The sequence below is a fragment of the Gastrolobium bilobum genome, unplaced genomic scaffold, assembly GCF_033153095.1.
Source record: "Gastrolobium bilobum isolate Gb01-03AN ecotype WA unplaced genomic scaffold, APGP_CSIRO_Gbil_v1 utg100355, whole genome shotgun sequence".
Classification (NCBI taxonomy): domain Eukaryota; kingdom Viridiplantae; phylum Streptophyta; class Magnoliopsida; order Fabales; family Fabaceae; genus Gastrolobium; species Gastrolobium bilobum.
This window is the reverse complement of record NW_026899736.1, coordinates 25,642-93,782: the sequence shown is the minus strand read 5'-3', so window position 1 is coordinate 93,782 and position 68,141 is coordinate 25,642. Positions and strand designations below refer to the sequence as shown.

Below are 68,141 nucleotides of genomic sequence, written 5' to 3'. Positions count from 1 at the left end.
TTCACAGAAGCAAGGTGCAAGACAATAAAGTCGGCAGAATATTCCCTGCCCTCATACTTGAATTTCACATTTTCACAAACATAGTCTTCACTAAAAACTCTTCCCACAGCCGTAACAATACGCATAGGAGTTTTCATTTTTATCACATGCAGACCAAATGCTTCAGCTACATAACCACAATAGGAGCCGGAGTGGCCTGAATAGTAGAAACTTGTCCCCCATTAAAGGGGCAGTCCCTAATAAAATGCCCAGGTTGGCCACATTTGTAACACAGTCTTTGCTCTTTTCTGCAAACCCCTGCATGAACTTTACCACATGTAGCACATAGAGAAGCAGGCTTAATATTTCCAGGCTTAGAATTTCCCGCCTTTTTGAACTTACCATCAGACTGTCTAACCTGCAACCCTTTTCCTTTAGAATTCCCAGAGGTGTTTTTAGGACCAGAATTAGGAGCAGATTGGTCCTTATGCTTCCTTCTATAATATTCTTGAATATTTTTACACTTTTTAACAAGTGCAGCAAAAGTATCAAATGAGTCACCTGCAAGTTTTTCAGAGATGTTATCATGTAATCCTCTATGAAATTTAAAAATCAAGTCATCTTCTGTAGGTGGAGCTCTCTGGAAATGAGAGTATTTGGCCAGCTTATTGAACTTATTCAAGTATTCATCAATAGACATCTGACCCTGCTTTAGTTCTTCAAATTCACCCTTCTTCCTTATCCGGGCTTCAGCCGGAAAGTATTTCAGCAAGAATTGCCTTTCAAATAAAGGCCAGGTAATAGCATAACCCTGACATTCCAAGGGCAGATGGGTATTTCTCCACCAATCAGCTGCATCATTCTGCAACATATAAGAAGCATACAACAATTTCTGCTGATCATCACACTCCATGACAGTAAAAATGCGATCCAATTCTTCTAACCACTGAATTGCAGCAATAGGATCAATGCCTCCTTTATAATTTGGTGGTGCATGTTTTCGGAAGGCATTTAGCATTCTTTCTCTTTGCTCTCTATTAGTGGCTGGCTGTGCCACACCACCCCTGTGACTAGATTCTTCATTCACATCATTATTTCCTTCACCCTCCACAACAATGGGATTATGAGGAGGAGGAACAGGCTGTTGTGGTTGTGGCTCAGGCTGTGGCTGTTGCAAAGGTTGTGGCTGTGGACCTTGCCCACCCGCCCTCACCTCAACCAAGAGTAATCTCATCATTTCAATATTCGCCATTCTGCTTGCTGCCATCATTTCTTGATTGGCCAACCTATTAGCCTCTAACAGATCTTGATTTGCTTTCATCATCACTTCTAGCTCTCGCTGCCTAGCTGCAGCCATATTTTGTTGCATCTCAGTTAAGGCCATTATCATTGGATCTGGCTGTGAAGTATTTCCCCGCTGGTTTAGTCGGGGTCTAGCCAAATCTGCTAATATTGGATCGGTCGGGTCAATAGGAGGATCAGAAGTCCTTCTTGGGCGAACCATAATTCTGCATATTTCACACAAAGGAATGAGTTAGCTACGCTCACACTCGGTGATCAGACATGCATATCATAGTATTCCAAGAAAAACTCAAAAATATAACAACCCGAACAGTTCATGCAATATTTCACAGGCTCTTCTAGAGAAGCTGCTCTGATACCATAAATGTAACATCCCCGTCTCGAGCCGGTTCAATTAACATACATATGATAAAACAGAAAACAGCGGAAGACTTAACTTCTGAAAATACGAGCTAACTTTTTCTTTTTCTTTTTAAATTCTCATTCGTCGTAAACGAAAAACGGGCAGAGTTTCCTCTATAAATCGGACAACTGGGGATTTTCCAATCCCTCACAGAAGCATTTCCTGATAAACAGTTTATACAAATATAATCAAATGCCCATCCATGGGCGCATGCATAACTTGGCTCAGTGCCACTATATCTAACAGCATGCAATCCAACACGTAAACATATCTGAATACTACCTCATCATATAACGTGCCTGAATACCCAAATGTACATGCATCAAAGCGACAGACATGTACAAAACATATACAGGCCATATACACAATAAAGGATCAATATCATGATCCATCAAATGCGAAAATACTAAAATACATCAAACACTCCAAAAAGGAAGTAGCCTACAGCCACTCAAAATCCAATCTGTCAACTGCCTCAGCCACGTGTCGTGTCCCTGCCTAGTGAGGACTTACCGGGAATATGGGCACCTGATAATATGTCCCCAAAGAGGGGTGAGATTACAAATCTCAATAAGCTCCAGGTTTATAGAGAATTCTCCATACCCCTGGCTCACTTCTGCATGAAAGTCAGATACAGAGTATACAAATACAACATATAACAGATATCATAACAGAACAGAGCATATATCCATATCATATCAGAGATGTGCGCCGTCATTCCCAAGGGAGGACCCCAAGCGGAAATCAACGCACGTGTTCCCGAGGGAGGACCCCAAAGCGGAACCAGACATATCAGAGGCGTACACCATCAGTCCCGAGGGAGGACCCCAAAGCGGACATCCGGGTACTATACAATCAATGGCCAGAGATTGTTACAGAAATCATATTACAGAAGTCATATCAGAGCAAAACATATCATGTTATCAAATAACTCTATATGAATGCATCTATACAAAGCATCTAAATCACAGTCATACAGTCCAACCATAGTTCACTAACCATGGTGGAGCACTCAAGCAGGAAAAGACTCCTTAAACATAGAGCTTACCTCTTGAAGCTTTACCAATACGCTTACTTGTGGAACAAGTTACTTTTATCGCTTCAAGAGATTTCCGATCCTTCTCAATCCCTAGGCACACCTAGAGAATAATTTACAATGCATCAATAAAATGATGCAATACCATAATTATTTCATAAGCATACATTTTATCGCTTATTTTCCTTTCTTTGCATTTTTGCCAATCCTATGCCAATACACAAGTCTAGACCTCTTTATAACCGTTGGTGTTCTTTAATTTAATCAACCATTCCCTTAGGAATTTTCAACATAAATCATGCTATTTTTCTTCAAAACTCATCACCTTTATACAATTTATTACAACACATTTTATTTAAAATAAAATGTACAAAATATATCCCTAAATACCCTATAGGTCGAATCCTACAAGGGGAATTTCCAAAGATCCTTCTCTTTTACAATACATTTTCGTTACTTCATTACAACTTGCAAACACCTAGGAATGCTTCCACTAAATTCCTATTTTGAGTTTAGACACCAAGTCCTTTTTACTTAGGCATTCTTACTAACTCATCCATTTTCACTCATTTCCAACACACTATACCTTCACAATACATAATAGAATTTTTTCTACAATAACTCCTACTCACTCCATGATGGCCGAAACCTAGGAGGAAGATGCAATAGGGCTTTTAAATTTTTATATCACATGTGGATGCTTACTCAACACTATAACTTCCTAAACAACAATAATCCATCATAAATTTCACATTCTAACATCAATTATTTCCCAACAAAATATGCTCATCATTAACAAGACTCAAATCACCAAAAATATAACCATAGGGTTAGAGGTTTCTTACCTATAGTTGCCAACCCAAGCTCCAAGAAACAAAACCCAAGCTTTTCTCACTCAAAAACCCCACTTTTCCACAATGATGAATAGTGTCACGAATTGGGGGTGAGGAATATTTCTCTCTACAAGCAAAACCAGCCCAAACAAAGCGGTGGAATGGATTCCTTGGTTGATTTCCTATGAATTTCGTGTATGGACTTAAGGATTTGGTTGAGGGTGGAGGGAGAAATCAAAGGAGAAAGAAAACTTGAAAACCTAGCCTTCCATGGAGGAGAGACTCGGCCTTTAGGAGAGAGAGGGAAGGTGAGCTGATGTGAATAGTAACTTTTGGAAGGAAACTTAAGTTATAAGCACATGTGGCTTTCTCAATCGGATGTTTTTCTATCGCGTATTTTAACTTAACGGACCCGGAACTAACTTATATCTACGGAGATATTTTTATTTTTCTAAAATCATTTACATTAATTTTAATTTGTTACTAAACAATATTCATAATTCACAGTATGGTTTTTGCACCGTTTTAACGAAATGCACTGTGAATCACTAACTGTACTTCGCTCACTTCTGAACTTAACTTATAAACTTATCATCTTCTTGGGCCTATTTTGACTTGCTTGGCATATATTGGACTTTCTTATTCTTATTTCATCAATTATTTATTTTTGGACTCTACCGGTTGCTTAAACAGCAGTACAAAATACCCGGTAGAAACACTATTCACGAGATTTTCACGGAAAGTGCCAGACTATACAATTTTTCGTTCTGAACTCATATTTGTCGTCAGAATTATCAAATTATGTCTCTAAAATTATTTTGCTCTTTTTAAGCTCTACCGGTTAATTCACAAAACTGTAAATTCTCCGGCAGAACGCACTGTTCATAACATAGTCATGATTACAGTCAAAATACTCGAAATCGCTCACTGAATCTAATTATGGCATTTAAATCCTTAAATTAAATCTCTAACTAAGATTTACCAGTTAGGGTCATTATACTAATTATAACTACAACCTAGATGTTCTCTAATTTAGAAGCATCTTTACCTTGTGGAGGAAACATTAATAAACTATAGCTCTATTCTATGCCATTGCAGAAAAATTACTTACCTTGGTTGCTATCTGCTTCCACGGACGATCTTGATGTCCCTGGAACCACGCAGATGCACCGATCTTCACATGATGAATTGGATTTGAAATTTCATTCACATTGTTCATCATGGAAATTACAGGGACTGCATTAATCTGAAATGAATGAGGTTCTGCTTCCTAGATCACTTATGAGAAGGGGAAAAAAATCTGAGCAAACGCAGTGGCGTATTGGGTATATAAAGATACATAGATTTCTTCCACATGACATGACCCAACAATACTAAATTAATAGCCTTAAATATCTATCCCTGGATTTCTTTGATAGGGCAATGACATTGAAGTTGAGGGAGTCTGGATTTTTCTGGATCATGCTCTGTATTACTTTAGCTGCATTCTGTTGTAATTTAAATACATATTAGTAATTTTAAAATCAAAAATAATATGAAGGGCAGCAAACCCAGCAAATTAACACAATTAAATGACTACGAAAACATATGCCAGGGTTGAAAATGCCATGATCAACACGCAGCACAATCCCACCAAATTTGACACGAAGAATGCACTCAGACAAAGCAAAAGGCATACACAAGCACGTGCACGATACATGCAAGCTAACTCAGAAAGGTGGCAGCCACTGGCAGAAAGGGGTGGGGGCGAGGAACAGAGGGAGAGGTGCTTTGCTTAGAAGACTTGGGCACAGTCACCAACCTCTGATGGTACCTGTGCCAATTCGAATATAAATGTGCTTCCTCAATTACGATTCAGAACGATTAAAATAAGGAATTAATCAACATCAGACTCACTAAAACATCCACAGCATTCCGTGATTCTGAATAACTAGTATTAATAACCATTTCCACTTATTGAACAATAAAATGTAGACTCCAACCCATCACATGTGAGAGGGAGATACAAACTCTATCAACGACTCTCCTACTTCAAATGAACAAATGCAGACTCCAACCTATCTCATATGGATAGGGAAATACAGACTCAATACTACTGAAGCCAATAACAATGTCAATCTCTGTGAGACACTATGAATAACAACAAAATGACTCAACAAAACACGTATTAATAACAGTGAGTGACTCTCCTCCATAACTATCTCCCTCTATGGACGACGACTACCTGTCCACAGAGTCCCCAATCCCCTTTTCTTGCTTATGCAGCTCCCTCTCTCAGTTGTTCCACACCCCCCATATAACTACCTTCCTTCACGTTTTCCTGCTCCATAATATCCTCCTCTCCAATCAGCAATTGCCAGCTGTCCCTTTCCACTTTCCTTCTAACTAACTTCATTTTCCAATTGCTTTGCATTTGTTCTGACTCCTCCTCTTGATTCCCCTTTTCTGTTGTTGGGCCTGCCACTTCCTTATTCTCCTGTCGGGCTTGTTGAACTTGTTGTTTTGGACTTTGCTTGAATCTCCTTCTTTTATATGTTCTTCGTAGTGGCTGCATTGTCCCATCAATACCCTTCCTTCCCTTTGACTACTACCTTGTCCCCAAGGTGAAACGACGGAAAGTTGGTTTGCAAAGCCTCCACCTCTTCCCACGTATTCTCACAATCCGGCAGGTCCTCCCATTTCACCAACATCTCCACCTTCCCATTCAACAATCTGCGAGCATCTACAATATCTGATGGAACAACTTGCAATTCCAGCGTCTTAGTGATGCATTTGGATTGCTCCAATACCGGAACTCCCGGATTCACACCTCGTTTTAACTCTGATACGTGAAAGACAAAATGGAGTTTAGTATAGCTGGGCAAAGACAATTGATATGCCACTAACCCCACTCTCTTGACCACCTCAAATGGACCATAGAATCTTGGGCTTAATTTTTGTTTCAAAAATTTAGCCAAAGAATGATGTTTATAAGGTTGCATCTTCAAAAATACCTTGTCACCCACTACAAATTCCATTTCCCTCCTCCCCTTATTTGTTTGGACCTTCATCCTTTCCTGTGCTCTGCATAAATTCTGTTTAAGATCATCCAGGGCCATGTCTCTTGCCACCAGCCAGCAGTCAACTGCTGCTACTGCTATTTAGCCGCGAGTAACTTTGACCACCATAGGAGGGTCTCTACCATAAACGACTTTGAACGGAGTCATCCGGGTGGACCGGTTATATGAAGTGTTGAACCAAAATTTCGCCCATGGAATCCATTTCACCCAACCCTTGGGATATCCATTGATAAAACAACGTAAATAAGTTTCAAGTGTTCTACTAACCACCTCCGTCTGCCCGTCAGTAGTTTGTGAGTGATAAGATAAGCTAAAGCGCAAACGGGTACCAGATAATTTGAATAATTTCCCCCATAATTTACTAACAAATATACGATCTCTGTCGGACACAATAGAAAGAGGAAATACGTGTAAACGAACAATTTTCTTAACAAACGCAGCAGCTACTTCTTTGGCAGTAAATGGATGGGTCAACACAATAAAATGGGCGTATTTAGACAATCTATCCACTACCACCATAATGGTATCAAACCCCTTTGACTTGGGTAGTCCTCCAATAAAGTCCATAGACAATTCTTCCCACACCTTGTCAGGAATGGGTAATAGTTGTAACAGCCCCGCTGGTTTCAAATTCTGGTACTTTTGTTGTTGACACACACCACAAGACTTCACATACTCACGAACTGAGCTACGCACCCCTTTCCACCAGAAAACAGCTGCTACTCTCTTGTATGTTCGCAGTTCTCCTGAATGGCCAGCCCAAGTAGAATCATGGAATTCTCTTAAGATAACTGGAATGTGAGGAGAAGTCTTGGGAAGTACCAAATGGTCCTTGTACCACAAACAACCTTTAGCCACATGAAAACCCGGATGAGAGGTAGCGTCAGCCATTACGTCTGTCAAAATTGCTTTCGTGCTTGGATCAGCCAGCGTTTCTTCCGATAATGTTTGCAAATCTGGACTAGAAATGACAGATAATGCCTTGCATTCCATGACTCTAGAGAGAGCATCCGCGCTTTGTTTTCCACCCCGGGCTTATATTGTATTTCGAAGTCATAGCCTAATAGTTTTGCCACCCACTTGTGCTATCCCTCAACCAATAAACGTTGCTCTGTTAAGTATTTCAGGCTGCGTTGGTCAGTCCTAATAATAAAATGACGACCCAGAACGTAATGACGCCACTTTTGAATTGCAAACACTATGGCCTTTAATTCACGCTCATATACTGACAGATTTCTAGTTGTATCACTGAAAGCCTGACTCAAAAAAGCTATGGGCCGCCCAGCCTGCATCAGCACTGCCCCCATCCCTATCCCAAAAGCATCCGTCTCAATAATGAAGCTTTCAACGAAGTTGGGGCATAGCCAGTTCAGGCAAATTTATCATTGCTGCCTTAAGAGCCTCAAAAGCCTCTTGAGCTTCTCCTCCCCATTTAAAACTATCTTTCTTCAACAATTGCGTAAGTGGACGAGCAAGCTGACCATATTGTTTCACAAATCTGCGATAATACCCGGTGAGGCCCAAAAATCCCCGCAAGTTCTTTATATTTCGAGGCACTGGCCATTGTTGAATTGCCTCTACGTTGGTTTGGTCTGCCTTAACACCTGATCCCGAAATCACATGCGCCAAGTACTCTAAGTCTCTTTGCATAAAAGTGCATTTTTTCAAGTTAGCACAGAACTGGTTTTCCTCCAGCACCCCCAGCACTTGAGTTAGGTGGCCAATGTGAGTTTGATCATCTTTACTGTATATTAAGATGTCATCAAAGAAAACCAACACAATTTTTTGAAGGAAAAGTCTAAATACCTCATTCATAAGAGCCTAAAATGTTGAAGGTGCATTTCGTAGTCCAAATGGCATGACGAGATATTCATAACTGTCCTCGTGTGTCCGTAAAGCTGTCTTTTCAATGTATTCTGGTCGCATTCTTACTTGATGCTATCTGGACTTCAAGTCTAATTTGGAAAATACCACTGCTCCTTCCAACTCATCCAGTAGTTTCATCAATAACAGGCATTGGAAACTTGTCCGATACGGTGTCGCTGTTCAGAGCTCGAAAGTCTACACAAAACCTCCAACTCCCATCTTTTTTTTATCAGAATAAGCGGACTAGAGTATGGACTGGTACTGGGTTGAATTCACCAGGTTGCTAACATCTCTTTGACAAATTTTTCGATCTCTTCTTTCAGATAATGGGGGTATCTATATGGTCTTATATTCGGAACTCCTCCTCCCTCTTTGAGTAGAATGCGATGATCACAGTGTCTCTCAGGTGGTAACTCGGTAGGCAGAGAAAACACAGCTTGATATTGATCCAAAAGTTCAGCAACAGCCCGCGGGTATTTGTTCTTCTCCTTTTCTTTTTCACCCTACATCACAAACAATTCTACATAGAACTTTTCGTCCCCCTTTCTCATTGCTTTTGACAATCCTTTGAATGACACTTTCTCTTTTGATGATTCTGAGTCTCCTCTAATTTCCACCATTCTCCCTTCCCACGGTATCCTCAGAACAGATTGCTTGAAATTTTGTGTGGTGCAAGACAAATATTAAATGGTATAATAAAAAGAGGAAGGTTATATTTATAACTTATTTTTGCTCATAGCCTTTTACAATCAAATCTTAACTGTTAATATTTATCAATTTGACGGTTATAATTTATTGGTCACATTTATTAATTAATTATTAATTTTTAATATATTATAACCATCAGATTGACGAAAATCAACGGTTAAGATTTAGTTATAAGAGGTTGTAAGCAAAAAGAGATTGTAAATATAATTTCCATAAAAAAAAATTGTATAAATATCTAATAACTACCAAAAAGCGCCACATACAGAACCTGCGAAATTTGGGCGCTCACAAAGGTTTGAGCATTAGTTATTTCAGTTAAAGATTGCACGTTCTTTTATATGTTTGTATGCAGAAACCCACAAAGATTTGGGTAGAATCCACAAAGGTTTGGACTTATATTTATTAATCATGATATTATTTTATTATAAACTTTTTTTTAGAGAATGATATTTTCTACTAAAGTAGTTGAATTGGTTATAGTTCGAAAACCTTAATATTACTGAGATTTATCTCACTTGTGTATTTTTATGCTAACCTTTCTAGAAAGTAAGCATGCCAGTATATGTAGCTTTAGAGTAGGATGAAACACTATGGATAAAGGCTTGAAGATTATACAGAGTTCATCAGAGCAACTAATAGAATAAAAGTGCTTCCTTTTCAGTTTAGGCTAAGATATACTTCAGATGTAATAGTGACCTTAACTTCTGTATAATTAAATTTTAAGATATTTTTATTATATGCCTTAGTTTTATCCGCTATGTTAAAATCTCATTATAATTCTCGTTTTCTTAATTAAAATAAGAATTAAGAAGTTATGTGATATCTATATGCTAGCCGTTATAGGGGATGTTACATTTTATGGTATCAGAGCATGACGGTTCAGGTAAACAAAAGATTTAAATTAGATGTTGCTTGGTATGTTGTCCTAGGTCATGCATATTTTAAATTATTTAGTATTGAGCCTAATCAACTCACTACCATAAAACAATATATATAGATTTGTGGCAGATACAAGGCAAACGTTTTTCAACTTATGAATCAGAAATTAACCCAGTAACGGATGCATTTACCCGATTGGCAGAAGCTCTTAGAGAACAGATAATAACAAATCAAAAAATTATTCACGGGCTGAGGGAATATCCTACAACCAAAAATAACACCCATAACTCTGAGAGTGAAAGTGGACCTAGAACTGCAAATGTTCAGGGAGGACCTAATTCTGATTATAAATTACTCACAGAATTTCGTAAGCATGAACCTTGCACTTTTCGTGAAAATTATAACCCTAAGGCAGCTGTGGAATGGGTGAAAGAACTTGAGAAAATATTCATGGTAATGGACTGTCCTATTATTCTTCAGGTAAATTTTGCCACATATATGTTGATCGGAGAAGCAGACCATTGTTGGATAAATACCAAAAGGTATTTCCAAAGCCAAGGAATGAAAATTACTTGGACAACCTTTAAAGATGTCTTTTTGGAAAAATATTTTCCTTAAAGTTTAAGAAACGGGGAAGAAATAGAATTCCGTGAACTAAAACAAGGAAATATGACTGTTGGGAAATATGTGGCAAAATTTGAGGAACTATCCAGATATTCCAATCATGTACAGAATCAATCTAATGAAGAATGGTTAACAACTAAGTTTGAATCTGAATTAAAACCTAAACTTAAAAGTATGATAATAGGACATCAAATAAGAAACTTTTCATCACTAAGAAACAGGTGCAGAGACATTGAAGCAAGCATGAATGAAGCTGAGGAGGCAAGGGAGAAAGTCAGAGGTACAAACTAGAGAAGGAAGAATGATGACGACGATGAAAAGAGGTTTCCCCAAGCACAGGACTTGGAAATCAAGTTTGCTAGCAATGAAGGAAGAGAAAATGGAAAACGGATGAATTTTCAAATTCAGGTATGTCCTAATTGTAAGAAAAATCATATTGGAGAATGCCTAGCAGGAAAAGACGTATGTTTTAAGTGTGGAGAGTCAAGACGCCTGATAAGAGACTGCCTCAAAATCAAGGTCAGAGTTCATCCAACAAATTTGTAGCAAAAGGAAGAATTTTTACTCTCAGTGGTAAGGAAGCGATTTGAGTTTCAAACTTGGTGTAAGTTATCAATTTTTATTCTACCTTCTCATCTTGAAGTCTTCATTCCTATTAGAAAAAAATAAAAATAAAATAATCACATTTCAAGTCTGTAGGAATTATTCTTTTCAACACAAAAGAAGTCATTTGAGATAAAATTTAGTTTATCTACCTATGATAGATATAGATGTAGTTTTTAGCATAAAATTAAGTATATGCCCACTGTGTGGATTACAAATAATTGAACAAAGTTAATTAGAATTTTTCTAGAAGAAATGTCACAACGGAAGCGTGGTGGATTGTAGGTAATTGGACAAAGTTATTCAGAAAATTTTTAGAAGGTATACCAAAATTTTGGGGTCAAAATTTTATTTAGCATAGGGGAAATGTAATATTTCAAATAAAAAAAAAGAAGACTAAATCAAACTAAATCCTTGCTCTCCAAGCCAAAGTCTTGTTTTCCAAGCCAAAACTAATCATAATCTTAGACTTTTAAGTTGGTTATGTAATCTTAATGATGTAAGCTTAGGAATATATAATTTTTTCTGAATGATTCTGATAAGAATGACCTACAAGGAGATCAGAATAGTTATAGGATAATGGATGTCTTATCATGGCTTGAGCTCCACCATACAGAACCTTTCACATACAGAACCCGAGGAATTTGGGCACTCACAAAGGTTTGAGCATTATTCATTTCAGTTTAAGATTACATGTTCTTTTATATATTTGTATGTAGAAATCCACAAAGGTTTGGGTAGAACCCACAAAGGTTTGTGCTTATATTTATTAATCATGATATTATTTTATTATAAACTTATTTTTAGAGAAAGACATTTTCCACTAAAGTAGTTGAATTGGTTATAGTTCGAAAATCCCAATATTACTGAGATTTATCTCACGTGTGTATTTTTATGCTAACCTTTCTAGAAAGTAAGCATGCCAGTATATGTAGCTTTGGAATAGGATGAAACACTATGGATAAAGGCTTTGAAGACTATACAGAGTTCATCGAAGCAACTAATAGAATAAAAGTGTTTCTTTTTCAGTTTAGGTTATGATATACTTCAAATGTAATACTGAACTTAACTTCTGTACACTTAAATTTTAAGATTTTTTTATTATATACCTTAGTTTTATCCGCTGTGTTAGAATCTCATTATAATTCTCGTTTTCTTAAAACCCTGCCCCGCCCTGGGGTCTACCCCGTCGAGTCACTGACCTCCTCTCTCTGAAGGTTGGGGTCAGCAGTTAGACCCTGCATGCACGTTGACCCCTCTGATCCGCGAAACTCTCCGGTTGAACCCATGACTTCTGGGTCAGAGGGGGTCACTACATCTTTTTTAAAAAAAATTACACACAAAAAGATGTTTGGTATGTAAAAAAAAAAACTTGTTGCTGCCTAGATCTATAACTAGATCTGAAATCTAAATCGTTTTTCTTCTTCTCTTCCGATCTTCTCTTCCATATCCAGACTCAGTCTCCCTGATCCGGTGATATCCTCCGTCGTGATAATGGTTCCTCATATCATCTTCGGTCTTCTATCTCCCTCTCCACTGTTGCGCTGGTTCTTCTCTCCCTATCGTTTATTCGTCGCGTCACTGCCTCTCCTCCGTCGTTCTCTCTTGGGTAAAGAATCTCCTTTCACATGTTGTTGTAGGAGCATCGGAAGGACAAGGAGGTCCTGAGTTTAATGATATAACTTTTCATTAACTCCATTGGAATATGTGTTTTATACTTTGATAGTTTAATACTTTGATTAGCTTATGTAATATTGACTTGTGAATGTAATTGGTTGAATTATGTTATATATTTTGAATCTTTGATGATTGGTGATTTAATTTTTTTGAATTTTTCATATAGGATATATAATTATATTTTTTAATGTATAAAACTAGATCAGCGAAGTGACCCCTCTGACCTAGGCCGAGTCGATGGACGGGCCGAGTTTTTAAACACTGGCTGGATTGGTTATAGTTCGAAAATCCCAATATTACTGAGATTTATCTGAAATGTGTATTTTTATGCTAACATTTCCAGAAAGTAAACATGTCAGTATATGTAGCTTTGAAGTAGGATAAAACACTATGGATAAAGCCTTTAAAGACTGTACGGAGTTCATCAGAGCAACTAAGAGAATAAAAGTGTTTCTTTTTCAATTTAAGCTATGATATACTTCATATGTAATAGTGACCTTAACTTCTATATAATTAAATTTTAAGATTTTTTTATTATATGCCTTAGTTTTATCCGCTGTGTTAGAATCTCATTATAATTTTTGTTTTCTTAATTAAAATAAGAATTAAGAAGTTATGTGATATCCTATAAGCTAGCCGTTATAAGGGATGTTACAATATGCTTTTACGATTTGCGTTAACTTTTACGAGACAGACAAATCGATTTTTTTTTCTCCGTATACCGCACGGGTAATATACTAATTTAAATCTAAAATAAAACAAGAGAACTTGAAAGTAAATGTGTCATTTTATATAGGAAATGTAGATAAAAAAATTAAGTTGACTCTTAATTAGTGCAATCCAATATAGGAAAAAACAGTTATCGTTTGGAGAAAAAAGAACAATTTTAAAGCAAAAAGAAATTTTATAATGAATTGATTTAAGAGTAAAAACAGTTTAGATTTAAGAAAAAAATTTACATAAAAGGAAAATTTTAAAAATAATTATTTTGATAACATAAGGAGTTGAAAATTAAGAAAAGAAAAGAAAAATGGAGCAAAAATAATAAAATAATTACTAACTTCATTTAAATAAAATTATAAAACGGTAAAAGGACTTGTCTTTAATAGAATATATCATGCTACTACCTCATTTTCAAAAAATGATAATTCAATTTTATTATATAATAATAAATAGGATTGAACACTTTTATGAGGTGGACTCAAGATTCATCACCTCTCTACAATATATATTTCGTATTTGATGTGTATTATATAAATAGTTTGATAGAATAATAGGATAATATTATCTTATTCAATGTTAGAGGTAAATTTCATTGTGTTTATTTATATTATATCCTAACACAATGAAATTTACTTAAGATAATATTATCCTATTATTCTATCAAACTATTTATATAATACACATCAAATACGAAATATAAATATATAAATATATATATATATATATATATATATATATTAAAAATTGATGTTTAATTGTCATTATTTATTTATTATTTAAATTATTAAAAGTTCTAAAAGTTATAATTTTAAAAAAAATATATTTAAATGCATAAATACAGAAACTTCAATGTTTCTTCCGCGCTTTAAGATAAGATAGAGATCGCTACTGAAGATAAGATAGAGATATTCTTTCATATTTCAAGAGTAGAATTTTTCCAGAAACTTATGGCTCATAACATACTGTAACACTTGGCTCAATAGTCTTCTTAAGAGATTAGGATACAACCGCACAAGAAAAAAGTGACGATTGATATTTCTTACGTGTATCTAACGTTTTCTCTAAATTTTAGAAAGTAGTATTAATATAATAATTTCACGATGAATACGATGGAAGAAATATCTGGATTCTGCCAAACATTTTTTACCAGCAACATGATATTTATATAATTGGATCTTCATCACCCACTCCTCATCTTCCAAGTTTCATGTCCTGGTCATTTGCCACTAATCAACAAATAACTAGTCATTATTATCAATCATGTTCTCCATTCTTCTTCTTATTGTTAGTAAAATATATATAAAAGGGCATTTCCCAAACTTGAGTAGCAGCAGCAGCCGCGCTTCTCAAGGAATCCATGGCTGCCGTAACGCCTCTTATTCTTCTTACACTTGTCTTTCTTCAAGTTTTGTTAGTTTTTGCAAACGTTTATCTGAGTTCAACACTTACCACTCATGATAATGATGCGTGGCTATCACCTTTGGGTGATTTTGCTTTCGGGTTTCGCCAACTTAACGACACAAGTACAAACCTCTTCATGGTTTCCATCTGGTATAACAAAATACCCGACCGGACCGTTGTTTGGAATGCAAAAGCAGATGATGATGTTGTAAAAGCACCAACAGGATCACAGATTCAGCTCACATCAAAAGGGCTCACGCTCACAAGTCCTAACGGGAAATCCATATGGACGGCACAACCAAACGCCCTTGTTTCCCACGGAGCTATGCTTGACACTGGCAACTTTGTTCTCTTGAACAACAATTCTACTAATGTGTGGGAAAGTTTCAAGAATCCCACAGACACGTTGTTGCCTAACCAATCTCTGGAGCAAGATGGCAAGCTAACTTCTCGATTCACAGAGACCAATTACACAAGAGGAAGGTTCCAACTTTATTTTCAGGATGGTGATGTCTTTCTGAGCCCCCTTGCTTGGCCTACTGATTTTCGTTATGACTCTTATTATAAAATTGATGCTGCTGCCTCTGCTTCACGATTAGTATTCAATGAATCGGGGGATATTTATGTAGAGACAACAAATGGGACTAGAATACAACCTCAAGGTCAACAATGGGATAACATAACTCTCGATCCTAAGGTGTACTACTACAGAGCGACACTTGATTTCCATGGAGTTTTCACCCATTATGCTTATCCAAGGAGCTCCAGTGCCCAACAAGGCTGGACAATTTTGAGGTATGTTCCTTATAATATATGCATTGCAATACTTAATGACATGGGTAGCGGTTGCTGTGGCTATAATAGCTATTGCTCCAAGGAAAATCAGAGGCCTACTTGCAATTGTCCTGATGGGTATTCGCTAATAGATCCTAGTAATCAATTTGGTGGATGCCAACCCAATTTCACCCTTGGTTGTGGGGCAGATAATGATGGAGGATCGCAAGCACAGCCAGAAGAGCTATATAATATTACTATTCTTAGATACGTGGATTGGCCTCTATCAGATTATGAAAAGTTACAACCCTCCTCTCAACAGGACTGCCAACAATCTTGCTTGATTGATTGCATGTGTGCTGTTGCCATTTTTAGGGATGAAACATGTTGGAAGAAAAGATTACCTCTCTCTAATGGAAGATCAAACAGTGGCAGTCACTTGGTCCTTATGAAAACAAGAATTGCTCCTTTGGGTAACCTTGGTCCTGCCAATAGTCCTAACCCAAAGAAAGAAGATCGAGCTAAGCCAGTTCTAGGTTTACTTATTGGCTCCGTTGTCATCAACAGTCTACTCCTGGCTACTGTTGTTTTGATTCTTCTCTTGAAGCCCAGAAGGATTGTCCAAGCTTCAAGTAATTTGGAATCAAATTTACATTCATTTACTTATGAAGCATTGAAAGAAGCCACGTGGGATTTTAAGGAAGAACTAGGCAGGGGTTCCTTTGGCATTGTTTACAAAGGCAAACTAGAAGCGGCGTCTTACAATGTGGTTGCCGTCAAGAAATTGGACAGATTGGCACAAGAACAAGAGAAGGAATTTAAGACCGAGTTAAGTGCTATTGGTAAAACCTGCCACAAAAATCTGGTACGGTTGATTGGATTTTGTGACGAGGGACTCCATAGGCTAATTGTCTACGAGTTTATGGGCAATGGTTCTCTTGCAAATATCCTATTTGGACAACCCAAACCCATTTGGAATCTAAGGGTTAGGTTTGCTTTGGATACTGCAAGAGGGTTGGTGTACTTACACGAAGAGTGTGACACTCCCATCATTCATTGCGATATTAAACCTCAAAATATACTCATAGATGAACGTTTCACTGCAAAGATCTCTGACTTTGGGTTGGCCAAGTTGTTGTTGTCTGACCAAAGTAGAACCAATACCATGATCCGAGGAACTCGAGGATATGTGGCTCCTGAATGGTTCAAGAATGTTCCTGTAACGGTTAAAGTGGATGTTTACAGCTTTGGTGTCATGTTGTTGGAAATCATTTGCTGCAGAAAAAGTGTGCAGCTAATGGACTCCGAGGAGGAAGAGAGAGCAATATTAACAGATTGGGCTTATGATTGCTATATAGAAAAGAGAATAGATGCTCTGGTGGAGAACGATCATGAGGCGTTGGCTGACATTGGCAGGTTACAGAATTGGGTAAAGATAGCAATCTGGTGCATTCAAGAGCATCATGAAATGAGGCCAACAATGGGAAAGGTCATGCAAATGCTTCAAGGTTCGGTTGAAGTTCCTAACCCACCATGGCCGTCTTCCTTCACTTCAATTTCTTGAATGCCATCCAGCCCAGAAAATTGGGGCAGAAAAGGTAGCCCTGACATGGTTGTGTATACCATTTCCGAAGCGAATTTTCCACAAATTTCATGATTATTTTATGTTATGACTTATTTCTTATTGTATACTTCCTACATAATGAATATACTTATGCTCCAATATAATTATTGTTTCTATGCCATTCAAGATGTTGTCTTATTTGCAATCATTTTATGGAGGAAGCATAGGACAAAACCAAGAATACTTCTCTCGGCAGGTATTCTTTGTATAAACCTGAGTATTTTTTTAGGGCAAATTATTCCTCCTATTCAATTATCATATACTCTTTAAATGAAAGGAAACTCTACATTATATAATAATAAAAACGTTTCAACAATTCATACCGAGAGTTTATTTATAGGTCGAACATAGTCAATTATGACTTTCTGCACAAAGTTTCTGTACTGAATAGCCAAGTACTCCAACAAATTGAATCCACCATATTGATTACCAAGGTCTAATTATAACTTCAACCTAGATGTTCCCTAACTTAGAAGCATCTTTACCTTGTGGAGGAAACATTAATAAACTATAGCTCTATTCTATGCCATTGCAGAAAAATCACTTACCTTGGTCGCTATCTGCTTCCACGGACGATCTTGGATGTCCCCAGAACCACATAGATGCACAAATCTTCACATGATGAATTGGATTTGAAATTTCATTCACATTGTTCATCATGAAAATTACATAGACTGCATTAATCTGAAATGAACGAGGTTCTGCTTCCTAGATCACTTGTGAGAAGGGGGGCGGAAATCTGAGCAAATGCACTGGTGTATTGGGTAAAATGATACATAGATTTCTTCAACATGACCCCAACAATACTAAATTGCCTTAATATGTATCCCTGGATTTCTTTGACAGGGCAATGACATTGAAGTTGAGGGAGTCTGGATTTTTCTGGATCATGCTCTGTATTACTTTAGCTGCATCCTGTTGTAATTTAAATACATATTAGTAATTTTAAAATAAAAAATAATATGAAGGGCAGCAAACCCAGCAAATTAACACAATTAAATGACTGCGAAAACATATGCCAGGGTTGAAAATGCCATGATCAAAATGCAGCACAATCCCACCAAATTTGACACGAAGAATGCACTCGGACAAAGCAAAAGGCATACACAAGCACGTGCACAACATGCAAGCTAACTCAGAAAGGTGGCAGCCACTGGCAGAAAGGGGTGGGGGCGAGGAACAGAGGGAGAGGTGCTTTGCTTAGAAAACTTAGGCACAGTCACCAGCTTCATTTTCCAAACAAATTTAAAGTATCATCTATCTAAAAAACTGGTCCCAAAAGGGGGATGCTCCGGAGCAAATTGCCTGAGCCGCTTTGCTATAGAAACCTTGTGATTTGACAACAATATAAAGGAATCTTTTCTTTATATGAATTGCAGAACGAATAGATCCTATCCTTAGTACAAGACTTTACGGAACAAAACAATCATAGCTCTAACATTATAGCTTTAACATGCAAAGATATTTACCCTCAACAAAGTACTAGGCGAGGATGGACCATGAGATATTGGCCCCCACTTTCTTCCATCAAGCTCATAAAGTTCATCTGCATATGACAAAAATGCGCAGAAATTAATCCCAGATAAAATGCAGACCAAATGCAAAAGAGAGAAGGAAAAGAAACAAAATTATTTTGATATATACAGTATCAATTATATAAAGAAATTACCATCCACACAAGTAAAGCATATGAAATGTGCGTCTGCATTGTCTGATGCCTGCATTACAAAAATTTTAAACAAAAAAATAAATAATAAGATGAGAGACTCAATTAGATATATTTTTAGCATCAGATTAAGTGAATCATTTTGAATTCTTTAATTGCAGCTTCTTCTAATTTAGGAAACTTCTTCTTCTTCTTCTTCCCTTTATGCCCCACAAAAGTAAATCCCCGTGAACATTGCAGGTAAGTCATACAACTTTAAGGTCAATAAATTCAAGTGGGAAGCAGAATTTGACTCAAACAGGTTGATGTATACTTACAAATTTATATCAACTGTGAAGTCAAAAGGCCATTGACATGCAATAGGTTTACAAAAATTTACCTTTGTACAATGCACAGATCCAGTTACAAAATAAAATGAACAGCGGAAACCATAATTTTGCAATGCTGGCCTTTTCTTTACTCAAATTACTATTTACTAGTCTAAAATCCAAAACTGAAATTCCCAAGATTACTCATCATCAAAGAAACCAACAAATTTAAATGATGTTAAATAAAGCCCGAGTATGTATCATTTTATCACATCTACAGACTAAAGATAACAACTAACAAGTAACAATAAGAGCAATATTGATCCAAACGAATTGGATTATATCTTTTCTGGTTTCTTCCGAGAATTTTCATCATTCCCAAGATTACTTATTATAAAAGAGACCAACAAATTTAAATGATGTTATATAAAGAGTAAAGACCCTGAGTATGTATCATTTTATCACATCTAAAGACTAAAGATAACAACTAAAAAGTAACAATATGAGCAAATATCGATCCAAATGCATTGGATTGTATTTTCAAGATATGAAGACTGAACCTCAGATCACTATATATCTACCATAAATGTATCACATCATTCCGCATTTAGTGGTGCTTCAATCAATAAATTACCTCTGTATCACCAGCAGTTGCTGCCACTGAATGAGCAACTTCCATTTCTCGGTCATTCTCAAGAAATGTTGCACGCTGTATGATATAGAAGTTAAAAAACGCAAAATGAGCATTCCTTTTAGCCGATCAATTATGTCTATGCCCGCATGTATGAGTATATGAGAAAGAAAGATATAATGTAGGGCGGGGCCAGGAATAACCTGCAACGGATCCAAGCTTGCAGTAGATTTAAAGAACTTATCGAAGAACGACCCCTCAACTGACAAAAGCAACACTAAATGAATGAGAAATAATGGTTGATGCACTAAAGATCTTAACAGAGGCAATTGATTATTGAAAACTTACCAAGCTTGACCTCAGAAGTTAAGTTTCCAAGAGCATGGAGCAGTCCTATTGTTCCACAAGCATTACCCACAGTTTGCTTCATAAAATACACTCTACTGCTATGTTCCTACACCGGAACAACACAGCATGCAGTTCAATAATCAATGACATCATGGAATATGCTACCCAAAATAGAAATAGATATATCACCTCACCTTTTTTTCATTTTCTTGTAGCATCCTCTCTTCTTCAGTCTGACCAGAGTAAAAGCTTCACAAAATCAGTTGAAAATAAAAAGCAACACAGGCACCTTCATATATAACAAATAAAGAGTTGTAGTAGGATGAAAAAAAAATAAAAAAACCTCGGTGGTTATGGGATAAAGAAAAAGCACTGCAAGAACAGGCTTTGGAACCATTTCCAGAAGTTGTTCATCTAAGCCATAAACATCACAGCATTCTGCCTCATTCTCTGGAATCCCAAGCCCCCAAAGGAACTGCAAATCACCCAAAATAACTAAAACACTTAAATTATGCATGCCCCTAATCCAAAAAAATTAAATAAACAAAAAATGCAACCGCAAACGCCAAAAATGATTCTGTATTAAAATTGGTTCTTATTAACAAATTTTCCTCTTTCTGATATAAACAGAAAGGCATAATGGGAGGATCCATAGGCAAAACCTGATTCATGACGTCAGGATTAGCTTCGAGGGGAAGCCATCTTTTAGTAGAAGCGCTTTCCTGTAAGGTAGCCATTACTTTCGCTTAGTTTATGCTCTGTTCTTCTCTAATTTTCTTTTTCTTTTTTTTCACTGCCATTGCTGCTTTATAGTCTTGTGCCAAACTCTAGTGGGCCCATCAGATTCACCCAATTCAGGCCTACCAATTTCTACAACCAAAGCCAAGCCCATTTCTAAACATGTCAATGTCATTTATATTATCTTCATCCCCATTTTTTCATATTTTTTGCTAAATAATGCATAATTAGACAAACTAGATTTAAAATATATATATATATATATATATATATATATATATATTAATTGAGAGAAGAATATGACAATTGTATATTCACATCACGGTACAAACTCTTCAGTCTTTGAGTGTATAAGAAAAAAAAATTGTTGATATGATAGCCTTATATTGATTTCTCTTTTTATTTTATGATAATGTAAAAATTAATAATAAAAAAATAAAAATACTTCAAAATTTAGATAATCTCGTTTTACATAAAATGAAATTTAAGGACATACAAAAATAATTATGATAATAACTTGTTCAATTGTGATCTTTTTACTCCTAAAGGAAGATGTCATTTCATTTTCAGCCGATTGTTAGAAATAGTTGGTTGAATGATTTTATATAAATCAACAGTTTTTAATCTCTCTCTGACCTTGTTCTTGATTGACCGATCAGACATAACATAACAACTCAAAAGGTAAAAAAAAATATTGTTAATTTCTTCATGCTCTATTATTTCTACAAATAAGAATTCTTATATACATGAATTCTTCTTCAGATAAATATATCAATGTGTGTGCGTGTGCGGGTTGGTGTGAGTGTACGTGCATGTGTGTGATGTCAATGTGAAATTTGCTTAGTTATATATCGAACTGTGACTTGTCCCAAGATCCCACAGAAGCATGCTCCATTACTGAATAGTATGAGTCAAAAGAATGAAAAACCTCTTACGACATTTGATTTTAAATACACTTAATTTTGAAAAGAATGAAGCAAGTTGGATTGCAGATAATCTGACTGATTGACAAGCTCAATTTTGCTAGTTTGGTTATTGAGTTACTAAATGTAGGTGTCCTCCATGCACTTGATAACTATCTAATCTTTCCTCCGTGGACAAATTTGTGGCCTGCCCCTGCCCTTCTCAATTTGGCTATTTCATTATTTCATCATCCATATTATTAAGTTTGAGATCTCCTCATTGATATTTTACTTAGTTTTTTTTTTCATGAAATAATATATGCAGTATTTATAATAATTAAACTTTTCCCTAATTGTGCTACAGTGCTACTATTAGTTTTCTTCCCTTGTAAACCACACCACAAAAATAAAAGAATTTCGAACCAAGTAACACTAAGCCTTTAATCATACATAGGTAAATGATTCAAAGAATCAACTTTTTTTCTTTCCTCCCCACACCCTTAGTTTGCCAGTGTATCAATTTTTTTATTTTCTTTTCATTTTAGAGTAAACCAATCTGACTACGATAATAAACTAGAATGATAGAATGGAAATTGTTATCAAGGCCCACGTTCTAAAAACCTCAAGAAAGGCTAATAGTCAAGAGAAAAATTAGGAAAAAATTTCTTAAATATAGCACCAATATTCTTAAGAGACCGAGAAATCCACTATTACTAGGTAACTCATCTATAATTAAAAGATTAAGTCAACCAAATACACACACTTAAACCCTGTCTCTCTTAGCTATTATTATGCACACACCCCACCCTTTAGTTATATTGTCTATTATAGTGTACCGTTAATCTCAAAAATATCTCCTTATAGATGCCTAAGAAAGGGCATTCAAATCTAACATAAACTCATTAATCTCTGACTAGAACTCTCAGTATCAAGAGATAACAAAAATCATACGTTACGCAATTAAAGTATTTTCTCTGCTAAAAACATAAATTAAGTTCTGGTCTTTTTACTAAACGGCAAAGTAGAGCAGTTGAGACAACTATCTTCATGGGGGATTTTTTTATTCCAGACAGAAACCCGACTGTTTTGGTTTGTGTAATGTTTAATCTATATAGGGAGCGACTCTCCAATAATTTTGTTCATTCTGAGGACTTAAATCAGAGAAGTTCAATAAAAGAAAAAGAGTTGCTTACTACCTAGAACCAATGGTTGCAGATAAAAAAGATACTTTCAAATCTTACGAACCCATCGCTCTAGCCTAAGTTGCTTCAGAGAAGGCCCAAGATTAGGTTTACGTTTCTGAGGGAATTGCCATTTCCCTGTAATCTCCATGGCATTGGAATGTTTAAGATTTGTTGCTTCTGTTAATGCCTTTCTCTTTGTCACAGCATGCTTTTCACCTGCCAATGAAACTGTTCGTGTATTTGTTGAACAATGTAATAATTTCTTTTCTGGTTTCTTCCAAGAATTTTCATCATTTGCTCCCGTGCAACTCTTCTTCCTTGCTGTAACAAAACCATCATTTTCTTTATTGCCTGTACAAGTTGAACTTGGGGAGAAGCTTTTAACTAAACTAGCGCTCATGCCCCGCTTGTCATGTTGGATCTCAGCTTCTGATTTTGCATCTTTGGTATCATTCTTCCTTACCAGCTTTGGAGGCCTCATTGTACTTCTATCGGGATCCAATGGCATTAGATTTTCTTCTCGATTACAACCAGGATTTCCGTGATTCAAGCTCAATGTATCCTCATACTTGTTTGGACCAAGATTATGTTGCAGTGTCTTATCTTGCATGCATGGCTGCAAGATCTTTTCCAAATGGGAAGTATTAGCAGTGTTTAACTTTTTCTTCATTTCATCACTGCCATCAGCCTGCGATTCCAACACCAAAGAAAAACAGTAAGCAGAAATGACTAGGAGGAAATTACTGGACAGTGGACACATTCATGTATTTAGACTACAGTCATATATTAACCAAACTTTCCTCCTATGAACTTTGGCAAATCAAACAGTATTCTATTCATCAGCAAGTGAAGTGTTCTACTTATTTCTGGGTGCAATTGAGCACAAATGTTTATTGGCATACTTTAACGATGGCTTATATTAGAATTTAGGAACATATATATTCATCAGTAAGTAAATACGTATTATTTACCCAAGCAACGCTATAACAGAAAAGTTTCAAAAGAGAAATCAAGAATGAGTACCCTGCTTGAAGGCTTCTTTTGCTTTACCTTCATGTTTTTATCAGAAGAGCTATTGTGTTCAACACATCCTTTCGGGTGGACAATCTCAAACCTGCCTTCATTTTCATTCATGACTTCAAAATCAAACCTCTTATCCTCACAACCATTCTCTTGAGAAACTTCATCACAAAAAAGACTACCGGTATCAGACACGGAAGACTCATAAACGTAGCTTGAGAACCAGTTTCTGATGTCCGGAGGCTCTGAATATATACATTTTTTTTTATAAAAAAAAAACGCAGAAAAACATAAGCCAATCACTGTTAACTAGTTGAAATATGAATATTTCACATTTTCTGTGGAACTGCACAGAAATTTTCCTGGCAGCCAAATCATAGCTACTTTTTGCAAAAGAAATTCCAAAAGAAGCATGACAAAGTACAAACCAGAAAGGAGTGAGCCTGAGCTGAAAGAATCCATACTCTGTTAAAAAAAGAATACAAATATAAAATTCTTAAATATCCATTTCTCAGCTTAATTTCTGAGAGCCTAACTCTGAAAGCCCTAAAAGAAACTATAACCAATTAACGCCCACAAGCTGAATTTCTTTCCACTTTTTTTCTTTGTCTAATTCAAAACTGAAAAATTAGGTAGATACTTTTTACCTTGATCATGCACATGTCTTCATTATGATTATCATCTTTATCACAAGTTATGCTACATTGGACTAACTTCTCCCCTGCAACTGCTTCATCTCGAGTCCTAATCTTTTCAAAATCCGCTTTTTCTTCTGTATCTCTCTGGGTTTCGGGTACTCTGAAAGCAGATTCTTCGAGACTAAAATTCGAATCCAGATCGGGAGACTGATATTCATAGCTTGAGAACCAATTCCCAATATCAGGAAGCTCTGACAGACAAATCCACAAAACACAAATATCCTTTTTAGGTTTAGGGTTGTTGTCTGTTTAAATATGAAAACTTTGAGAACCCCACAATTTAGTCATTCGTAATCGACGTCATTCCCATGTTTCATGCTATTAGGTGAATTTTAATAAGAAATTGATACAAACCATATGGGCACGAAAGCGAGGACCCCGAAACCGGGAACCTAAAACGTGATGGGGAAAGAAAAAAAAGAATTGAAATTGGGTACCTTGAAGACTTGGGGTTGAATCCATCGCAATGCATTCAACAATGCGAGAACCAGACAAGAGAAGAACGTAAAAAGGTAAAGCTACTATAAGCTATTTTTCTTTCTGAATTTTTTACGATGTCTGTCAAATTTTTGAAATTTCGCGGCGTGGGATTGGCGCCATTTTTTTAAGGCGCGTTTGCTGTTTACTACGAATCTCCGTTAATTTTTTTCTTTCCCTCTGAAAAGTGTCAATGATTTTAGGACAAAAGAGAAACTTCTTAATAAGAAAAATACTAATTCAAATGTTAAGTTTGGGATTTTTGAAAGGATATGCCGATGAGCACATGTTTAGTTTTGCTTAATTTTTATATGAAAACAGCTTTTCAGTTAAATGTTCACTCTATAGTTATTTGCTAGTTTAATTGTGACTGTTTTGGAGAAATCTCATTTAACATGAAAGAGGAATTCTTCTTAGAAGTGTAGACCCTATAATTCATTTCGGACCAATACAAGGTATCAGTCATTGCTAGAACTGGATTTGGATTCTCATGTGAAAAAATGGCCATATGATCATGTTAAGAGAGAGAAAAATGTATGATTTTTAAATAAATGATTGCGATCAAATAACATATTCCCATGACCATTTTTTCACATGAAAAAATCCAAATTCACTATAACTAAGTTACCTAGCAGGACAAGTATGTATTCAGTCTGATGTGTTGACCAGAGTCTTGCTCTTTCTCAACAACACAACATATCTGTTTCAATTTTCAAAGCAGTAAAGGAGAATAGTACTTTATCAATCTCTTCTTGTACCAATTCTCAATCTAGTTAGCAAAATAGACATGAATTTTTTCAGTGAATTCAGATATTCGATGCAAAAGATTTTAACAATTACGACCTGCATAGGCATTTCGTAGATTTATAGATCATTTGCTTCTTTGGTAGTGCTCAAAGAGTCAAACTTTAAAGGAATCTACAAAAATTATGCCCATGGAGAATCTAGGTTAAAGATCTCGTTCTAGAATTTAAGTTTTCTCCGGGATTGCAATTTATGTTCTGCTAGTTATTTAATGTGGCAAATAACTACCACTTCACCTGCTTCGTAAAGAGTTCAATCTGCTCTGGTACCAATTTTCCCAATCTAGTTAACAAAAACAAACATGAATTTCTTCAATGAATTCAGATATTCTCTGCAAAAAATTATTAAATTTTATAATTATATTTCTAAAACATTTGACAGTTACATAAAATAACTTACAAACGACTGCAAACATTACCAAAACGTCATACGACGTACACCATTAAAATTTTATGTGATGAACCAAAACGTCAGTATTTTTATAATTATATAAAAGAAATTTTATGTCAGACGAGACATGACTAAATAAGAAACATTACTATGAGGGAACCGCCCTAATTTTCAATCTCATACATTGGAAATATTAATACAATGTACAGTCCAATGATAGTTCAAAAAATCAGAATAAACTAGGCAAATAAGCAAATGGGAACATGCAATTAAGCAAAATTCAAGGCAGGGAAGACAGTATATTCTTGTGGTCGAGTCAGTTTCCTTCTGGTCTTTAATTTTTGCCAGCATCCAATCCCTCGTTCCTGTAATTATCTAATATTGTACTACAGTTGTTCATTGTGCAGGCATCAAGAAGACCATGATTCCAAAGTTTAATCACGAATAACCTCCAACACCTGAATAAAAGGATATTCAGTTTTGCAAAAACAGAATTCTAAAATAAATGACATGAGATATTGCAGCAAGCAATAGCTAATGAACAAAATATATGCATATGTACAATACTTTGTACAGCAGCAGAATTTGGATGTCAGTTCTATCTAATTGGTGGATGCCCTATCTCATAGGAAGTACTGTTGTAACCGCGTGCAGTAAACACACAAGATTCCAAAGCAAAGGAAACTATTAGCGTTTTGAAAATGACACAAAGTATAACAACAAAATTTCAAAGCAAATTACAGTTAATTTTTTTTTTATCTTTCAGCACAGAGGCGGACTTACGGTGTTGCATGTGTCTGCACATTGCACATGCAGACACAAACATTTGAGAAAAAAAAATTTCCAAAGGGGTGGGTGATTTAGGTAATGTAAAAAAAAAAAAAATTAGGAAGATTGAAAAGAAAAAAGTAAACATAGGCCCAACTATATTAGTTAAAATTGAGATCTTACCTAAAATCGGAAGGAGGATAAAAAATCATAAAACGTAAAATCCTAACGTAAAAAAAATCGTAAAAGTGTTTGGAATTTTGATGAAATCGTTTTGATTAAAAAAATCGTAAAATCACAGATTTAAATCGGGATTTTAACTAACATGGGCTCAACCCAACCAACTCCTATAATTAAAAGCTTAAACCCTATACATTTAAAATTTCCTTTAAAAAAAATCTTCGAGGGCGCTGCCCCCGAACCCCCGCCTTAAGTGTGCACACATAAACAAAATTTTCTGGGTCCGCTACTGTTTCAGCATGATTCCTTTTAGTAGGGAAACTACATGAAATTATAGAAAAATTAAAGGAAGAAAGGAGCAAAAAGCGTACCAAAATAAAGCAGGGGATGAGATCAGCTCTTTTCCGTGAAGCTTGGAAAATGCCTCACAGGCCCACGGAACATGACCATCAGCCAGCACCCTACCACAATAGAAACACATGAAACCAACAATAATCATGCACGTGATACAGAAAATCATTTTATTCATTGCGCAAAACCAACAAGAAGCAAACTAGTGTTAATCTAGGAAGCACCGACACTTCAATAACTTTGGCGTGTCGTGTCCGACACTTCCCGACACTCTCCGACACTCCCCGACACTTCAACACGCGTTATAGAAATTCAAAAAAAGATCAAAGGTTGCGTTACGTTAAGTTTTTAGTTCCAACTATTAGATTCGTTGGATTACGATTACCATTTTATTGAGTTTAATATAAATATATGGGATATCTTATGTTTCTTTGCAAAATTGATGAATATTATAAGTTTAGTTTTATTTTTTATTAAATTATTGAATATTAAATATAATATACCACTACATAAATTAAAAATATTATTTAATATCAAAATGTGTCCTAACGTGTCGAAATCTAACATTTTTTAGAATTAACGTGTCGGAGTGTCGTGTCGTATCGTGTCACGTGTCACGTGTCGGTGTCGGTGCTACATAGGTGTTAATTATGGGGAAAAAGAAACAGTAATGAAAAATTAATATGATGGCCAGCATTACACACCTTTGCTTCCTCATAAAAGAGTTCCAGAGATGCATGAGCTGTTTTTCATCTTTGGAAACATCCACAAAATCATCAAGCATCTGCAACAATTAAGTGATTAACATAATGTAAGCTTGTTTCGCTTTAAATATCCAATAGTAAACTGCACAAGATCTTGAAAAGGAGGGAAGGACCAAAATGAGACGGGAATTTTAAGAAGCGAAAAGGAAGAACATAATTTCAGAAAATTATACTTTGGCAGTTAAGAATCCAACTGTTAAATTAAATGTAATCCTGTTCCTTTCTTTCTACAAATTGTGCCCAGAAGTGACAAAACCCAATGCAACATTTTGACAAAGACAAAAGAGGAAAAAAGAAAATTTTGAATGATTTTTCCAATCTTACCCTTCTATCTTCAAGATCTGCAATGTCATCGTCAACTTCGTCTTCACTATCACGATCTGACAACACTTGTTCTAGCGCCATATGCTTCAATTAAGACACAGTACAAAGTAAGAAATGGGGTTTTAGAAATAAATCATATATATTCTTGTTAACCATCACCCCACACTCGCTAGTCGGGTTTAACGGGAAGTGGTTTTATATTCTTGTTAACCATCGGTGAAGCATTAAAAGAACATATCTACTAACAGAAGCTACCTCAATTTTATTAAAAAAAGAGTGCTATATTTTATTAGGGACAGTATCCGTTTACAAACTTTTTTGAATTTTTTTACAAATTACACTATATTCTCCCGGGAGAACATAGTGTAGTTTGTAAAAGTTTGTATTCTCCCGGGAGAATATAGTGTAGTTTGTAAGAGTTTGTAAATATAACCTGCCCCATTTTATTAAGCTAGAAGAAGGGTTGCAAATATAAGGTAATCAAGAATTGAGCAAAGAAGCCTGAGATCGAAGTCAAAAACAAAAATGTATTCCACGGAACTTACAATAAGCATTATATTTGTATCAATCCTAGCTGGTGTAAGTGTTAAATAAAACACATCGCAAGATAATTATTGTCCATCACTCCATCAAACTATAAACCTTGTAAAATCACATTCATTAACTTGATCTTTCTTTTCCTCCTTCCCTACATAAAATTCCGAAAATTCCAATACGGTATTAGAGCACTACCATTCTCTATGACTTACCATCACTATTCTACTATAAAGTTCCCAAAAACTCTTGTTTGGTATACTCTATTTCACGTAACTTAACTTTCAGCAAACATCTTTCACCCTCCCCTTTGTTGTATATTGTTCCAATCACCTTTCTCTCTCTTGTTCGCGTTTGTCACAGATGGTTTGCCTTTATTTGTGGGTTTTGCACCTCTTTGCTGCAACCATTGGATCCGGCATACTTCAATCAGCCAGCCCTTAAAGCCTTGCCACCATCAAGCCTGCCATGCACCTGCACATGCCACCTGAAGATTGCTACTCCAACACCTACATGCCTCCTTCCAACCACATGTGAGAAGGCGTCCAGTGACTTTTCCAACCTGACTCATAGTTTCCTCCTCTTTCCAAATTTGGTTTCACTTCATCCAACCAACCACCCTTTCTCTAACAGCCATCTCTCCTTCTGTGGCTGACATCTCAAATCAGCACATCATGTTTTTCTAGTGCGTGAAGTCCTCTTTCCTACCACCTCCACCATTGTTTTCCACACCACACCATCTCCGGTCAGGCCCAATCCCCAAAGCCTTTGTTTGCCACCTCAAAATGGTTGTTTAGCTCCCTTGGGCTGCACTCTGCTATGTTTGATGCTCTGATCTGAATTTCTCTTCCCACCTTCAATTGATTTGTGGTTTTCAATTGGCTTCGGCTATTTCTTGGTATTCTTTGTGATTGTTATCTCTGGTTTGTGTCGTTTAGCTCTTATTGGGTGTTTGTTTGTTTTATTGGCAGTGACTTATCTACCGATTGGTGACTACGCTTTCTGCCAACAATCATTATGGTGGTGATTGAACTTGAATGTGACTCACATCAGCCCCAAACTTAACTCCCAAATCTAATTTCCAAGTTCTCATTCAATCTCCTAAGTTTTCTTGTGGTTAGAAGCTTCCCAATGTTGTATACAACTTGAGAAGTTTTAATACTTGTGTACAACTGCTTGCCAAGAATTTTTCACTAATGATCATAACGACAAGGTCTCTTCTTCATTAGCCATGCAAAATTCCAACCAGCTCTTTAGGTTGATGATCATTCCTTCCAACTTACTCAATTATCTTTCTAGCAATGCTCATCTCTTTGATATCTTTAACATCCTTGAGTTGTCTTTCCCACCATGTTTTGTGGGGACTAATTTATTTCTTTCTGTTATTTTCTTTCAAAGTGTTAATTTGTAACAAGTTTCAGACTTAGTATGCTTTAATTTGAGGGAGAGTTTTAGAATATCTAGAGAATATATCATAATATCACTATTTTATCTTTAGAATATTTTAAGTATTTTAGATTATCTCTTAAGAGTGGTTTTCATATTTCATGATTTATTTCCTTATTTAATTTGGATTAGGAGTATCACATTAGTATTTTAGATTATCTAGTGTTTTTTATTTTGTATCACACCAAATTTATACGAATTTCAGATTATTCATTAGCTTGTTATCTCTTTTCCTCCTCTCCTACCTGAAATCCCTATAATGTCAACAACAAAAGAGCCGATCAATGACTAGCATATGAGAAAATGAGTTCCCACAATCAGGAGATAGGAAAACCAGTAGCCCGTCAGTAAACATTGACCCCATGTACTCTAGTTTGTTTGGGATTAGATTTCCAAAAGCTGGTGGTAATTACAATGAGGATTAGCAGTTTAGCACAAACTTCATATATGACTTATAGATGTTGAACATATAAAGCAAGGATTTCTACCGTCAACAAATCACGAATCTGGAACTAGTAGCAATTAGCTTATACATAAAATACTCCATACACCAAGCATGTTAAGAAGCGCATAAGTGAATAAAATTTTTTAAAGAGATCTAAGATAACAAATCACCTGAACTCTATGTGAGTGAAAGAACTGTCTCTTCTGCAGGAGCATACGGCTGGAGAAACAATTTTGAATAGAAAAATTGAATTAAAATGCCCAAATCAGGACATTCATGAGAAAGATAAACGAAAAAAAGATGTCTCTGACTCAATCCTCTCAAACTAATCATAGTTCATGGTGATTACCAATTTTTAAAGACATTCTTTAAAGAAAAATAATCATCGGATGACAGATGCTGATGGTGACAGTAATACTGCATATGCATGAGCCAAGAAACTTCAATCACAAATCACAGAAATACTATACAGATATTGGACACCTCAAACATCCTCACAGAGCCATTCAACTTTGTATTATTTCATATTATCAACAATTCCACATATACTTAAAATGTTCTTAGTATTTTAATATATACAACTTGTGTCCAAAAAATTACCACATATCTATCAGAAACTACAGGAATGCTAGCAACACACTCTTTCATACTATCTTTTCAATACACTCTCTGTTATTGAGTGAAATTTCATGCTGGCCCCAATAAATAACCTGGGTCGCTCTCTATTAGTGGAGCCAACATGGGATTTCACCCAATAATAAATAAAGTGTCAAAGAATTTGTTGTTAGCATTTATCTAAGAAATTTTACTTGTACCCATACCATGTTACTAAGAATGCAGAAAATTAAATTTCATTAAACAAACAGCAACTGATGAACACTAGAAATAAATATAATAACAGAGAATTTTAAAACAGTTGAATCTTCATTTAAAACTGAAGTTTATATCTTCAAAATTAAAAAGATAAGAAATAAAAAGGTTTTACGAACATACTTTCTTGAGTCCGACCGATCCATGTTTAACTTCTTCGTTTTAGCAGGCAGGGCAGGATCACTTCTATGTATTGATTTACTACATTCAGGGTCCCCAGAAAACTGGGGCATGGCAATTGAAACACCAGGAATGCTGAAACTGGATTCAACATGTTCCAGGTAATCCGTGGTGCCAGTGCCAGGATGATCAGGATCAAATTTTCCTCCGCCGTGCCTTTCATTCTGCAAATTCTTCTCACAGTGATATGTTCTAGACGTTTTCTCCCCTTTGCAGGACAGTATATCTACACATAGATTTAGAATTTCAGTCCACCCAACAAAGAAATTATGAGCAAGGAATCATATAGACATTATTCTTAATTAACAAAATTATAAATGCACACATCAGTTAGGCCGGAAAAAAAGAGTACTATTTGTTCCTTCCCCTATATACTGCAGTAAAAAGATTACATCAATTTGTATTTTGCAAGGGGAGATTGGGGAGGGGGGAGGGGGTGGGATTTGTCACAACATGTAGCACTTTGAGCATCTTAATTGAAAGATTATATGAAGTCGTCAAGTTAGTCTAGCCATCCCAGGCCCATCTATATATTGGATAAATGACAATATATTGTAAGAGTGAAATCAAACAGGAGGACCAGTAATCATCCTAACAGCAACAAAAAAGAAGGCTGAATTACACTTCACCTCCCTAAAGTTTTGTCAAATAAATTTTGGTGCATCCATCAAGTTCAAAACTTCACAGTGGTCATTACCTCTTTTTTTCTTGGTCTGAGACCCCTGGCATTCAGAGGCCACTTTGAACCCTGACTAATCTGAGTTGAGTTGGGTAGACCCACTTAGGAGGACAAAGCTAGCCCAATGCCTGTTTTTTCCATTCACAAGACTCGAATCTAAGACCCAACTTATGAAAGTGAGCTCCTTGCCGCTCAAACCAACAGGTGTTAGCAATGTTTTAAAACCCGGCTCAGACCGGCTAGGTCGACCCGGGTTTCGGTGACCCGGTGCCCTCATAGGTTTGAGCTGAGCATTGGATCGGTCCTGTAGTCTAACCGGTATCAACCCGGTGAACCGATCATGACCAGCGGGTTGAACCGGTACCGAAACCGGGTTCAACACCAGTTGAATCGGTGTTGAACCGGTTTTATGTTAAATTGTGTAAAAGGATATACATTTTGCAAGCAAAGGGATTCGAACTTGAGTCCCCTTGTTTGAGGATCAGAAGGCTTACCACTAGACCACTTTTATTTGTTGGACATGATGTTCATAATTCAATATTTATTATATATTATTTTGAAATCAAGTTGAACCTAGTTAAACCAGTGACCCAGTACCTCGACCGAGTTGATTACCGGGCCGAGTTTTAAAACACTGGGCATTAGTACATATTACCCCTTTGAACACTTAAAGATTCAAGAATACTGTAACTATTAATAATTTTGTTAAAACTGATAATAAGGAGACTATTTGCAACTCCCAAAAGCAGAGTACACATAGGGTTTCCCACTTCTCTATTTTCTAATGGTTAGGACTAAAATTTATTGCATCTCTCACTCTTCTTTTTTCTACAATTTTTGCACACAATAAAAGTCTCTTCTACAAATACACTTTAAGAGACAAATTCTGTGTGCTTTAGGCAAAAAAGTTTATCACTAAAACTGTCTCTAAATATTGTTTCTAATTATAGTCACAGCAATCATCAAAATATAATTGATACCATCGTCTTTCTGTAGAAATCCATTCTGTACGCCTTCTGGTGAGTCCAACTCCAGGAACTTTACATTGGCACGCTTTTCATTTTGAACAGAGTCTTTTCGTCTACGCTTTTGAGGTCTTGAACTGTTCAGTTTGTTGTTATTTAAATCATTTCAAAGTCAGTAATCGCACTTGAAATTATAGTAATTGGTTAGTGACTGCTTTAAATGAATATACACAACCAACCAGAAGAAGAATGTTTGTGATTGTGGAATTACTCCATCAGCAACATTCTGCATACAGATAGATCCGTGTTAACAAAATGAATAATAAGAAAAAATCAGTGCATTTTAAATGAAAAAGGAAATTTTATCAAATAGTCATTCAAAAAAGGAATGTTCATCACTCAATCTTCCAATGACTGACACATTTAAGACGAATGTTCTATCGGAAGTTATTAGGCAAGACAAATTAGTGCAAGGTCATCTTTAAACCCGAATATTTTGTCCACCCTTTGCCCAATACCTTGGGCAACTAGCGCATTTTGCAGCAGGTAAAAAAATATTTGATTAGACTAACATGATCTGCATCTAATCCTGGCATATGAGATGCAGAACCTATACTATGGTTAGATTAGTCACTGCACTATGGTGGTACAAAAACATACCACACAAAGTTGTTCCTTAAATATGGGACCCATTTTAACATCCACCGTCAAAACCACACAGATGGAAACCAAGAAAATCTCAGCAAGTGCAATCAAGCTAAGCTATCCCAACAGCACTTTTCTTGGTTATAACCGCAGAAACCAAATTCTATAAGATAAACAGAGTTATCAATCTCGGATAGCATCACGTAGCTGCTGACCGAAAACCTCTATAGTGGGATAGCAGATTGCGGTATAGCCACTACAATGAAGTCAATTGTATGACAACGATTGTGACCATTCTTTAATTCTTGTGATGATTATAATACCCAAAATTTGAAAAAGGATAAGTAAATGGTTTAAATTAAAAATAAAAATAAAAATAAATTATAGGATTAAGGCTCCTAAATTTGTCTACTACTATTCCCTAGATTAAATGCTCCCATTACTTACATGCCACCCTCTTATTGAATTCTCTTCCCATCCTCCATATCCCATTAATTAATGGAAATAAATCATTTCATGTGTTATTTAATATGACCATCTCATGTGAGAGAATCTTAATCATCAATGAACAAATCAACGGTAATTTTGAAACTTCCTATCTCAGTATTTTTTCTCTCTTATCCCTCGTCAAATCACGATATCAAAACTAGAAAACTCCATTTTAAAATTTAAAATCACGATATCAAAACTAGAAAACTCCATTTAACGGAGTTTAATTAAAGAAAATGAATCCTCTCGTATGTTATTTAACATAATCATGCCATATGAGAGGATCTTAGTCATCAATGGAAAAATCTACAATAATTTTGAAACTTCCTATCGCAATATTTTTTTTCTCTCCCATCCCTCATCACCATTGATATGCTCTTGAATGGTTAGGATCCTCCCACATGTCATAGTCATATTAAATAACACATGAGAGGATCCAATCACATTAACTGACATCCCACACAATTAATGACATAATTAATCAAAATTAAATCAAATTCATTTTAAAATTTAAAATCATGATTCAAAACCAGAAAACTCCATTTAATGGAGTTTAATTATATTTAATAACAGTACTTTCAATTTTTCACTTTTGTTTTTTCATTTTATTGTAGAAATAGATCCTATAACCATTGATTTGTCTATGAACGACTGAGATTGTCTTATGACCTGATCATGTTAAATGATATATGAGGGGATCCATTCCCACATAACATTTATCCATATTGGCATATATAAATCTCTCTCAGTCACACACATGAAGGAACAGCCTTCCAGTTTGGTCTCTCTCTCTCTCTCTCTCTCTCTCTCTCTCTCTCTCCCCTGTTTCCCTCTCTAAAAGCTCTGCGAGAACACAGCAATGGCTGCCAAGGTAAGTTCTCTGATCCAAATTCTGAGATTTACCCTTCATTCACTATAACAATGTGATTTTGGCCGCTACTTCAAATTGTTGCATTGCGCAACGGAAATCTAAAGGGGAATTGCTATTGCGCCATAGACCCACTACCTGCATCTTTGACGCAATAGCGCACTACTAATAACTTTTTTGGATCCATCAAGAATGGAAGACCTCTATCATCTCTACTTAATAAAAACAACAATATATCATTGGCTAGATCTTAATGAGCTTTTTTTAATAGTGCCCAATGAGTTGCTTTTGATGATTTTATCAACAGTAACTTTATAAAATAAATAAATAATTGAACAACCCTAAGGAAAATTAAACATTCACAACAAATCCAAGTTAACTAAGGTTCTGACCTCTGATCTCAATATATCAATTTTCACAGAGACATTCACTGCTTGATAATCTTCGGTAACCTTCAAAATAGAACGAATTGGAGTTTAAAATCCATTCAGAAAGAATCAAAATGTAAAAACTAACTTTACAGTTACAACTGCGAACCCAGAACTCAAAATTGAATAGATCATGTGATGAACAAAGATGAAATCGCAAACCCTGCACAAATATACTGAGGTTGTTAAAATTGCTAAAGAGGATACTTGCAAGAAACATTATGCAATAATTATGAAAATGAAAAATGAAACTAGCTAAGATTAGGCAAACGTGTAAAACATCAACAGATGAGCTCATATGACTTTTATAGCAAAAATTTTAAGAGAATAATAAATAGTCAAAAAAAGGTGTGGCAAACAAGTCATTGCCAATTTGTCCTGCTATATTTTAGCTCAAATACAAAAAATAATTTCAAACAGAAGAAAAACAAGTTGAGACTTACAAAAATTACTCAAGTTCCCATCTGTATCCATACATATTAAATTTTTTACTACTTCAAAACAATATCACATAGATTCTACCATTCAAATCAGAGAATGAGTACTTTTTTTTTTTTTTTGGTAATAAGAGAATGAGTACTTTAAATACTGAAATTCAATACTTTTTCCATGACAAAATGGTTTTCAAAGTTTTCCTTTAGCTTCTGAAAAGAAAAAAGTAACAACATTGTTCCTAATTATTAAATTATGAAACGAAGAAGCATTATGATAGTACAACTCACAGTATATACCTTAAAGCTCACACACTGCATCATGCAAAATGGACAAGAAAAGTCTTCGGTCACTGCATTTCAGAAGAGACAGGAAATGTATCAGTACTCTCAAAATCCTTCTTTTCTATTAAAGAAACTGTTAGAAGAAAAGAGAATAATAAAACAAGCACCATAAAAAAATAAAAAAGAGGAATAAATATGTCAAAATTATAAGTAGAAGCAGTTCTGCACTCAAAAACTCAGTCATATGCATCTGGGAGAATATTGGAATCAGCGAAACAAAAAACAGATGATAAAATGTTGACAACTACTGTGATTGATCTTCAGAAAACATATGCATTATAGGAAGGCAGAGGTAAGATGCAACTTTGAAATTAGTTATTGATACTATGATGTACCTTCAGTCTTTCGAAGCATGTTGTAACAGTCCCTGTAGTTGAAAAACACAACCCCTGCTCTCAACCTGTAAAAAAGTAATCACACAAATATTACACCCAAAATAGCAAAAAAATATACATATAAAAAAAATCATAAACAAAAAGATAAAGCATATTTTAGAAGAACTACTTTGATTAATTGTTGATCAGGCAAACTTGCAAGATCTACCAGTGGTTGAATGTAAATTTTGAAAAAGACACAAGTTCAAAATTACTGGTTTTGGTCTTTGGGACTTGGGACAATATGCAGCTTAGGGTTTTGAGAATTGACCATCCTAATCTTTTATTTTTACCACAAATTTTTTGCTTGAGTAGTTAGTTTATATAGAAAATTAATGCAAAATAGCCAAATATTTCACTGTTTTCTCCTTTTCCTAGTGTTAATGCCTTCATTAAGTTAGATGTATGTTATTTTGCAACTATCACCTCAAAGACTTAACCGCCTAGCTCCTTAAGAGAACAATGCATATTGCATAAGACAGACATTGAAAGAGTGTTTGCTCTTTCGAACAGATGAATTATTTCTTTTATTTCTTTTCCCTTGTTTTTGTTTCTCTTACAGGAGGGGACTCCCGATCCTCCAAGTTAAATTCCTTTTTTACTCAATGAATTCTCCTTTTACCAAAAAGAGAAGACAAAGATGTCTGACAGTGATTTAATCCACGAATAATTAATGTCCAGCAGCAAAATCTAGTAAAAAATGCTTTGAGTAAACACATTAGCAGCGTAGAAATAGTGCAGTACAGAATGGGATCATGAAACCAAAAATTAATCAAATGATGGAAGGAAAAGTTACCCCCTTTTACGCCTTGCTTTTATTTTATAGTCCAAACATCTCCTAAGGAAAGAAGGCTGCAAGAGAAATGAATTAGAAAGTACAATAAAACGATGGATATTTTTTGAAAATAAAACTTGGCATCCACATTAATTTTAAGAGCAACATTCAAATGCAAAAGAGGTATGCAGACAGCATCCAACAAAAATATAAGAGCAATTCATGTGTTCTAAGTATCAGAAAAATCGAATAACCATATCTCTTTCTGGTAAGCTTTCAATGTGCCAAGAAAAAAAAGGAAAAAAATAAATTGAAACATTGTGTCTAATTATGGAATAATAATAGGAGAGTAAGATTTAGATTTGAAAAGTCACAACACACCACAAAATCAAAACAAGAAAAAAAAAAAAAAAAAAAAAAGAGCATATAATCTCACATTATGAAGAGCACGTCTGTAGAGAATATTGTACAATTCAACAGGCTTGCAATAAATCAAGAGGCTCTCATCAGCTGCAATTTCTTCTTCGCCAGAATGGCGCACCGGAGAATTTTGCCGGCACATGACGATTTCAACCTGCACAACACATGAGATCAACCTTACACATACACTGATACACACAGACACAGTTAAATACTATCTCAGACGTTTAGGTCAAACGAACCAACACAGCAAAATCTATAGCAAAGGTTACTGCAGCAGCTATATATTGAAAGCGAGAAATAGAGTAATGAGTGAATAGAGAGAGAGGATTAAGAGACTGAGAGGAAGAGACAGAACGCCGAGGAACCCTTCGTCGTCGTCGTCGCCGATGAGGAGATCTGGCTGAGAAGAAGGGAAGGGCCTAGCACCGCTAACCCAGTCCAGCACGCAACAATAATGGCCCATCCAAATTTCTAGCCCAACTCTTCTTATAACATTTTTCTCATGCAATAATGAAGCGCCAATTGAGCCCAAAACGACAAATTATATTGTTTATTAAAATACAATTTTTATCTATATTTAGCATTCTAATTAAGAGAATATTTGATAACATTTTATTTGAGTTTTGTTTCACGAGTGAATTAAATATTTTTTGTGATCACAAATTCATAGTATAATAAATATTTTTTTATTTTTTTTTTAACTAGCATTCTAATAGTATTCATTAAAGAATCTCATTTTATTTATATATTTCTTCTTCTTTTTAGTTGAAAACAGATCATTATAAAACTAATAACCAGAAAATCTGTCTAAGAAGAATGAGAGAGGCAAGTGATGGTGGTGGTGGTGATAATTGACGGAGGCTAATGTCGAGGGATGGTGGTGGTGGTGATGGTTATGGTAGAGAGTGATTAAAAGAATACAAGTGTTTTTCATTTTGTGTCTAGGAATAAAAAAAACATAAATTTTTTGATATTTTTTATTCCCCAACACAGAAATAGAAGCGATTCATCATTAGGAACAAAAAAATAAAACGGTTTTGTCAAACACTGTTTCCATCTATTTCTGTTCCCGAGAATAAAAAAAGAAAAAAAAAACTTATTCTAGAAAAATTGTCAAGCACACTTTAAGTCTTAACAACAACAAAAATTTCTATCCCATTACTATCATAGGAATTGTTTAAATTTAATATAATTAATTAAAATTAATAATTAATTTTAAAAGAATCAGTTCAAATTTAAAATTAATATTTGAAAATTTAGTTTAAAAGGCTTATTGTTTAAATAAGTTAAGGTAAAAGTAATTTTATAAATATAATTACTAAAAAATATATTAAAGTTAATATAATCTAAGTTTTAAATAAATATATTTTACGTTTTGGTAAAAGTCAAATGTAATATTATTATTTTTCAATCGTGATTCTACTATACGTAAAAGCTTTAAATTGTTGCTAACTTGCTATCGCAGGAATTGATTTTACCGGTCACATATTCACGTCCATTCATCACAAAAATAATACATATTCTTTTGTTAATCTAAGGGCCAATGGGTGTATTAGATTAGGATTTTGAAAGATTTTGTTGAGATAGAAATCTTATAGATTTTAAAAGACTATTTAAAATTAAACATATTTTAAAAAAAAAATTAAAAGACATTTTTTTTTTTTTTGATAACAATTAAAAGACATTTTTTACTATCAAGATTTCATAAGATTGTATTTTAAAGAATTTTAATAGAATTTATAAAATTTGAAAAAACAATATGCATTTTATAAGATTTTAAAAAACTATATGTGTAACACCACGTGTTAACCCGGTTTGTTAACATGTCATCGTATTAAGTCACGCTTAATTTAAAAAGGCAAAATATTTTTTTTCTTTTCAATTATGACGTCATTATCAATTACCATATTGATTACTTAATCAATTTCATAAAATATCGCCTGTATGTAAATTGCAATAAGACATCTACTGAAATACCTCAATATATAAATAAAGTGTGTATCTAAATCACGGCATTACATCTCGTAATCCGGACAATATCCTGATACATTATTACAACTCCCAAAAGACTAAAGACGAAACAATACTATGTGTCATGGACAATCCCCATGCTCACCAAATAAACAGCGTAAACAACAAGTCTTAACATAAAACTCCACAAACATGAACTGAAGCTATAAGCATATAAGCAGCATGCAAATCCAGCATCCAACATGTCAGCATAAATAACAACAAATCTAACTCAGCTCCGGTCTTCTGCCGCCTGAGGTCTCAACATTACCTGATCCAGAAATAAGAATTCCCCAAACGTGGGGTGAGATCTCTAAACAAGAAATCTCAGTAAGACAAGGGGTCCTCAAGGATCTTCCACCCCAAGTTCACTTACATGTGCAATATAAGTTCTAAAAGCATTTACATCATTATCAGTTCCAAAACTATGTAGTGCAACAGATATCTATAGCATGTGTGTAATCACTATTCTACTGGCCAGAGAAATGTAGGAATACGTCTATACCTACATGTAGTACAAGGAACACCGCTTGCACCTCACCCACAGCCTCACCCTATTGTATGTTCTACATACTCAGGCTTACCGTATAGGTGGAACACCTCCATGCATATCAACAAGGCACTAACATACAATAGCTCAACAGCATTTCCAAAACATCAAAAGCATGTAACACAGCATGCATATACCATACCCCCATGGGACATGGTGGAACCACAACATGGCTAAACCGATGACACGAAAGCTTACCTTACAAGCTCACTATCCAAAGCCAAGAGTCCTCACAGCTCAAGTCCAACACACGGCAGATCACAATCTGATTTAGGACCAGCAAGTGTATCAACATACATAACTTAAAAGCATTAACATAAAGACTACGTTCTTCTTTAACGATTTACGTCTTAAGGCTTCCAACAAAGCCTCAAGCCCTTAATCACATGATTCTGACTTAGTTCATTAATTACAGAAGTTCAGCTTCATCAATCTAGGGTCCACAAAACCCCAATAGCCTACTGTACACACATCACAGCTACTGTTCTACGAAATCTCAGAATATCCGGATATTCCTCGGGTACATATCTGGATATACAATATCCGGATATGCCACTGTGCAGATCCGGATATCAATATCCAGATATCCAGAATCCCATATCCGGATATCACATATCCGGATACCATATCCGGATATCCAATATCCGGATATTCCACGGGCAGATATCCGGATATTTCACGACAGAATGCATAAACTGCATTTCGTGAAGATATCCTTCAAAGGTTGGGTTTTTACCGATTTTAAACACTTAAACATGCATTTCTAGTGTGTTTGACATTACCCAACGTTAAGTTATCATCTTTTAGCCTTAACATGCATTAAGCTTCCATTTTTAAGCATAAAACTCAAGTTCAAAGGTCACAAGGCTTACCAAAGCTTAAAACAGAGCAAGAATGGCTCTTAGAGCTCACAAATCAGATGCTAAGGTACAGTCCCTCAAGGTGCACGAAAATGAACATGAAGGTAGGTTTTTCCCTCAACATGAAGGCACCTTGGAGCATCAAAATGCCAAACAAAAGGTCACACCCCTTAAGATTAGAAAACACAGCTCCCTCACACCTCTTACAGCAGCTGGACACTCACCAAAAGGCTCTCCTTTCACTTAACAATGATGCTCTCAAGTGTTTGCAAGCTTGAAGATGGAAGGAATCAAGTAAAGGTGGCACCTTGGTCAAGAAAATGGAGAAGAAACCAAGAGGCACTATTCTGATCAGCCACCCCTTCTCAAGCCACGCACAAGGGTAGTTATCTAGGGTTGTGTGCCCTTAAAAGCCATATATATAGACACATACTCATTAAACACGCAGTATTAGCTTTAATTGCTACGTTTAGTATTTTAATCCCAAACTTTGGATTCTGAAACTATTCATTTTTCCAAGAATTATCATATTTTTATAATATTTTTCTAAGCACCTTTCCGGTACGCGCTTTTCATAGCCAGTATCAGTTTCTGGCACCAGTTCTCATCATTTGGACTTGAAACTAGTTTTACAAGTCCTACATGTCATTCTAGTAATTATCATGCAATTATTATAATTTTTCGGGATACTTTTTCGGTACGCATTTATACCGACTAGCAGAACCGGTATCTGCACTTTTCTTCCGAAAAGCGACTTTCAACATTCTTAATCACTTATCATAATTATTAGAGCCTCATAATAATTATTAGGGTCAATTATGGAATCATTTCCTAATTTGCATAATTAATTAATTAAATACCTTATTTAACGGTGCAGGTTCTGACAATATGAATTTTTAACAAATATTCAAAATTACAAGAGTCAAAAAAAAAAAATAACAAAGAAATGCAATGATATTAATAAAAAATTAAACCCTAATATAATTTTCTCAATCAATAAAACATAATATAACTTTTAACAAACATTCAAAATTACTTATTAGCAACAACTCTCCACATATCTAAAATTATACTAGTCCTCGATGCATTAATATTTTCTCATTCATGCTCTTGGGTTTGATCAATGAGTTAAAAATTATATTCTTCATTTGGTATCAGAGTTATGCATATATGATTATAAGACTCAATTTTTATTTATTTATTAAAATAATTTTAAATTTACATATAGAACCTAAAGTTCATGATAAAATTACGTTTGGAATTTTTTGCAATTGATCTTCGAAACCTTGAGATTTTTGTTCTAGGGATGAGAGTTTCCTAACCATATATCATATGCATGTTTTCATTGAGTATTCTAAGAAAATTTTAAATCTGAATTTATGAGTTTTATTACATGAAAGTTTAGAAAAATTCTCAAATTATTTTCAATCGATACATTAAAACCTTAAATTGTTTTGGGGCTTTTGAAAAATAAATTTTTAGTTATCTATTGATACAAAAATTGTTTAAAATTGTTTCCTAATGAAGGAATTTCGTTCATGAATGTATTGTTACGAAATATAGGGTTTGTATTATGAAAGTTTCAATCTTTCTTTAAATTGATCTTGTTTCATTAATGTAAAACGAAATTTGGTTTTAGGGTTTTATGTTATTTTTAATACAAAAATCATACATTTTTGTGCCAGGAAAAATCACGACCCATAGCTTGAAAAAATATTTTTTAAACTTTCAAAAGCTCTCAAAAATTTGTTGTTTTGATATGGATTATATTAGAATTTTGTTGATTTGTTTTTTCTGGGTTGTTTAGTGATAAAAATTGCTCAAAAATACGTTGTTTTTGAGCTTTGACGAAGCTCCTATGGCGGAACTTGATTTTGAGCGGGTCAACCCACCACCATAGGAAGAAGAAAACACTACAATAGAGAAATCTCAAGAAATCCTAGGGGTTAAGATGATATTGTAAGAGAGTCATCCTATTTATATTTCTCACTAAAAAGTCTCATGAAATCCACATCAATAGAAAATTCATTAAAACCGTTAGATTTTTGAATATCACAAGATTGTTTTTCTATTGTTTAAAATCCTGATTGAATATCAACAGATTCGGATAGACTCTAAAATAATCTTTTAGAATCGAATACCTCGTGACTTTTTTTCAGTCTTTTAAAATCATAATCAAATACCAATGGATTTTTTTGTCCAAAAATAATTTATTAAAATCCTTTGAAATCCCAATCCAATACACCCTCTAACTAAAAGCATGAAATTGTTGCTGCCACAGGAATTTATTTTTATTTTCGTTTATATTTTGTATACTAAATAAAGCATGTCCCCTGAACTTAAGTTTATCCCTTTGATTTTGTAGTTACTTTTTGTTAAAAAAATTCATAAATACAAGCAATGATAATAAATGTGAGTATTTATTTTTTTATTTTTCTCATTAATTAATAGTCTTTAAAAAAGTAAATAATCCCAAATTGTAGATTAGTGTGAAAGAGCACATTTAATTTCTTACCAACATCCATCCGGCAGTTTTTACTAAATATAAATAAAGAAACTAATTTATTTAAACAAAATTAAAATGTATAAATTTTTTTAAAATGGGATTTTTTATACACGTGAAAAATGACAAATGTGTAATATTATTTATTTATTATTTTCAAGATGTTTTTTATTTATTATTCAGAACAAATTGCCAAATACACTATTATATTAATCATTTTAAAATAAACTATTTTTTATACGCACTGCCCAGAACATTCTCTGGTCCATAAGGGTGTGCATAGAGGTGGCAAAGCGGGCTGCCCGCCCCGCCCCTGCTCGCCAAAAAGTGGGCTGGCCCGCCCAGTCCCGCCATTGAAGGTGGGGGCTAGATATCTCTGCCTACCAAGCCCGTCACATTTTACACTAAAATTTAAAAGAAAAAAAAAAATCAGCCCGGGCGGGCTGGCGGGCAGCGGGTTTAGAAAACTCAGCCCGCCCCGCCCCGTTTGGCGGCCGGCCCGGCGGGCTCGTCCTATTTTGCCAGCTCTAGGTGTGCATGGCAACCATTATGTTTCCTGACACTGTTTCTGAAAATAAACAATTCTTTTCTATTTATGTGCATTGAAACAATTTATGAGGAAAAAAAATGTGTTTGATAACATTTTTTTTTTATTTCGAGAATAGAATTGCGTTTGATAACACAACAAATAATAGAATAAAAAATCATTCCTATTAAGCATCAAATTTGTTCGGATCATCACTTTCTTTTTCATATGGTGTGGTGGTGATGGTGGTTGCGACGACGGCGATTGTAGTAATGGCGTTGTGGTTGTGGTGGCAGTAGCGGTGGTGTCGTGGTGGTGGTGGAGGTGGTAATGGTAGTGGTGACAATAGTAGTTACGACGACGATGATGGTGATGGTGATGGTGGCGGTGACAGCAGTGGCCGCAGCGATGGTGGTGATAATGATGACGATGATGGTGGCAGTGGCGATAGTCTAGTCGTGGTGGTGGTGGCAATGACGTGATAATGGTAGTGGTGGTAGCGACAGTGGTGGTAATGGTGGCATAATGGCAGTGACGACGGCGGTGGCGGCGGCAGTGGTGACGACAGTGTTTGCGACAATGGTGATGATGATGACATGATGGTGGCAGTGGCATGATAATGGTAGTGGTGGCGGCGGCGGTGGTAATGGTGGTGGCGATGGTAGTGGTGGTGGTAGTGGTGCTGACAGCAGTATCTACGACGATGGTGGAGATGGTGGCGGCGGTGGTTGCGACAACGGCGATGGCGGTAGTAGTGGTAGCGTGGTGGTGTGGAGGTGATGACAATGGCTACGATGTTGGTGGTGGTAGTGATAATGGTGGTGACAATGATGGTAATAGTGGTGATGGTGGTGGTGGTGGTACGACGATGGTAGTGGTGGTCGTGTCGGGATGGTGATGATGGTAGTGGTGGAGAGTAATTGAGAGATAAGTGTTTCTCATTCTTAGATAATCAAAAAAGCAGAAATTTTTTTATTCTTTTTTCTGTTCCCCAGCACAAAAAATAAACCAATTCATCCTGAGAACAAAAAAATAAATCGATTTTACCAAACGAGTTTTTCATCCATTTCTGTTGACAATAACAAAAATTAAAAAAAAAATTGATTCTGAAAAAATTGTCATACACACCGGCCTAAGTAGATATTCTCAGCTTGGATAATGGATCATATTGATATAATCCACTCCTTTTTCACTTTTTGAAAAGAGAGTGTCACCCATTTCACGTGATCATTTCTCCAAACTTCAAATATATTTATACCCCACCATCTCAATCTTCTTTTAAAAGTGGAAGAACCACTGACCCTCTATAATTATATTGCAAAAAAGTGGATCGGTAATGGAGAAGGCACCTCTTTAAAAAAGCATAATACTATTATAATTTAAGTGTGATATTATCAAATACAATTTGTCAAACTAACGAGACATTAGTAATTGAGAAAAGTATTTTTTCAGGAGAAAAAGTTATTTTTAATGAACTCAAAATGATATCATTTTAGGATAATAAGATTAAAATATTATAATGATAAAGACAAATATAATTCTATAATATACATTAAAATTATAAAAATACCTTAATTTTCACACCAAAACAAAATCATTTTGAACTCGCCGGAGATAATTTATCTCCATTGACTCGAGAAATCATTAACCCTTATTAATTATACAATACCTATTTACTTTGTTTATTACTTACAAAAATTATATCGATATACCAAAAAACTGTATTAAAAAAAAAAAAAAGCCAACCGTCATTGAGCTGAATGGTTGTCCTTGTTTCCCGAATAAATGGCTAGGGAGCAATTTTGTTTCTAATGCATATAAATAAAGGGAAATATAATTTATTATTGAATGATATAAATTATGTTATGTAACACACGTAAAAGTGAATGAAATTTGCTTATTTATTTATTTTTTCTTTAATGGGTCTCATCTACCTTTTTATAGATTGCATGTGATAAATTATTTCATGTAGTATGAGAAATTATATTTCCATAAATGAATCTATTTCAGTTAGCATGTTTTTTTTTTTTTCTTCATACTTTCAGTTAGCATGTTTTGTTCGTGAGGCAAATGTTTCATATGAATTAATCACTCTAGTCATTGTCTTCGTGTATATTTATCATTTTAGGCTTCCGTTCTTGTTGGCGCACTCCCGGCTCAGCGTCACTAATTTTCTCTGTATCGTTCCAGTTTTATCGGATATCTCCAAAGGGACACATCATCATTAATTTTCTGTCACATCTTATGGTATATGCTTTATTATTTCTGTTGCAGTGTATCAATGCATGATGCATTTATTTATTTAAATTTATATTAAGGTTTTTTTTAAATATTAATTTTTTGACACATGTAAGATAAATTATAATTAAACTTTAATTTTTTGTCATAAAGGAAAAAAAACTACAATGGCAAAAAAGAGAAGTGAAACTGTGAAAGAGTTATTATTTATATTATTTAATATCACTTAATAAAAAGATTAGATGTTATATTTTAGTTTTGATAATTAAATATAAAATACATGTAAATAAATGTCAAATTATTTCATTATTTTTATTTATTAAATCGATCTATACAAAAAATGATAAAATAAGAAACAAACATGAAAATCACAAATTTATTTTTATTTTCCCTTCCAATTAGCCTTGTAAGGTAAAAATAAGAAAATTATGAAACGCAAAAAACATATTCTCTACACTTAAATTAATACCGAAGAATAAATTATTTCAATTTATTCTCCTTTATTTTCCTTCCTCTTCCCTCAATAATTACATATAAAACAAATAGTTAATCTGAAAATATATTTATATTATTCAATATTCAGGCTCTTAGCCCTCGTGTGTTTTGGCTTAAAAAAGTAAATGCACGCCTAGCGCGTATGCGGTCGCAGTGCCACTTTTTCATGTCTGCGGGAAAAAGGTACCGTGTGAATCTCCTTTGTCAACACTTCAGTGGTTGTTGGGGATACCAACAAAATCAATTGTTGGATTTGGTTGAGTAAAATGAGTTTGTACAATAAGTTAAACTTTGAGTTTTTAAAATTCATTTTGTGGTGAGTCAAATTAATTTTAAGAGAAACAGATTTTTTTTTCTTTTAGTGTGTACAATTAACTTTACAGGTAAAAAACCTATAAAAAAATTAAAATATATTTATATTTATAATTTTAAAAAATATTTTTACATTTAAATAAAATCAAAGTTTCTTAAATTATTTTTAAAATAATATTCAAAAAATTTAAAATTATATATTTTTAAATTAACTCTTTAAAATTAATTCTTCTAACAATTTAAAACAAACATATCCTATACCAAAAAAAAAAATATCCTTAAAGTTTACTGATCTGGATAAAATATAGTAGGCACATTAGAGGCCCAATAACATACAAGGAAGTCTAATTTCATGAAGGGTCCAGAGTAAAACGTGATGGTCAACATCGCGCGCATGACAAGACGCGATATCCCCATCGCGCAGGACAAGACGCAATACCCCCACGTGCATGAAACCGCCCTCTGGTATAAGAACCAGCGATAAGGAAGCTAACATAAGAACCAAGGCAAGCTCACCGCGTCTTTGAACTAATAAACAGAGGACAGCATCAGCTCGCCGCGACTCTATCAAGATAACCTGATATCAAGGAGATAAGGCTACTTAGGTCATAGTCTGACCTGCAGCCCAAACATGGCCAATCAGAAGCCATACCGTCTTATAAGCAGAGGGTACACGCCCAGGTACATCTATCTATTTCATTATTCACATACATACACTCTGACTCTGATACTAACTTAAGCATCGGAGTGTCTTCGCAGGTACCCCATCCAGACTCACCTCGCTAGCAAAGGACAAAGGCTTATTGTTCCTACACGACAACTCCAAGCCCAAGACAAAGAACATCATCCCCGTCTCAACCGTGTATGATTTGGCCTAATACATATTGACCAGTCCATATTGTATTTGGTCTGATCATTTACATAATAAGTTATGCTGATAAGTATATATTCACAAACTTGCGCAAGTTGTACGTACATGTGATCTTACTTGAGAATAGAAAAATTGATTGCACTTTAAAATTTTAATATAACTTTTATAATAATTTATATGAGTAAACACTTTTTTTAGTCCCTGTCAATATCTACGAAGTCCTTTTTAGTCCCTGGCAATAAAAAAGGACCAAATTAGTCCCTGAAATTACAAAAAAAGGGCCATGTTAGTCCTTATGTCAACTCCCAAATATGTAGAGTGGCCATTTTCTTGTACTTTCAGGGACCAATTTGGTCTTTTTTTATTGTCAGGGACTGAAAAGGACTTCGTAGATATTGCTAGGAACTAAAAAGGGTGTTTACTCTACTTTATATTGTTTGATGAACAAAACATGATGCAAATATCATATTGTCAATCCACCGCGGAAGAGAATAATACGTTTAAATGTCAACACCGTGTCTCCAAGTTCGTTTGAGTAAGTAACGAGTTAAATATATAATACTAATGATGATCTATCTCTATTTATGTTACTTGATATCTTCAATTATAGTTTTTTTTGCGGTATGATGAATGCGAAAACGATAGAGAACAACCGTGGCATGGATCAGGGGATATATATATATCGATTAATGTTTCTTATATTATAATTTTATCTTTTACACACATTGTAAAGAATTAATTCAACCCAAAAATTTAAGTTATTGGGTGAGGTTACATTAATGATTTTATATATCTCAACACACATATAAAAATTTGTGGAGCCATTAAAGAGAAGAGATAAAAAAAATAAAATATGAGCCCAAAATACTTTTATATGTGAATAAGAGATAAAATTATCTCCTATAGTATAAGAAACATTAATATCAAAAGTCAACTTAAGGAGGTGTTTTTTGTATTTAATTCAGGAGTAAATAAGTGGAAGTATAACTTAAGATCCGATCTAATGACAACGCGGGGAGCATGTCGCATCACAGGCGCACAATATGCAAGTAGGATATCATATTCATTACCACGGAAAATATTAATCCCATCATGTTACTAATAAAAAGGAGAAATTGATCATATAACATATTATTTGCATGTTATTTGAAATTGGTTTCGTTAAAGTGTTACATAATTAAAGAAATCATTAAACAAAGATGAATGCATTTTATATACTAAAAATCTAAACGTATTTATTATTTTACCATTATAGTAGTTAAAATAATTTAATAAAATGTTTACCAAATTATTTTTTTTAATAAAAGGTACTAAAATGTACTCCTTGTCTAAGTGGCTACGCTAATAAAACTCTTAAAATTAAGGGTCTTGCTAACAATTACTAAGACTTAATATATATAATTTGTACATTGTGGTATAATCAGTTTACATTGAATTATAAGATTTTTTTTTTGAACAATAACTTTACTTTTGAAAAATTGCGAGTGAATTTATAATAGACGGCATACATATTAGACCAGAATTAAACGGTGCATCCGGCGACATTATCGGCAGAAGGACCAAGCCTTGCTCATATAAATGGAGTTAAACAAAAAAAAGATAGGCAAACCAACATATATAGTCATGACTGACATAAAGATGTGCATTGCCGAGGTTTTCTTTTGTTGCCTGAGTTTCGGCCTTTGACGCAAGTATTTGACTTGAATTGTTCTGTTTATTGTGAGTTCAATGTTCAAAGTCTTTTACTACTGCATTATGGAATCAAACATTTGGGCCTAATCTAAAATATCTAACATATATGTTGTATGCTTGAGATATTGTAATTATGTTAATCGTCAAAACGATTTATCATAAGTTCCCTCTTCAAAATAAATCCAAGGAAAAAAAAGATCTCTTCACTGAGACGGTCCCATTAGTTTTTTTAGAGAAAGTAATATTGTTTGACATCAAAAGATTTTTCAATATTTTACATTTATATTGTTGCATAATCAATTCATTAAAAAGTGTATGTAATACCTCACCCTAAATTTGCAAGCATTATTAAATTTTAATTCACTGTTAATATTGGGAAAAAAAAGTATATACTGTTATCAATTATCATTTTATGTCGTTCGATTTTACAAAGGGAATAGACGACAACCGTAATTATAACTATTATTGGTAAGTCGACAATATTTACATTGATTATGATTATGGGTCAAACGGCATGTTTGTATCTAATAGTTTACCTATATAATAAATTAAAACCGTTAAATATATATAGGATCTATATATCTAAAATTAATAATGTAATTTATATTAGTATAAATTATATATATATTTATTGAAATTTTAAAATCTTAGACTTCTTTTTTGTCAATTAAATGGAATTTTAAAATATTAATTTTTTTAAATTTTCGTTCAACATGTTTCAAAGAAAAAAAAAATATACTGCAAATACAAATAAAGTAATTTTGTTAAAGAATTCTCTAAAGATATTAATTAAAAAAATCAAATAAAAAGTATGAATTTAAATAATTTTATTACATGAAAAACTCTAAAAAATACTTATTTTTTATGAAAATATTAATACTTTTTTTATCAATATTATTAAATTACTTGTTGACAAAGCATTCATAAAATATTCATCGGACAAAAATATCGATATTTAAGTCCGCAACAACTAATGAGCGTATATATGTCATTTTATTCCAACAGAACAATTAATTGGCCTATTGTGGAGTAGATGCACCATCAATCGTCGATGGTATACACAAGTGAGCACTATCTCGGTGTTGTGGCTGGTGGGCACCCTTCATAGTGCGAAATATTTATGAAGGGTTGGAAAAATACGGAAGCATATAAAATTCTTTCAAGTTAGAATTTCATATGTCTTGATAATGTGAATATTTATGTTTATTTCTCTTTATAGGTATTAAATAAAATAAGTGAGATTCAATTAACATTTTTTTAAAAAGATGGACATAAAATTTTCAGACCAATATCACTTTAAATTTTAATATGAGACGATAATTCCCAATAAAATACACTCTCATGTCATTGTCAAATTATTTAAGGTGCGAATTTATTAATCCCATCCAATAACATTTTTGGTGGCTGGCCTTCTACGGCGCTTCAGCTTCAGCCATATGTATGCCGCAGCTGCATGTCTGCTTTTGGATGGAAATAAAAAGAAAAAGAAAATTAATTAAGGAGAATAAATTAACAAAATAAATGAAGTAGAATCAAGTAAGGTATTAAATATTGGAAATAAATTTTTTATATTAAAATTCCATATGACAATTTTATACGAAAAAAAATAAACATAAAAAATTTGCATAATTTTTCACAAATTTTGAAGAGGTCATATTTATTTAATATCTTTTGTATTTATTTTTGTTTATACGACCATATCCAGTAAAACATTTACGGAAGAAAATTTATTCCCTCCAATATTAGACCATAATTCAACGGTGCATGATCCGGCGGCTTTAGCAGCGGAAGGACCAAGCCTTGCTCATACACACGAATGCTTAGTAGGTAGGAGTTTTTGTTGTACTAGGTCGAAAAAATAAAGATAGGCCACGAACATAGTTGATTAAGACTAACATAAAGATGTCCGATGCCGAGGTTTACGTTCGTTTTCTGAGTTGTGTGATGGCCTTTGACGCAAGTATTTGACTTGAATTGTTCTATTTATTGTGTGTTCAATGTTCAAACCCTTTTACTAACACCTTATGGAATCAAACATTTGGGCGTAATTCGAAATGTCTAACATATATGTTGCATGCTTGAGCCCTTGAAATTATGTTAATATTCAAAGCGATATATCAAAGTTTCCTCTTCAAACCAGATTGCAGGAAAAAAAACCAAATCACTGCGTTACTGACATGGTCCCATTAGTCTGGAGAAAGTAACATTGTTTGACATCAAAAGATTTTTCAAAAAGAAACAGAAAAAGATTTTTCAATATTTTGCATATATATTATTCAATAATAAATCAATAGAACTTATTGTATTAACTCAACCTAAAATTATATTATTAATTTTTATTTCACTGCTAATATTAAGAAAAAAGTTTATACTCTCAACGTTTATCATTTTTTGTTGTTCGTTTTTACGAAAAAAAATAGAAGAGACAACCTGATTGCTTTGATAAGTTGACAACATTTACATTTCAGAACACTATTAACCTTGATTATGATAGAGAGTCAAACAGCATATAATTCCAATAATCCAATGCTATGATATGATGACATCATGATTTCCTAATTCCTCAGGGATAAATCAGTCATTTCAGGCCAAAAGCGAGTGAACGTGTGTCCGCAGACTTTTATGAAAAGAGATTGCAATTTCCCTAACGCGGTCCATTACTTTCAGAAAAAGTATTTTTTTTTGTATTAAAAAAAAAAGAAAAAGTATTTTTTTTTCCCAACAAGCATTTATTAAGAAATTAAACATATGAAACATTTTACTTTTTTTTTTTTATGTTCATTATCTTTTATTCTTTAACAAGTCTGAAGGCATTTACTATAGACAAATCATTTAAATAATAATAATAATAATAATAATAAATTGCCCCCACGACTTATGACTAAAAGCAATCGACAACGTATTTTTTTTTTTTGTATTAAAAAAAAAGAAAAAGTATTTTTTTTTCCCAACAAGCATTTATTAAGAAATTAAACATATGAAACATTTTACTTTTTTTTATTTTATGTTCATTATCTTTTATTCTTTAACAAGTCTGAAGGCATTTACTATAGACAAATCATTTAAATAATAATAATAATAATAAATTGCCCCCACGACTTATGACTAAAAGAAATGGCAATAAAATAATCAACCACAAATTTAAGGCAGAGTTTAAATAGCCCCTCGATGACTTGATCCGTTCAATAGTTTCATATCTTGGGTTTCAATCGCACTTCATTGACGCTGTCTTCTCACCTGCTAGCTGCGGAATCATTCTCTCAACTCCATCCCAACAACCTCTACAATTTTCTTCTTCTTCATCAATCACCATGATGCAAATCAGCTCCACCGTTCCAGTTCACAACCTTCACAAATTTCAAGCAATAAGATGTCCTAGCTTCAGATGTCAAGCTTCTCCTTTAAAACCTTCAATGAAACTACCTTCAACCTTTCCTTCCTTTCAGTCTCAGAAACCGTTGATCTCCACCGATTCCACTCGGTTGCATCTCGCCAACCTCGACAAGCTCCTCGAGAGCCAAAAGCCGGTGGTCCCCACCCAACTCCATGATCAGCAGCAACAACAACAACAACCCATACTGAATAACGACTCAAAGGATAAGAAAGGAAGAAGCTTCCTCGAAGGACTCAACCTCGCGAGGCTATGGCCGGAGATGAAAGCCACGGAGGAAATGTCCCCGCGCCACCTGAAGCGCCTCCAACGTCTCCTCTCGATGTCGGCTGAATATTCTCCGAGGAACATCATCGGCGGCAGGTGGAGGGAATATCACGGCAGCAACGACTGGAAAGGGATGTTGGATCCCCTCGATGAGAATCTCCGGCGAGAGGTAATCAGATACGGCGAATTCGTGCAAGCGGCGTATCATGCGTTTCACTCCGACCCCGCCATGTCAACGGAGGAGGCACCCCAGCCTCGCCACGTGGCGTTGTCGGACAGGTCCTACAGCGTTACCAAGAGCCTCTACGCCACGTCATCCATCGGGTTGCCTAAATGGGTCGACGATGTGGCTCCGGATCTTGGATGGATGACCCAGCGGTCAAGCTGGGTCGGGTTTGTCGCCGTTTGTGATGACCCGAGAGAGATCGCACGGATGGGAAGGAGAGACATCGTGATCTCCCTCCGCGGAACTTCCACGTGTCTCGAGTGGGCTGAGAATCTGAGGACTCAATTGATTGAAATTTCCGGGGCCCAAGATAAGGCCCAAGGAAAGCCCAAAGTGGAGTGCGGGTTCTTGAGCTTGTACAAGACCAAAGGGGCTCACGTGCCGAGCCTGGCTGAGTCAGTGGTGGAAGAAGTGAAGAGGCTCATGGATGTTTACAAAGGTGAAAAGTTAAGCATCACCGTCACAGGGCACAGCCTTGGTGCCACACTAGCTTTGTTGGTTGCTGATGAGATAAGCACATGCAGCCCAGATGTACCACCAGTGGCTGTTTTCTCATTTGGTGGGCCTCGTGTGGGTAACAAGGCCTTTGGGGACCGCGTTACGGCCCAAAATGTGAAAGTCCTAAGAATAGTGAACTCCCAAGATGTGATTACTAGAGTACCCGGCATATTTGTGAGTGAAGAGCTTGAGCAAAATTTAAGGAATTCCAAGGTGGGGGGTTTCTTAGACATGTTGGAAGAGAATACACCATTGGCATACTCACACGTGGGAACTGAGCTACGTGTCCACACCAAGATGTCGCCGTACCTGAAGCCGGATGCTGACATGGCATGTTGTCATGACTTGGAGGCTTACCTGCACTTGGTGGATGGGTTCTTGGCATCTAATTGTCCATTCAGAGCAAATGCTAAGAGAAGCTTGGCAAGATTAATGCAAGATCAAGGCTCTAATGTTAAGAAGTTGTATACTAGCAAGGCAAAAGCCTTGACAGTGAATCTTAAGAGACAGGGATCAATGTCTATGTCTACTTGTTTGCCTAGTCCATCTTAATGAAACTCAAATGTGAATATACTCAATGTTGCATATGTACCATGTTGTTACGCTTGTCTTTTAGGTATGTATATTTTTTTGCCCAATTTATCTTGCTGGAAGGACATATATAGTATAAAAACTAAATTAACCGAGAGTGAAATTTGTTATATTTGGCATTTGTAAAACTATTTCATAAATAGATAACACAGTTTTCCTATAAGTAATCCAGTTCTGATTAGTGTTTATACAAATACAAATTAATTTTTATTGCCCTCCAAAGTTTATTTCAATCTTCAAATCAGAGAGTCAGAGTCATGCATTCTTCTTCACTACTTTTTAGAGCAATGGCTCATATTAAATGCTCCAAATAGTCTTCTTTGGATTCCACGCATTGCATCAATCTCTGGATATCTTTCAAAATATAAACACAAATGAAAAATTGAACTTTTTAACTGCTCCTACTTTTGCAACAAATAAGATCTAGTTGGTCAGGATATTCGGCTCTCACCCGAAAGACCCGGGTTCAAGTCCCGGCAACGGAAAATTTTTATTTTGCGTTCTGGTGTTAACACTACCTATCGCATAACGTGAAATCTCAATGAGACATAGAAGAAGTCATAAATTTATACAAATGTTTTTTATTTTTTATTTTTTAAAAATACATTCAGAAGAATGGAAAATGTAATAAAGAGCTAAACAAGAGACAGAAAGTCCTGATGAGCAATTTCCAGGTGAAAGCATTTTGGGAAAAAAACTAGTTGTGCAGGCCACCGTGACGCATCAAGGTCTACCCACTTGTTGAGCATAGCCAGACTTGTGTTGTGGTTCACTGGTTGGCCACAAATTTGAATTAATGGAGGCCTGGCACTGTCCATTGACTGGCTTGCCATTCTGTGGGAAATAGCCAAGAACAATCATCTGTGTACATTGACAATGAAGGAAGGAAGAAGTGAGGTGAGGGGCATTTCACAATTGTCTCACTCCCTGTTCCTCTGTTAGCTTCATGTGATTGTACATTTTTTTTTTTTTTGATACACATGTGATGTGATGGTACTCTAAATACATGACAAGAGGCCCAAGAGCGTCGTGTTATGTTCTTTTGTTGTTTTTATTGGTAGGTATGTTATGTTCTTTACTTAAATCTCGATATCAAAACCTTTCCAATGCATAAATGATCTTTCTCTCTCTCACCCAAACTATTCTGCCTTAGTGCCTGCGATAGTATAGATAAATAAATTTCTTCAGCAGTAATATTATTGTAAACTGTTACCCCAAAAAGCTACTGTAAAAAACAACGTTATATACAATTTACTGTATATGAAAATTTTGAATTGAAATGAAGAAATTGTTCCAATTTATTGTTATAATAAACTGGACAAGCGTTCAAGGAATCAAACTGAAAAAAACAAACCAGGGGAGAGAGACTCCAAAAACATCCTCCCTTTGACGCCCATATTTTTTAAATAAAAATCTTGAATACATTAGGCAACTTGAAAATCATAATACATCGGCATTTATTTTTCCTCTTCCCAACAAAATTAGTGTACCCAACTCAAGTAATATTGTTTCTAATGTTAAAGAACAATCATAAGCATGGAATCTCACAAAGAGAGCTTCCAAGTAATGGAAAACTATATAACCCTGGGACAAGATAGATTCCTCTTCAATTGTAAGCTACCTAGAGAGGGAAGACTAGGCCCAACACGGTCCTAGTATTGACCTAAGTCCTACTGGGCCTAATAAATTTGTTAAGTTTAATTATTATTTTTTGAAAAACCAATCTCAATAAATTAGATTTAATAACAGTTTTAACTTTTAAAGTATTTCTGTTATTTTAAGTAATTAATTTTTTTTATGTTATAAGAGATAATTTTATTTCATACATATATATAAGGGACATGATATATTAACCACCAAATTTTTTTACCATCTTTACAACCAACATAATTACTATTGATTTCCGTCAATCTAACGGTTATAACATACATACATATAAGGGACATGATTTATTAACCACCAAAATTTTTTACCATCTTTTACAATCAACATAATTATTATTGATTTTCGTCAATCTAACGGTTATAATTTATTGGGACGATCCAATAATTTTCAATAAATTATAATCGTTAGATTGGCAGAAATCAGTGATAATTAGATTAGTTGTAAATGTTGTAAATTTTTTTTATGATAAACATATCATTCCCCTGCATTATAAATATATACAAATTTTATAGTGTTATTTATTTTATTTTATGTCTTTAATAATGGTGGCATATAGGGAGAAATGTCATGTCAAAGTGGGAGAAACCGAGTGATATTAATGGGAACCAGAGAAGAAACCAAAAGAGAACGAACAAACTTTGACTCTTTGTAAAGTATTTATCCATGTCTTCTTGGTCTTCATCTTCATCGCTGTATTCGAGCTTCACGCCCGACATGGACACCGACCAACACCTACCCACACACAATCCCCTCTCCCACGTTGTCCAGAGGGATCTCTCCCGTCTCAGATTAGCCCAGAAAGCCGTTCATCTTATCCCTCTTCTGGTTCTTCTCTGCGCTATCATCCTCTGGTTCTTTTCTTCTCCCACCAACAAAGGTTCTGTCTTTTCAATCTCAACGTTTTTCATTTTACTTTCTTTTATAGTACCAATTATTTTCAATTTTGGACTCCGTTGAAAGTAAGAGTTCTTAACTAATCTGATTTTTACACACATCACAGATTACAGAATTTGATGGATGAACATTTTCAGCCTATGGTTAACATCTCATTAAACATGGAGGTCGGCACATACATATATATGTATATATATATTGACCTCTTGGAAAGTTAAGAGTGAAGAGGGTGAGACCAACTCGAGTGCTATTTTATTTTTTCAAAATGATTAGTCATTCAGTTTCCATTGTATCAAACAGCTCTATACCTATCAGCACTTAAGCTAGATAGAAATTTTATCAGATTATGTATCAATAGATTGCTTGTATGTTTCTTGATTCAGAAGCCCTCTTCAATTTTGATTTTATTACAACTATATTGCTTTTGCTATATCAGAAGGAATGCTCATATGTTAAGTGTATCTGGAACTCTTGATGCATCTATTGTTGCTGTTTCATAGCCACAGAAATATCTTTTCCCACAAACAATTAAACGTAAGTGATACAACTACTAAATCTCCAATAATAGGTAAAAGCACACTAGGTCATTTTCTGCAAGACATCATTTAGGCAGAAAAGAAAGGGGACAGATTAACATACAAGTACTGACTATACTTATTCAAGTCTACAAAATTTCAACACATCCTATTGCAATAATTAACATAAGAATTTTTCTTTGCATTACATAAATGCAGTATATATATTCAGTGTTGGCACTAGGTAGGTAGATTGAGCAGAAGTGAAACTCCTCATCCCTTGACTGAGCCTCCCAGCCTTGCTTATAGACTCTCACAAGTAAAATTTGTGTGCTGCAGCATTGGTCCAAGCTTGACTAGCTTAGGCACGACAATATTGTTCCTAACCGAACACCACACGGGGTTCTCCCATTGTAAAATGGAACCCACAAGGTTTGCACGTATGGTTAGTGGAAATACACGGGGCCATCTTTCAGTGCTGTATGACCTGAAAGCTTCTTCTACAGATGGGTCTTCAGACTTGATGGCTCCTGCAAGCTTTTTAGCAAGAACCACTGAATCCTCAAGTGCACAGCAGGCTCCTTGACCAAGATTTGGGGTCATTGGATGCCACGCATCTCCAACCAGCACAACTCTACCTACAGAAGCAGATGGAGTTGTGGCTGGCCAAAGCCACCGATCTACCAATGGAGTCCTAATAACAGTGTCATCCGGAGTAGAATCCATTATGTTCAATAGCTCTGAAGGCCAATTCCTGACTAGTTCCTTAGCTTCCTTCTTCAGCACCGATGAATCAGTTATTTTTGGACCTGCCATTGAACTCAAAAACGATTATCTTTCATAAGAACCTAGACAAAAATAGAAGATTGACATATTATGCAAAATAACTTAACCGTGAACTAACCTGGAGATGGACTGTTGAAACAGATAAACCAATAAACTTTGGTTGGAGAGACAGGAACATAACCGGCACGCAACCCTCTTCCATAGATGTAATTCACTCTTGGTTCGTAAGGTTGTCCATCTGAATAAGAAGCAAGTCCTCGGAAAGCAATATGGCCAGCGTACTTTGGCTCAGGAAACCCCATCCACTTAGCTATTGGTGATCGAATCCCATCACACCCTATTACAATCTATTTAATGATGAAATTAGTTTGTTTCACACTTTTTCAGAACGAGAGCTTCATAAATTGGCCATTACGTTTCTAAGTTCCAACAATTTATAGGATACTACTAAGATTTCAAATTTTCAATCATAGCCAAATCATGTGATTAACTAAATATGTTATATTTCATGAAATTGAAATCCTAGCAGCTATATAGTTTTGAGCTGAGGAAGTAAAATCACAATGACTGACCTTTGCAAGCATCTTAGACCCATCCACAAGTTCCAAAAGGGTATCCCCGTTTGGACTTGCTTCAATTCTTGCAAGCCGCGAAGAATATTGAATGGTATCCGGAGGGAGCTGACCAGCCAAGGTTTCCAAAAGTACTCTCCTCTCCACTGCACGCATCTCTTGGCTGCAGGATAACCCTTTTGCATTTGGTTATTAAATATCATCCACAACTCAATGCTTATTATAGCCTGAATTAATAAAATCCAATATGAGACTATATATCCTATATTCATATGCCATACACCATACCTTTCATCTTCTTCTTTTAAATTGAAGGCGCGTAGTTCCCTCCCATCCTCGGACTTCACCACCAACCTGTACAGCTGATATTATGAATCACCTCGAGCTCAGTTGATATATGATTCAAATAATCGAACTGTTTTATTTTATTCAAATTAATTTTAATTTTTTTTAACCTGGAACCTGTTCAGAGTCTGTTAATGTCTCAAAATCAATTTATGATAAACAGTTGAGAACAGATTTTTCAAAAGTGATTCTTTTAGTTGAGTTCAATTGTTAAATTGATTTATAAAATTAATTCCGAAACTTTGTTAAAAAAAAATTACTATTACTAGTATGTACCCTTGAATTTCTAAGAATTGAGGTCTGAGATCATTTGCAACTCCAATTGCATCGAGTACCCTCCACCCGTTCTTGAGAAGGGTGAGTGAAGTTCCACCGGTTCGAAGTGACCCTGCCTGCTCCAGTACCAGGGACCGAATTCCAAGCCTGATCATTCATCATGTACATGCATGTTATAAAACAAATGTTAGAGAGCATCACTGTTTATAAACTAGAGCACTGACTGATGACTATGAAGATTCGCGAGTTGCAACCTGTGAAGTGACAGAGCAGTTGCAAGGCCTGCAATCCCACCACCCACGATCACAACCTGTTCCTTTCGGACATCAGATTGAGCCATTATGGTTTTGCTTCTGTGGGCTCGAAACAAACCATTGCGCATGAATAATGTTGTGGTATGAGAAGACGGTGAGCTAGGAGATTTGAGAAAGACAAATGACGAGGTTGTTGTAGTAGCCATTAATGTTCAATTCAGTTCTGATAATAATTAGTAGCTACGCAATAGACAGCGTACTCGTGGAGAGATAGTACGTGCGTGTTCAGCCTTGGGGCCTTATAAACTTGTGGTGTGGGACGTTTCCTTTTTAGAGCAAAGCAAGACTCGGGAGGAATTATTATTCCATGTTATTTACATTTTGTCAAAAAGTTTTAAAAGTATAACTCTAATATTATGGGTTCAAAATCATTTAACACAAGTGTAATTTATACTCTAAATTATTATTATTAATCTTATTTATATTTAATAGTTCTGAATTATTAAATATTTAAATTGTTACATACAAACATTTTTTCCATAAATCAATTATCAAAATGTAATGTAAGACTTCTTGATATTTTATTATAGATATTAAATAATATTTTAATTGTCTATAGTAATAAATCATACGTAAACCAAATATCTCACGGAGACAACTATTCAACGCCTCAACGGTTATTTTTATTTCATTTTTTGTTAATAGATACTTGGTTAATAATAATCGCAGAACCGTCGACGCCGCCAACCAAGACTATTCAAGAAAAAGTTTTAAAAGTATAACTCTATAATTTCATAGGTGGGAGAACATTTTACATAGATATAAGTTATACTTTTAATTATAATTATTATTGATCTTATTTATATTTAATGATTCTAATTTATTAGATATTTAAGTTTTTAGATTATTTATTTTTAAGAATAATTCATTGCTTATTATAGATATTAAATAATTTTTTTAATTGATAATTAGGTGATATCCTCACTCAACCTTTTCCAGAATACGGCTCAAATGCTAATTCCTCAATGAAAGAGAAGATGCATTGGACCACTGTCAACAGTAACTCATTGTAATAGATGATGCATTAGACTACTATCACAGAAAAAAGATGAGACTAATTCTCCTTTGAAAGAAGATAATTTCTCTCTGATTTCAAAAAAATTCCAAGAACTTATTTTAGCTAAGGTTTGAACACTTGACCGAAGCAAACCCTTGAGAATACATGATAATTTTTTAAGTGCCTATAGTAATAACTCATACGTAAAACAAGTATTTCACGAACGAGAAAATCTTCTGTGCAGTGGATGTGTGTATATCCTGGTCTACAGAGATAAAATTTTAGGATTTGAAGGGAAATAAAATAAAAAATAAGGATATAAATGGAAAAAAAATTCCCCTTTGGTAAAAAAATATACCCAAATGAGTAGTATTTAAAAAATTTCCCCAACGGAGACTACTATTCAACGTCTCAACGGTTAATAATAATCATAGAACTGTCTACGCCGCCAAGCAAGTCTATCCAACACAACCGTCAAATAACAATTTTATTTTTATAGATTCTCTACCGTTCAAGACTATTCAACGGGTTGTGTTGTGTTGTGGCGCAGATATCAGACTTAGAGCCCAACTTCTCAACTAGGCAACCCGATGGGTTTGGGTTGGATGATTTACGAGATTCATTTTGGGCTAGCCTTGTCCTACATAAAAAATTTAAAGTAAGCCCATGCGTCGAATATAATAGTAAAAAGAAGTGTGGAGTTGGGACTTGGGAGGTGTGTAAACAGATACAACAATTTTAGATCATATTCCACACTTTCAAAGTTATGTTTCACTTTCTTTTTGTTATTATTTTTCAGTTTCGTACATTTTTTTCTTTCCATGTTTTATCTTACATCTCAGTTTGCCTGTTTTTGAGACAACGTAAATAAACTCGTGAAAATTATTTAAATTATTTTAGCACCATTACGTTTTGTTGAATGTGTTAAACACAAAACAAAATATGAAGTTTTCATTGTTATCAAACACAGTGCATAAGATCTTAATGTCTGGTCCAACTTTAAACCACTGTTTAAAAACCTGGCCCGCCATCGATCTGGCTGAGGTCAGGGGTCACAGGTTCAACCGGGGAGTCAGGGGATCATTACGCTGACTCGGTTTTATATATTAAAAAAATATAAATAGATATATCCTATATGAAAATATTAAAAAACAAATCACCAATTATCAAAGATTCAAAATATACTTAACATAATTCACCAATTATAACCATAAGTCAATATTATACAACCTAATTAAAGTATCAAGATACCAAAGTACAAAACTCATATTCTAATGGGGTCACTACACTGACCCGGTTCTGCTTCTTTTGAGAAGGTCTCTGACAAAGGAAAATTTAAAGAAAGTAAGAATGAGTTTTTGTTTTCTATCGACAACCCTTAAGGATTTCATTTGAAGGGGTAAAATTCTTACCTTTTATAGAAGATTCACGGCAGTGAGGTGAAGATTGAAAACATTTAGGTCACTAGGAGAGAAGAGAATAATTAGATTTAGGTTTGTAAGCATTTTTATTTATTTTTTTAATAAAACAATGTTGTTTCATGAATTTTTTTTTTAAAAAAAAAAAAACATACAATGACTCCCTTTGACCCCTCTGACCCGGGAGTCACTGAAATCCGGCCAAATTTTGGGGGTCGGAGGGGTCGATATGCATATAGGGTCCAACTTGTGACCCAACCCTCAGAGAGAAGGGGTCAGGGTTGACCCAGTTCAACCCGGAAGTGGGGCGAGATTTTAAAACACTGCTTTAAACACGGGAGACGATACCGATCATTAATTTTGTTAAAAAAATATCCATATATCATATGCTTATAATTAATGGATGTATTTGAAACCATTCATCTCAGCTCTACTGTCCGTCTGACTTATAATTAATAGATGTCAAGTAGTTGATCCATATGGTTGCTTCAAATTAAATAACTAACAACTATTTGTCGTCGCTTTCAATGGAAATGACCCCATGGTTCCATTGTATTCCCTTACCTTTCTAAGTAAAAATAAAAGAAACGTTCAAAATGAACTTAGACTAGTGGTGTAGGGTGTGTGTGATTGTGTGTAGTGTAGAGGTGTGTGTTCAATTCCCTTGTAATGCAAAAAAGAAACGTTCAACATTAATGTGCATTACCATCAATCATTTATAGCCCGGTGCTATATCAATCATTTAAATAAAAAATGTTGCAAATTGCATTAAATACAGACAACGACAAAATAATAATAATGCAATAATCGTTTACCAAAAAAATAATAAGAACGTAATAATCTAATGTATAAATGTTTAAAAAACAGAGATTCAGTATGTATTGAAAATTAAGTTGAATTAGACAGATAATAATGTTTATATGTATTTAATTGTGGGTTTTATAATTCTTCAGCAATTGGAGAATAGAAAAGCTTTCCGCTGACCCTTCAAAAGCCGTGTCAAACCCTTTGCTTTTTTTGTTTTGTTTTGTAAGTGGATCCCCTAGAATTTTCTCTTAGCAAAACAGGAGAGTTCTCTTCTGCTATTGAATGAGAAGATGTTATCCCATTTATTGTATATTTATCACAGAATATTATGCGGCTTATTAAAAAATATTATAAGCTTTTACTATTTTTTTCTAATGGTTCAGACACGTATATATTATTAGACGTACAACGATACAAGTCTGGAGCAATATTATCATACCCGATTCGGCTAAGATATTGGATCACTCATCGGTTAAATCGTATGATTCGAATTAATACATGAAAATTTATATTTTATATATAAAAATACTCAAATATATGTGAAAATTTATTATGCAAAACTGCAAACATATATAGTTTTTGTATGGCTAAAAAAAGTCATATATACTAAACCACATATAATATATTGTAAAAGAAATAAACAAAGAAAAAAGTTCAAGTACCAATTAATCACATATAATTCGTCTACCAAATATCTTCAACTAACATATTTAATAATTATAAGGTATTTACCAATATCTCTTCCCATAAAAACAGATTTGCAAGGAATCAATATGTTACATTCTCTTAATTTAATGTTTCGCAAATTGCTTCCGTCTTTGAATTTGAAATTTAAAGTTATTATAGGAGAGTATATTATCAATGAACAAAATTAACAAATTTTTTGAGAGGAGTTCCACATTTTTTTAAAGACAAAACTAGACAACTTTTTTTTTTAAATACATGACCTTTTGATTATCCGACCATATCACCAATTTTGATAAAACCTAGTTGGTTCTAACTGATTTTCACCGGATCTGATAAATGGCCAGTCCAATACTTAATTCAAATCGGTCCATGACCGGTTCATCGAGTTTCGGATCGACCCAAGTCTGATAACACTGCTATAGAGTCATGATTTTCTTAAAAATTGCTCAAAAGAACATTTTAAAAAATTAAAAAGTACAGTAAAACAATTTGAAGTTAAATGCAAAATACTTTTATATTTTTATGTGTAGTTATAGTTACAATTTTATTCAATTTAATAAATATTGTGTACCGTTAATTAGGGGTGTTCGCGGTCTGGATTGGATCGGTTTTGGAAGCAAAAATCATCTGATTCAATCCCTTCAGTTTGATCATATAATTATCCATTCGTTTTGATTTTTTTCAAATCCGATCCAATCCAATTTTTTTCGGTTTGGATTGGATCGGTTTTTGGTTTTTTGAAAATCTTAAAATTTATTTCATGATTATTGTGCAAATAACATCTTTTATATATATTGGCTTTGTAATTTATTTATTTTTTGAAATACAAAAGCATTAGTAAACTATAATATAGTTTTTTTTTGGGCAGTGAGATATGAAGCTTTACAAAGATAAAAGTTTGTCGGTGAGATGTGACTAGATTTTTTTTTGGGTTTAGTTGATGGATTAATAGGTCTTGGGTTTAGAAATTTTTAGGCTATGATTAGAAAAAAAATCCAAGTAGGTAGAGAGAAATTAATATATTAGATCGGTTTGGATTGGATCGGTTTTCATCTTCCCATCCAAAAACCGATCCAATCCAATTAAAACTTGCGATTTTTTTTTGGTTTTCAATTTTTCGGTTTTCGATTTATTCGGTTATCGGTTTTTCGATTCGGTTATCACAGTTTGAATCGGTTTGGATCGATTGATGAACACCCCTGCCGTTAATTACCTTTGGGCAAAAACATTTTTATTAGAAGAATATTTTAGACAAAAACTTAGTGTAACTATTGGACACTTGCATCTTAAGTATTACCTACCTTCTCGCCTGACAACAATAATACATTGTTTCATTAAATGATACTTATAAGATAACTTTGAACTTTGAAGTCTTGGACGTTGGGAGAAATTAGTTGACATTAAATAAGAATGAATTTTTTTTAACATCAATTTCTCTCTGGAAAAATTCCTTTCATGTCAGATTTTTTATTTTATAGTTTATAAGTATAGGTATACTTGTTTTGAAATTTTAATATATTAATAGTAATATACTTTAAAATAAATTAAATTCAAATATAACTTCAGTTGTACGCAAGCTCACTTTGAAGAATTCTTATTCAATTTTTGTCTTCTTCACTTTTTACATTACGTTTCTAATCAGACATATATATACGTTTATACGATAACTATATAGTATTGGACGTTAATTGGGAGAAATTAATTGACATTACAGGAAAGATTTTTTTAATATCAATTTTCCTTGGATTTTTTTTATAAATAAAACGTGTTAGCTTTAATTTCTTTTTGTTTATGAATTTAATTTTTAAATTTTAGGAACTTAAATCATAATATAATTCAATATAACTTTATTCATACGCTTTACAAACCAGTTATAAATAATAATAACATATCCGTATTAAGGTGTTATAAAATTGGAGGGAAACAGTTATATGTGAGTGACACATGGCATAAACTATACTTACATGAACTATATTTTTATGTATTATGATAATATGTAATATAAATATATAGATATATAGATTCTATCATGCTGTTATATGGTAAAGTTAATATACAGGAGGATTATATTAAAATATCAATTAATTCTTAGATATCAATTTAATATTTAAACTTACGTAGTCAGAATTAATAATATACTTTTTTGGTAATTGATCCTAATTACCTCTTTGAGGCTTAATAATATACTTTTAACTATTAGATGATCTTCTTAATTTATTATATCTTATCATGATATACTTGTAATTTACTAATTTTGTTGGTTTGTTGATCATATTGTGCAAATCAATGTTTTGTTTATTTGATAATTTTACGGTCATAGGTTTAACGTGCAAAACTACATTTTTCTTTCTTTTAATTTTTTCCTGCATCACCTTCTTTTACATTTCGTTTTTTAATTATGACTTATTACATAATAAGAGGCACCGCGTCTTTTTATCATAAATTTACTTCGTTTGATTTATAAACTTGAATTATTAAGAAACAAAATCTATTTTTTTTTTAAATTCTTATTGGTAAAAAAAAATATTAAAGGAAATATTATCACATATTAAAGTAGGGAAATGTACTTCTTATATTGCTGCAAAAAAAATTTCTTCTTCCACTGATTATAATAATGTATTTCGGGTAGCTATGATGCATCGACACGGGACACGACACGATACGCCAACACGTTAATTCTAAAAAATGTCATATTTCGACACGTTGAGACACATTTTGATATTAAATAAAATTTTAATATATATAATATAATTTATATTTAATACATATAAGAGTTCATAATAAGTCATATAACCAATCAAATATTCAAATTTCATAACATAAATATAAAAAATATATAATTTTTCGTACTTTCTTAATTTTTCATGTCAAATTTCATAATAGAAAAAAATTAA

At 34.4% G+C, this 68,141-nt stretch overlaps 6 protein-coding genes across 7 annotated transcripts; 2 read left to right on the top strand and 4 right to left on the bottom strand.

Annotated features, from left to right (window-relative positions):
* The first annotated feature begins 14,941 nt into the window (after positions 1–14,941).
* LOC133293167 (G-type lectin S-receptor-like serine/threonine-protein kinase LECRK3) lies at positions 14,942–17,433 on the top strand. The gene has a single exon (XM_061491701.1). It carries the CDS (start codon positions 15,050–15,052, stop codon positions 17,429–17,431), a length of 2,382 nt encoding a protein of 793 aa, XP_061347685.1. The 5' UTR covers positions 14,942–15,049; the 3' UTR covers positions 17,432–17,433.
* Positions 17,434–18,271: 838 nt separating this feature from the next.
* On the bottom strand, positions 18,272–21,214 carry LOC133293168 (ubiquitin carboxyl-terminal hydrolase 3-like). The gene is made up of 9 exons (XM_061491702.1): positions 21,107–21,214; positions 20,788–20,919; positions 20,639–20,677; positions 20,445–20,550; positions 20,300–20,358; positions 20,100–20,174; positions 19,161–19,209; positions 18,961–19,037; positions 18,272–18,406 (listed from the first exon to the last, which is right to left on the bottom strand). Exons 1-9 carry the CDS (start codon positions 21,179–21,181, stop codon positions 18,308–18,310), a joined length of 711 nt encoding a protein of 236 aa, XP_061347686.1. The 5' UTR covers positions 21,182–21,214; the 3' UTR covers positions 18,272–18,307.
* A 2,100-nt stretch (positions 21,215–23,314) lies between these two features.
* Positions 23,315–24,494, bottom strand: LOC133293163 (uncharacterized). Its single transcript, XM_061491697.1, is given in 4 exon segments — positions 23,315–23,956; positions 24,319–24,340; positions 24,383–24,419; positions 24,422–24,494. Coding segments are annotated over 4 exon segments (774 nt in total).
* A 2,287-nt stretch (positions 24,495–26,781) lies between these two features.
* Positions 26,782–39,372, bottom strand: LOC133293170 (polycomb group protein EMBRYONIC FLOWER 2-like). Of its 2 annotated transcripts, none has more exons than XM_061491703.1 (15): positions 39,181–39,372; positions 38,955–39,092; positions 38,540–38,595; positions 37,705–37,769; positions 37,325–37,377; positions 36,703–36,756; positions 36,558–36,617; positions 34,403–34,449; positions 34,179–34,300; positions 32,463–32,745; positions 31,640–31,688; positions 29,045–29,128; positions 28,661–28,740; positions 27,977–28,066; positions 26,782–27,115 (listed from the first exon to the last, which is right to left on the bottom strand). In XM_061491703.1, exons 2-15 carry the CDS (start codon positions 39,078–39,080, stop codon positions 26,992–26,994), a joined length of 1,293 nt encoding a protein of 430 aa, XP_061347687.1. In that variant the 5' UTR covers positions 39,081–39,092; positions 39,181–39,372; the 3' UTR covers positions 26,782–26,991. The 2 variants fall into 2 exon arrangements, with proteins under 2 accessions (XP_061347687.1, XP_061347688.1); XM_061491704.1 differs by having other exon boundaries at positions 39,278–39,346.
* A 14,839-nt stretch (positions 39,373–54,211) lies between these two features.
* Positions 54,212–56,029, top strand: LOC133293171 (phospholipase A1-Ibeta2, chloroplastic). The gene has a single exon (XM_061491705.1). It carries the CDS (start codon positions 54,310–54,312, stop codon positions 55,930–55,932), a length of 1,623 nt encoding a protein of 540 aa, XP_061347689.1. The 5' UTR covers positions 54,212–54,309; the 3' UTR covers positions 55,933–56,029.
* A 2,983-nt stretch (positions 56,030–59,012) lies between these two features.
* On the bottom strand, positions 59,013–61,562 carry LOC133293165 (monooxygenase 2-like). The gene is made up of 6 exons (XM_061491699.1): positions 61,279–61,562; positions 61,025–61,171; positions 60,692–60,757; positions 60,404–60,566; positions 59,950–60,178; positions 59,013–59,854 (listed from the first exon to the last, which is right to left on the bottom strand). Exons 1-6 carry the CDS (start codon positions 61,482–61,484, stop codon positions 59,349–59,351), a joined length of 1,317 nt encoding a protein of 438 aa, XP_061347683.1. The 5' UTR covers positions 61,485–61,562; the 3' UTR covers positions 59,013–59,348.
* Positions 61,563–68,141: the final 6,579 nt, after the last annotated feature.

Bases quoted from the DNA above. Each gene is read 5' to 3' on its own strand.
- LOC133293167 (XM_061491701.1), top strand. From the start codon at position 15,050: ATGGCTGCCGTAACGCCTCTTATTCTTCTTACACTTGTCTTTCTTCAA.
- LOC133293168 (XM_061491702.1), bottom strand. From the start codon at position 21,181: ATGGCTACCTTACAGGAAAGCGCTTCTACTAAAAGATGGCTTCCCCTC. The intron at 20,551-20,638 runs GTGAGGTGATAT...GTTCCGGTGTAG, and splicing joins TACAAGAAAATGAAAAAAAG to GAACATAGCAGTAGAGTGTA. The intron at 19,210-20,099 runs GTAATTTATTGA...TTTGTAATGCAG, and splicing joins CAACTGCTGGTGATACAGAG to GCATCAGACAATGCAGACGC.
- LOC133293170 (XM_061491703.1), bottom strand. From the start codon at position 39,080: ATGTGCCGGCAAAATTCTCCGGTGCGCCATTCTGGCGAAGAAGAAATT. The intron at 37,770-38,539 runs GTAACTTTTCCT...ACTTTTTTACAG, and splicing joins AAAGCAAGGCGTAAAAGGGG to GTTGAGAGCAGGGGTTGTGT. The intron at 34,301-34,402 runs GTTGGTTGTGTA...CAAACTGAACAG, and splicing joins TCACAAACATTCTTCTTCTG to TTCAAGACCTCAAAAGCGTA.
- LOC133293171 (XM_061491705.1), top strand. From the start codon at position 54,310: ATGATGCAAATCAGCTCCACCGTTCCAGTTCACAACCTTCACAAATTT.
- LOC133293165 (XM_061491699.1), bottom strand. From the start codon at position 61,484: ATGGCTACTACAACAACCTCGTCATTTGTCTTTCTCAAATCTCCTAGC. The intron at 60,758-61,024 runs GTACATACTAGT...TCAGCTGTACAG, and splicing joins CAATTCTTAGAAATTCAAGG to GTTGGTGGTGAAGTCCGAGG. The intron at 60,179-60,403 runs GTCAGTCATTGT...ATCATTAAATAG, and splicing joins GGTCTAAGATGCTTGCAAAG to ATTGTAATAGGGTGTGATGG.